Source organism: Staurois parvus, unplaced genomic scaffold (genome assembly GCF_062004578.1).
Source record: "Staurois parvus isolate SC_StPar_1 unplaced genomic scaffold, SC_StPar_1.0 ptg003422l, whole genome shotgun sequence".
NCBI classification, from domain to species: domain Eukaryota; kingdom Metazoa; phylum Chordata; class Amphibia; order Anura; family Ranidae; genus Staurois; species Staurois parvus.
The window spans coordinates 13660-85748 of record NW_028321218.1 but is presented as its reverse complement, the minus strand read 5'-3'; the positions used below and the strand labels follow the sequence as shown (position 1 = coordinate 85748).

Genomic DNA, 72089 nt, shown 5'->3' with positions numbered 1-72089 from the left:
TGCCGAGTTCCCAGGTCTGTACCCCCCGCTGTGCCCATTGAGGGGTTCCCATCATCCCTGTGCCAAGTTCCCGGGTCTGTACCCACACTGTGCCCATTATGAGTGGTTCCCACCATCCCTGTTCTGAGTTCCCGGGTTTGCAGGTGAAGTGAGAGTCTGGAAGGGGGGTGGGGGCGATTTCAGCCCTGAACCTCAGAAAAAGCTGATTGCAGGAGCCCCTAAATCCCCTAATTAGTAGAAGGAGACCTTGATGACCATTCCTTTATGAAATATCAGGATTGGGTGGGCTGCCCCTGTAACACAACCGATTGATGGGATTCTCTCTCGTTATTTCCAGCTGTCGACCATGTAGCCCATTTAGGAGTCGGGAAGTCTTAGCCACTCCCACCGGGACATTTACCTGAAGCCGCAGTCCCACGCAGCCAGTCCGCCCCCTGACATAGAGATGGAGATTTGTCGCTTATCCTACTGAAAACTACTGCAGAGTCTGTGTGATCAGCTGCTGGGGACACCACCCGCCTGTGCACTACACTCACCGAGGACCAACATCCGCCCCTGAGGACCAGCACTACCAATAAAATCAGATTATTTTCTCTCTAAGGCTCTGCAAGGCGTGTTTACTGCAGTGCTGGGGAGGGAGCGATCAAATCCACCTCGTTGGGGAAGATGTCTTTTATTGCAGTGTTGGGGAGCCGGAGGGATGGGTGGGGGTGCAGCAGAGAACCTAATTGGAGGGATCATATGGGGAGATGTCTTGTATTGCAGCGTTGGGGAGCAAGAGGGAGGGATGGGTGGGGGTGCAGCAGAGAACCTCATTGGAGGGATCATATGGGGAGATGTATTGCAGCGTTGGGGAGCCAGAGGGAGGGATGGGTGGGTGGGGGTGCAATAGAGAACCTCATTGGAGATCATATGGGGAGATGTCTTGTATTGCAGCGTTGGGGAGCCAGAGGGAGGAATGGGTGGGGGTGCAGCAGAGAACCTCATTGGAGGGATCATATGGGGAGATGTATTGCAGCGTTGGGGAGCCAGAGGGAGGGATGGGTGGGGGTGCAGCAGAGAACCTCATTGGAGGGATCATATGGGGAGATGTCTTGTATTGCAGAATTGGGGAGCCAGAGGGAGGGAGGGGTGGGGGTGCAGCAGAGAACCTCATTGGAGGGGCCATATGGGGAGATGTCTTGTATTGCAGCGTTGGGGAGCCAGGGGGAGGAATGGGTGGGGGTGCAGCAGAGAACCTCATTGGAGGGGTCATATGGGGAGATGTTTTGTATTGCAGCGTTGGGGAGCCAGAGGGAGGGATGGGTGGGGGTGCAGCAGAGAACCTCATTGGAGGGGTCATATGGGGAGATGTTTTGTATTGCAGCGTTGGGAAGTCCTTTATAATTTCTTAGGAGACTTTCTCAACAGTAGTTATCTGTAGGACTATGAAAGGTCCTTCATTCTGGTCATAGAAGCCTGGGGGCCCCCCAAGAGATGACGCTTCTCCATTAAACACCAGGGTGTTCCTCTCCAAACTCTTGGTCTGTGGGCCTGCAGACATGAAATTACAATTTTGGTTTTGCTCATTCACATTCAGGTTCTCATGGAAGATCTGGAGTGAGTCTTGCAGCGATTGATATACCCCATAATAGCCTTCTCTTGAGATCTGGTTGAGTCCTCCACTCATGTCCATGTTTCTTGCACAGCGTACTTTCCCTTCCTGTTTATTTGACTAGTAAGTTCCCCATTTCCCCATTGCTGCTCCAATTTCTTTACTATGGGCAATGTTCTGTTTGTGGAGGATTTCTATGTTTGCATTCATCATACCTTCCATGATTGATACGTCAGTATTGCCATTGGAGGGAGGAATGTCCAGGCTGGCCAATCCTCTGAATGACAAGGGATTGGAGAGAGTCCATTTCCATCCTCGTATCGAGAGGAATGGAAAAATCTGTTATTGTTCACAGAGTTCAAAAACTCAACCTGAGATTCCCTACTAATCCAGCCTTAGAGTTACAAATGATATATGTGATGAACGCTCCTTCAGATAGTTGATGGTGGAAACCCCACTGGATGCCGGGAGACAACACATTTCTGAGCCCTCTTTATAAACATGGCGGTACACCCCTGCACCAGACGCCTTAAGAATGTTGCTGCTCTGACACCAGAATACCGGGCCACTCGTTATCTACAGTCTACGATCTTTTAGTATCACCGCGGGACATGTTCTCAGCCTCCTTCACACTGGAACAGAGATGTTCTACCGGACTTCTCTCATCACTCTTCCTCCAGGTTCCAATATTCTGACTCTGAGATCATATCCGGATAACAGAAGATACCATCCATTCCTCACAAAATGTTCCCACAAATTCCCCACCTCTGTGGACACACAAGGCAACTGAGGGCCCCTCCTCCTCATCTGGTCCTGCTCTGAGGGTCAGTGAAATTACTAAGAAACTTACCTGGGAAAGGGGGGGGGGGGGTGATGGAGGACCCAGCAAAGATCTTCACCTCTTGAGCCAGGAACAGACACAAAAAGTCCCTCCTTATCCACCTTTTAAATGTTCCCCCATCGGAAAAGGGGAATCCACCATCTCTCAGCCTGTGATTTCCCACATTTAGGGCCTCTTCTACACGGATGTAATCATTTACTGATGTTTATATGAAGCGCCTGGCTAGCAGAGGAAAAAAAACGTATTCCCTGGAATTCATAAAGACTGGAACAGTCAGATTTTGTGAAAGTGTCCTTCGTGGACCCTCGTGTTCTAGAAGTGAAGAATGCGCCACATTCGTGGACCCGTCTAGGACTTGCCTTGGAATTTGGCTCGTTCTCCATCACCTCTAGAACACATGGGTGACACTTTGGAAAAATCTGTCTGTTCCCGTTTCTCTGTCTGCACACCAAAAGAGAGTTGGTCTTCAGTAGCTCCACTTTCGTAAAATATGATGTCAGTATTTTACTTTTGGCTTTGGTGAATTCAACGCACCACAATATCAAAACGGCGCATTTTAGAACTCCCTGAGTTTGGTGGATGAGTCTCTGTCAGAACCTAAAGCGCGGTGGATGCTTCATGAATTTGGCACAATACATTACCAAGAGGGATTCCTGCCAGAAAAGTGGCGCCACAGCGCCATTGAATGTTCCTTAAAGACCTCCCATATACACACAAAATCATTCTTCATCCTCCAATAGCTCCTCCTCATTCTTAGGGCACACATTACATCTAAGCCTACATGGACCCATGTAATCTTAAGGTTCTCCACACGGGATGGACCCGATCAGAAAGTTCATGTGAAAGAACCCTCAGGTGGAATGTCTTCTAATAGCCCCTCCTCATTCTTAGGGCACACATTCCATCTAAGCCTATATGGACCCATGTAATCTTAGGGCTCTCCACACGGGAAGGACCCAATCGTACCATTCATGTAAAAGAACCCTCAGGTGGAATATCCTTCAATAGCTCCTTTTCATTCTCGGGGGAACACATTCCACCTAAACGCATTCCATCTAAGCCTACATGGACCCATGTAATCTTAAGGTTCTCCACACGGGACGGACCCGATCAGAATGTTCATGTGAAAGAACCCTCAGGTGGAATGTCCTCCAATAGCTTCTCATTCTTGGGGAACACATTCCATCTAAGCCTACATGACCCATGTAATCTTAAGGCTCTCCACACGGGACGTTCATGTGAAAGAACCCTCAGGTGGAATATCCTCCAATAGTTCCTCCTCATTCTCAGGGAACACATTCCACCTAAGCCTACATGGCCCATGTAATCTTAAGGCTCTCCACACGGGGCAGACTCGATTGGAACATTCATGTAAAAGAACCCTCTGGTGGAATGTCCTCCAATAGCTTCTCATTCTTAGGGCACACATTCCATCTAAGCCTACATAGACCCACGTAATCTTAAGGCTCTCCACACGGGGCAAACTCGATCGGAACATTCATGTGAAAGAACCCTTAGATGGAATATCCTCCAATAGCTCCTCCTGATTATTGGGGAACACATTCCACCTAACCCTACATGGACCCACGTAATCTTAAGGCTCTTTCACACGGGACGGACTCGATGGGAACATTCATGTGAAAGAACCCTTAGGTGGAATATCCTCCAATAGCATCCAGTGCTGCAATTAAGGCCGTTTTCACAGTTCTCCATTGAAAGAAAACGAGTCACAAAGTGCAGCTGTGTGCATGTACCCATAGACAACAATGCACCCAATACTTACTGCTGGCCTAAGCCGGCCATACATGGATTGAGATTTGGCTGGTTTTGCAGGGACCAGCTGAAATTTGATCCATGCAGCGATGTATACACCATAAGGCATTTGCCTAGGGTGCCATATTTCAGGGGAGGTAGCGCTGCCCCCTGGAAGAAGAGATGGAAGAAGGGGCACACATGGCATGGGGACCAGGTGGGAACTGAGAGAGACTGCAGACTGCTTGATGGTGTATGTAGAGCCCGACTCTCGTTCCTGGGATTTCTGGAGCTGTGAAAGTGAGTGTCTTTCTCTCTTGCCGGTGATGGAGGGGGAGTGTAGGGGGAGCGATACTAGTCAATGGCTTTCTTGGGTGGGGGGGACAGGGGTGTTGGTCAATGTCAGTCTCTGAGGGGGGGTGTTAGTAAGTGTCAAGCTCTCTTCGTGGGGGAGGCAGGGGTGGGCAATTTAGGCAAAAAACCTAAATACACTATGGATCCATGTATGGGCACCGTGGTTGTACACAAGTCAGTCTATCAATCGTCTTGTGTACAACCAGCTTGTCTGTTTTTTCTGGAACAATCAGTGCCGGCGGCTATAGCAGGAAACATTAATCATTGTGTTCTGCTGGGGGAACACTACAGCACTGCAGGAGGTATTCCCCCATCATCACTGACTGTGTAGATGAGGGAATCGAGAGATTTTCTTTCCTTCCACTCATGGATGAAAGGAAAGAAACAGTCACAGACGGGGGTGCAGCTTTCTGCGTGAGTGTGTTTGATTCTGGAGTGTGAATCAGCAGTGTAACTAAAGCAGGATAACTCGAGCAGCAAGAAGATACAACAACGAGCTCTACTGCACTCTGGATGGACTGCAACCCCCCCCCCCCTCCGGAAAACATCTCCTACAAGTCTGAGTCCCACTCCATGTACCTTTAACCCCTTCCCGCCAAAGTCACACAAATATGCGGCCTCACGCTCGGCGCGCTCCCAGCACTGAGACCGCAGTGTCACTGAGAGCACCGGGTCCCATTCTAAAGATCGGGACCCGGGACTCCCGATTCCGGGTCACGTGATTGCTGTAAAAGCCTCTGATTGGCTATCACAGTGATCAGTCATTGTGCAGCCCGGCCCCCTTGTTTTTTTTCTCTCTATGAATGGAGAAGAGAGATACATTGTATCATTATATACATTCCATTATACATTGTATCATTATATACATCTCATTATACATTGTATCATTATATACATCCTATTATATTGTATCATTATATACATCTCATTATACATTGTATAATTATATACATTCTATTATACATTGTATCATTATATACAATCCATTATACATTATATCATTATATACATCCCGTTATACATTGTATCATTATATACATCCCGTTATACATTGTATCATTATATACATCCCGTTATACATTGTATCAGTATATACATTCCATTATACATTGTATCATTATATACATTCCATTATACATTGTATCATTATATACATCCCGTTATACATTGTATCATTATATACATTCCATTATACATTGTATCATTATATACATTCCATTATACATTGTATCATTATATACATTCCATTATACATTGTATCATTATATACATCCTATTATACATTGTATCATTATATACATTCCATTATACATTGTATCATTATATACATCCTATTATACATTGTATCATTATATACATTCCATTATACATTGTATCTCTCGAACTCCTGGCATAGAGAGAAAAAAATATTTGTAAAAAAAAAGATAAATATTTAAAAATTCAAGAAAAAAATAAAGAAAAATACCTAGATGAAGGTTTGATCTAGTTCAGTGTCAGGGTTAGTGTTAAGGCCAAGGTCAAAAGTCAGGATTTAAAAAAAAAAAATTGGTGTCAATTAGTGTTAATGTCAGTGTTTTAGGTAAAAAAAAAAAAGACAAAAACATAATGCACCCTATTGTTTCTCGGTGGTACTCCGGGTACAAACAACAAATAACATATATGGTATCGCTGCGATCGCCAAGAGCTGGAGAATTTATTTTGGGTTGTTCTTTGGTGGTCGGTTATGGTTGTAACAAGAAACACACAGCTAAATTTAAAAAAAATGATTTTTTTTTTTACTATTTTGGGCCAGGTTTACTTTGATAATAAAAAAAAAATCAGGAAATATCCATTACCATTCACCACCAAATGAAGCCCAATTTGTCCTGAAAAAATCTCAGTATAATCCACCTGGATGTATAAAGTAGTTGTGGTGATACGGACGGTTTTACTATCACGAGTCAACGTTGCAGAATTGTGCTTAGGCATTTAGATTTGTTTTACCCTCAGGTGTGACGGGGGTAATATGTCCCCTCTACTCCTCCTCTTCATATTACTATCCTCTGTTCTCAAAATCTCATCTCTTTACCCCTCTGCTCCACCCCAAATCTACATCTCCCCCTCACATCTACCATCTCCTTACTACTGCTCTCCTCACCTCCTGCTGATACTTCCCTCACCTGCTGACCCAAACACCAGGACAGGAAGGCATGTGCACCCATCTACATCCCGCTCCCATCTTACTTCCCTCACCCTCCTTCTCCTAACCTCTGGGGATATCTCCCCAAACCCTGGTCCTCCAGTATCTCACCCCCGTACCATGCACCCTTCTTCTCCTAACCTCTGGGGATATCTTCCCAAACCCTGGTCCTCCAGTATCTCACCCCCGTACCATGCACCCTTCTTCTCCTAACCTCTGGGGATATCTCCCCAAACCCTGGTCCTCCAGTATCTCACCCCCGTACCATGCACCCTTCTTCTCCTAACCTCTGGGGATATCTTCCCAAACCCTGTTCCTCCAGTATCTCACCCCCGTACCATGCACCCTTCTTCTAACCTCTGGGGATATCTCCCCAAACCCTGGTCCTCCAGTATCTCACCCTCACACCAGGCACCTCCTTCGCCTAACTTCTATGGATATCTCCCCAAACCCTGGTCCTCCAGTATCTCACCTCCACACCAGGCACCCTCCTTCTCCTAACCTCTGTGGATATCTCCTCAAACCCTGGTCCTCCAGTATCTCACCCCCACACCAGACACCCTCCTCCTAACCTCTGGGGATATCTCCCCAATCCCTGGTCTTCCAGTATCTCACCCCCACACCAGGCACCCACCTCCTAACCTCTGGGGATATCTCCCCAAACCCTGGTCTTCCAGTATCTCACCCCCACACCAGGCACCCTCCTCGTAACCTCTGTGGATATCTCCCCAAACCCTGGTCCTCCAGTATCTCACCCCCACATCAGGCACCCTCCTCCTAACCTCTGGATATCTCCCCAAACCCTGGTCTTCCAGTATCTCAACCCCACACCAAGTATCCTCCTCCTAACCTCTGGGGATATCTCCCCATACCCTGGTCCTCCAGTGTCTCACCCCCACACCAGGCACCCTCCTTCTCCTAACCTCTGGGGATATCTCCCCATACCCTGGTCCTCCAGTGTCTCACCCCCACACCAGGCACCCTCCTTCTCCTAACCTTTGGGGATATCTCTCTAAACCCTGGTCCTCCAGTGTCTCACCCCCACACCAGGAACCCTCCTCCTAACCTCTGGGGATATCTCCCCAAACCCTGGTCCTCCAGTATCTCACCCCCACACCAGACACCCTCCTCCTAACCTCTGGGGATATCTCCCCAAACCCTGGTCCTCCAGTATCTCACCCCCACACCAGGCACCCTCTTTCGTCCAGGAATAGCCGCAATCCGCTCAATTTAATATCAGTCCCCATGCTCCCAAAAACCGCGCTCCCTTTTTCATGTGAGCTCTGGAATGCCCGCTCTGTCTATAATAAGCTCACCTCTGTCCATGACCTTTTTGTCTCCGGCTCCCTTAACCTACTAGCAATTAGATAAACCTGGCTCCAAGCAGCAGATTCTGCTTCCCCCGCAGCACTTTCCTATGGAGGCCTCCTCTGGACCCACTCACCCAGGCCCAGTGGTCAGAAAGGTGGTGGGGTTGGTTTGCTTCTTTCCCCACTCAGCACCTTTCAAGTCCTCCATAACCCTCCATCTCTATCCTTCTCTTCTTTCCAGACTCACTGCATCCGGCTGTTTTCTCCTATTTCTCTGAGGATTGCAGTGATCTATCGGAATCCTGGACCCGTGTCCCGCTTTCTTGATGATTTCTCCGCCTGGCTACCCTACTTTCTCTCCTCTGAACTACCCGCTATCATTCTCAGAGATTTTACCATCCCCATTAATGTCAACAACCCGGCTACATCCCAACTCTTCAACATAACCTCATCTTTTGTCCTAACACAATGGACACCGTCCTCCACTCACTCTGATGGACGCCGTCCTCCACTCACTCTGATGGACGCCGTCCTCCGCTCACTCTGATGGACGCCGTCCTCCACTCACTCTGATGGACGCCGTCCTCCACTCACTCTGATGGATGCCGTCCTCCACTCACTCTGATGGATGCCGTCCTCCACTCACTCTGATGGAAGCCGTCCTCCACTCACTCTGATGGACGCCGTCCTCCACTCACTCTGATGGAAGCCGTCCTCCACTCACTGTGATGGGAATACATTAGACCTTGTTTTCTCCCATCTTTGCACTCCCTACAACCTCACAAACACCCCCTTTCCTCTCTCTGATCACAATCTCATCACCTTCACAGTCTCCTCGTCTTCAAACACCTATCCCTCCAAGCAGCCAACAATTACCCGCAGAAACCTTCACAACTTGAACCCGGCTCCTTTCCACTCTGCAACTGACCAACTCTATGACAGAATCTCTCCCCTGTCCTGCCCTGACCTGACCACTGCTGTCTACAACAGTTCACTGTCATCCACACTGGACTCACTTGCTCCTCTAACAACACGAAGCATCAGGCCCCGACCATTACATCCGTGGCAGACTGACCACACCAGACATCTTAGGAGACATAGTCGTGCGCTGGAGCGATTGTGGCGTAAAACCAAATCCCAGCAAGCATTCACCCGATATAAATCTGCTTTCTTAACATACAATTCCTCCCTCCATGCTGCCAAAGAAGCCAACGTTGTCCCTTTCATCAATAACTTGTCATCCAGTCCTCGTCTCTTCTCTACTTTTAACTCTCTACTTTCTCATCCTCCACCTCCACCCAGCACCTCACTCACTGCTTAGAAGATTGCAAATCATTTCAAAAACAAGATTGACGCAATTAGTAGGGACATCTTTACTGCACAGACATCCATCCCACTTAGCATACCTTATACTGAACCTCCCTCAACACTTTCCTCTTTTGACCTTCTACTACCGAAGAGGTCACTAAGGTTTTCTCCGAAGCCCATCTCACTACCTGCCCCCTGGATCCTGTCCCCTCACAACTACTACGGTCACCCTCTTCTTCCATCCTACGCTCCCTCACTCACATCTTCAATCTTTCCCTCTCTACTGGTGCCTTCCCCTCCCCTCTAAAGCATGCGCACATCACTCCCATACTTAACAAGCCCTCCCTGGACCCCACCAACCTGAACAACTTAACACCCATCTCCCTGCTGCCATTTACCTCTAAACTCCTAGAACGCTTAGTCTACAATTGCCTGAGCTCCTCCCTCACCGACAACAACCTTCTTCACCCTTTACAGTCTGGCTTTCGCTCACTACACTCCACTGACACCGCCCTACTAAACCTCACTAATGAACTACTAACTGCTAAAACCAATGGCCACTACTCCATACTCCTCCCAACCAATGGCCACTACTCCGTACTCATCCCAACCAATGGCCACTACTCCGTACTCATCCCAACCAATGGCCACTACTCCGTACTCATCCCAACCAATGGCCACTACTCCGTACTCATCCCAACCAATGGCCACTACTCCGTACTCATCCCAACCAATGGCCACTACTCCGTACTCATCCAAACCAATGGTCACTACTCCGTACTCATCCCAACCAATGGCCACTACTCCGTACTCATCCCAACCAATGGCCACTACTCCGTACTCATCCCAACCAATGGCCACTACTCCATACTCATCCCAACCAATGGCCACTATTCTGTACTCATCCCAACCAATGGCCACTACTCCGTACTCATCCCAACCAATGGCCACTGCTCCGTACTCATCCCAACCAATGGTCACTACTCCATACTCATCCAAACCAATGGTCACTACTTCGTACTCATCCCAACCAATGGCCACTACTCCATACTCATCCAAACCAGGGGCCACTACTCCGTACTCATCCCAACCAATGGCCACTACTCCATACTCATCCCAACCAGGGGCCACTACTCCATACTAATCCCAACCAATCGCCACTACTCCATACTCACCCCAACCAATGGCCACTACTCCGTACTCATCCCAACCAATGGACACTACTCCATACTCATCCAAACCAATGGCCACTACTCCGTACTCATCCAAACCAATGACCACTACTCCGTACTCATCCAAACCCCTCTTCAGTCTATCATGAATGCTGCTGTCAGACTCATCCACCTTACTAACTGTTCCATATCTGCCACCCCTCTCTGCCAATCCCTCCACTGGCCTCCACTCAGTGTCCTCCACCCCTCTCTGCCAATCCCTCCACTGGCCTCCACTCAGTGTCCTCCACCCCTCTCTGCCAATCCCTCCACCGGCCTCCATTCAGTGTCCTCCACCCCTCTCTGCCAATCCCTCCACTGGCCTCCAATCAGTGTCCTCCACCCCTCTCTGCTAATCCCTCCACTGACCTCCACCCCTCTCTGCCAATCCCTCCACTGGTCTCCATTCAGTGTCCTCCACCCTTCTCTGCCAATCCCTCCACTGGCTTCCCATCGCCCAATGGATACAATTCAAAACATTAACAATAACATATAAAGCCATTTATAACTCCGCCCCAAATTACATCACCAATCTTGTCTCCAAATATCACCCAAACCGTCCTCTCTGCTCCTCCCACGACCTCCTGCTCTGCAGCACCCTTGTCTCCTCCTCCCATGCTTGTCTCCAGGACTTCTCCAGAGCTTCCCCCATCCTCTGGAACTCTCTACCCCAATCTATCAGACTATCGCCTACTCTGCTCACTTTTAGGCGATCTCTGAAAACCGATCTCTTCAGGGAAGCCTATCTTGCCCTCAGCTAATAATGGAATCTTCTACTCCTCCTACCAGTCCATCCCCCACAGTCACTACCTTTTGTACCACTAGCCCCTCCCTCCTAGATTGTAAGCTCCCAGGATCAGGGCCCTCCTATCCCTCTTGTATTGAACTGTATTGTTGCTGTATTGTCTCCCGTTATATTGTAAAGTGCTGAGCACACTGTTGGTGCCATAAATCCTGTATAATAATAATTACCCAATGTCAGTATACGGTATATACAGTGTCAGTATACGGTATATACACAGTGTCAGTATACGGTATATACACAATGTCAGTATACGGTATATACACAGTGTCGGTATACGGTATATACACAGTGTCAGTATACGGTATATACACAGTGTCAGTATACGGTATATACACAGTGTCAGTATACGGTATATACACAATGTCAGTATACGGTATATACACAGTGTCAGTATACGGTATATACACAATGTCAGTATACAGTATATACACAGTGTCAGTATACGGTATATACACAATGTCAGTATACGGTATATACACAATGTCAGTATACGGTATATACACAATGTCAGTATACGGTATATACACAGTGTCAGTATACGGTATATACACAATGTCAGTATACGGTATATACACAATGTCAGTATACGGTATATACACAGTGTCAGTATACGGTATATACACAATGTCAGTATATACAGTGTCAGTATACGGTATATACACAGTGTCAGTATATACAGTGTCAGTATACGGTATATACACAGTGTCAGTATACGGTATATACACAGTGTCAGTATACGGTATATACACAGTGTCAGTATACGGTATATACACAGTGTCAGTATACGGTATATACACAATGTCAGTATACGGTATATACACAGTGTCAGTATACGGTATATACACAATGTCAGTATACGGTATATACACAGTGTCAGTATACGGTATATACACAGTGTCAGTATACGGTATATACACAGTGTCAGTATACGGTATATACACAATGTCAGTATACGGTATATACACAGTGTCAGTATACGGTATATACACAGTGTCAGTATACGGTATATACACAATGTCAGTATACGGTATATACACAATGTCAGTATACGGTATATACACAGTGTCGGTATACGGTATATACACAGTGTCAGTATACGGTATATACACAATGTCAGTATACGGTATATACACAGTGTCAGTATACGGTATATACACAGTGTCAGTATACGGTATATACACAGTGTCAGTATACGGTATATACACAGTGTCAGTATACGGTATATACACAGTGTCAGTATACGGTATATACACAGTGTCAGTATACGGTATATACACAATGTCAGTATACGGTATATACACAGTGTCAGTATACGGTATATACACAGTGTCAGTATACGGTATATACACAATGTCAGTATACGGTATATACACAATGTCAGTATACGGTATATACACAGTGTCAGTATACGGTATATACACAGTGTCAGTATACGGTATATACACAATGTCAGTATACGGTATATACACAGTGTCAGTATACGGTATATACACAGTGTCAGTATATACAGTGTCAGTATGTGGGTGTGTTTCCTCTCTCTGTCCTGTAGGTGGCGTGCTCAGTCTGCTCTCCGGTGGGGGGGGGGTCATCATCCTCTCCGGAAGTGAAATGTCCCTGAAATGAAAGTAACTTCTCTCCTGATACGGAACCCTCAGCCATGTTCTTTTAGGAACACGAATTCCAGAGACGATGGAACCCCCAAATATTCCCCACATATTGCTGATACTTCTTATTCCAGCAGGTAAGTCTCCTTGTACTGCGCTGTGTGGGGGTGCTATCAGTGTAGGGGGGCAGGGAGGGGGTGCTATCAGTGTAGAGGGGCAGGGAGGGGGGGGGGGGGGTGCTATCAGTGTAGGGGGGGGGGTGATTATTATTGTAGAGGGGCAGGGAGGGGGGGGTGATTATTATTGTAGAGGGGCGGGGAGGTGGGGGTGATTATTATTGTAGAGGGGCAGGGAGGGGGGGGTGATTATTATTGTAGAGGGGCGGGGAGGGGGGGGTGATTATTATTGTAGAGGGGCGGGGAGGTGGGGGTGATTATTATTGTAGAGGGGCGGGGAGGTGGGGGGGGGATTATTATTGTAGAGGGACGGGGAGGTGGGGGTGATTATTATTGTAGAGGGGCGGGGAGGTGGGGGTGATTATTATTGTAGAGGGGCGGGGAGGTGGGGGGTGATTATTATTGTAGAGGGGCGGGGAGGTGGGGGGTGATTATTATTGTAGAGGGGCGGGGAGGCGGGGGGGTGATTATTATTGTAGAGGGGCGGGGAGGTGGGGGTGATTATTATTGTAGAGGGGCGGGGAGGGGGGAGGGTGATTATTATTGTAGAGGGGCGGGGAGGTGGGGGGTGATTATTATTGTAGAGGGGCGGGGAGGTGGGGGGGTGATTATTATTGTAGAGGGGCGGGGAGGGGGGAGGGTGATTATTATTGTAGAGGGGCGGGGAGGTGGGGGGTGATTATTATTGTAGAGGGGCGGGGAGGTGGGGGGGATTATTATTGTAGAGGGGCGGGGAGGTGGGGGGTGATTATTATTGTAGAGGGGCGGGGAGGTGGGGGGTGATTATTATTGTAGGGGGGCGGGGAGGTGGGGGTGATTATTGTAGAGGGGCGGGGAGGTGGGGGTGATTATTATTGTAGAGGGGCGGGGAGGTGGGGGGGGATTATTTATGTAGAGGGGCGGGGAGGTGGGGGTGATTATTGTAGAGGGGCGGTGAGGTGGGGAGGTGATTATTATTGTAGAGGGGCGGGGAGGTGGGGGGGGATTATTATTGTAGAGGGGCGGGGAGGTGGGGGTGATTATTGTAGAGGGGCGGGGAGGTGGGGGGGGATTATTATTGTAGAGGGGCGGTGAGGTGGGGGGGATTATTATTGTAGAGGGGCGGGGAGGTGGGGGGATTATTATTGTAGAGGGGCGGGGAGGTGGGGGTGATTATTATTGTAGAGGGGGGGGAGGTGGGGGGATTATTATTGTAGAGGGGCGGGGAGGTGGGGGGGATTATTATTGTAGAGGGACGGGGAGGTGGGGGGGGATTATTATTGTAGAGGGGCGGGGAGGTGGGGGGATTATTATTGTAGAGGGGCGGGGAGGTGGGGGTGATTATTTATGTAGAGAGGTGGGGGGGGTGATTGGTAAACAGGAAGAGCCGGGAATTATTTCAGGGAAATGTCTGTGTTGGAGTCTTCGGGACATAAAATCTGATCTCCGTGTGTATGATGTCATCACATCCATTGCAGGCCTGATCCCAACCCCCCTCCCGGATTGTTATACTGAGGGGGGGGGGAATGCGGTATACATGATGAGGTCACTGACCCCCCAACACGACCAATGTACCCCTCTGCTCCTGACCCCCCAACACGACCAATGTACCCCTCTGCTCCTGACCCCCCAACACGACCAATGTACCCCTCTGCTCCTGACCCCCCAACACGACCAATGTACCCCGCTGCTCCTGACCCCCCAACACGACCAATGTACCCCTCTGCTCCTGACCCCCCAACACGACCAATGTACCCCTCTGCTCCTGACCCCCCAACACGACCAATGTACCCCTCTGCTCCTGACCCCCCAACACGACCAATGTACCCCTCTGCTCCTGACCCCCCAACACGACCAATGTACCCCTCTGCTCCTGACCCCCCAACACGACCAATGTACCCCTCTGCTCCTGACCCCCCAACACGACCAATGTACCCCGCTGCTCCTGACCCCCCAACACAACCAATGTACCCCGCTGCTCCTGACCCCCCAACACGACCAATGTACCCCTCTGCTCCTGACCCCCCAACACGACCAATGTATCCCGCTTCTCCTGACCCCCCAACACGACCAATGTACCCCTCTGCTCCTGACCCCCCAACACGACCAATGTACCCCGCTGCTCCTGACCCCCCAACACGACCAATGTACCCCGCTGCTCCTGACCCCCCAACACAACCAATGTACCCCTCTGCTCCCGAGCCCCCAACAAAACCATTTACCCCGCTGCTCCTGACCCCCCAACACAAGCAATTTACCGCTCATCAAAAGTCCTTCAACTTATATTATCAATGCAGTGAAGGAAATGTGTATTCACTCCCCGGCTGATGCTGAATGTTCGCCCCTCACACAGAAACGATCGGTCTAACAATGGAATGTTCGCCCCTCACACAGAAATGATCGGTCTAACAATGGAATGTTCGCCCCTCACACAGAAATGATCGGTCTAACAATGGAATGTTCGCCCCTCACACAGAAATGATCGGTCTAACAATGGAATGTTCGCCCCTCACACAGAAATGATCGGTCTAACAATGGAATGTTCCCCCTCACACAGAAACGATCGGTCTAACAATGGAATGTTCGCCCCTCACACAGAAATGATCGGTCTAACAATGGAATGTTCGCCCCTCACACAGAAATGATCGGTCTAACAATGGAATGTTCGCCCCTCACACAGAAATGATCGGTCTAACAATGGAATGTTCGCCCCTCACACAGAAACGATCGGTCTAACAATGGAATGTTCGCCCCTCACACAGAAATGATCGGTCTAACAATAAAATGTTCACCCCTCACACAGAAATGATCGGTCTAACAATGGAATGTTCAGTGTAACACTGAGAGACAGAATACAACAACAAATTCAGCAGAAATGCGTCTAACAAATGATGACGGATCTGCATGTTCATGAGGGAAAGAAGGATTTGATCCCCTTCACAAAACATGACTTAGTACTTGGTGGCCAACCCCTTGTTGGCCATCACAGAGGTCAGACGTTTCCTGGAGTTGGCCGCCAGGTTCGCACACATCTCAGGAGGGATTTTGGCCCACTCCTCTTGGCAGATCCTCTCCAAGTCATTAAGGTTTGGTGGCTGACGTTTGGCAACTCGAACTTTCAGCTCCTCCACAGATTTTCCATCGGATGAAGGTCTGGAGACTGGCTAGGCCACTCCAGGACCTTAATGTGCTTCTTCTTGAGCCGCTCCTTTGTTGCCTTGGCCGTGTGTTTTGGGTCATTGTCATGCTGGAACACCCATCCACCACCCATTTTCAATGCCCTGGCTGAGGGAAGAAGGTTCTCACCCAAGATTTGAGGGTACATTGCCCCGTCCATCGTCCCTTTGATGTGGTGCAGTTGTCCTGTCCCCGTATCAGAAAAACCCCCCCAAAGCAGAATGTTTCCACCACCATGTTTCACAGTTGGGATGGTGTTCTTGGGGTCATAGGCAGCATTCCTCCTCCTCCAAACACGGCGAGTTGAGTTGATGCCAAAGAGCTGGATTTTGGTCTCCTCTGACCACAACACTTCCCACCAGTCCTCCTCGGCATCATTCAGATGTTCAGTGGCAGACTTCAGACGGGCCTGGACATGGGCTTTCTTGAGCAGAGGGACCGTGCGGGCACTGCAGGATTTCAGTCCTTGTCGGCGTAGTGTGTTACCAATTGTTTTCTTGGTGACTGTGGTCCCAGCTGCCTGGAGATCATTGACAAGATCCTCACGTGTCGTTCTGGGATGATTCCTCACTGTTCTCATGATCATTGACACTCCACGAGGTGAGATCTTGCATGGTGCACCAGACCTAGGGAGACTGACACGTGTTTTGTGTTTCTTCCATTTGTGAATGATTGCACCAACTGTTGTCACCTTCTCACCAAGCTGCTTGGCCATAGTTTGGTAGCTCAGTCCAGCCTTGTGTAGGTCTACCATCTTGTCCCTGACATCCTTGGACAGCTCTTTGGTCTTTGCCATGGTGGAGAGTTTGGAATCTGATGGTTTGATGGCTCCTGTGGACAGGTGTCTGTTATACAGGTAACACAATGAGATTAGCAGCACTCCCTTTAAGAGACTGCTTCTAATCTCAGCTTGTTACCTGTATGAGAGACACCTGGGAGCCAGAAATCCTGCTGAATGATAGGGGATCAAATCCTTCTTTCCCTCATGAACATGCAGATCCGTCATCATTTGTAAGACGCATTTCTGCTGAATTTGTTGTTGTATTCTGTCTCTCAGTGTTACACCGAACATTCCATTGTTAGACCGATCATTTCTGTGTGAGGGGCGAACATTCCATTGTTAGACCGATCATTTCTGTGTGAGGGGCGAACATTCCATTGTTAGACCGATCATTTCTGTGTGAGGGGCGAACATTCACCATCAGCAGGGGGGGCAAATGCTTAGTTCCTTCACATTATATCTGGTAAGTTCTTTCCGAGATTTTCTCCACGGACCCCTAAATGCTCCATCCCTCAGTCTTCATGGTGATGTCATCCTCTTCCTCTTCTCCATGAAGATCGACGGACGGAACATTTAGGGGTCCTCCTGAGAAAATCACAGAAAGAACTTTAGAACCAGATATATGGATAATATAAGTTAAAGTACGTTTGATAAAATTGTGATGCTGAGCACCAGGGGGGAATTTCTTGGCTTCCTGAGGAGGACATGACATCTCTGCGACTGGGGACTGTGTGCCATGGGGAGGATGTGACATCTCAGCGTCTGGGGACTGCGCGCCATGGGGAGGATGTGACATCTCAGCGACTGGGGACTGCGCGCCATGGGGAGGATGTGACATCTCAGTGACTGGGGACTGCGCGCCATGGGGAGGATGTGACATCTCAGCGACTGGGGACTGCGCGCCATGGGGAGGATGTGACATCTCAGTGACTGGGGACTGCGTGCCATGGGGAGGACGTGACATCTCAGCGACTGGGGACTGCGTGCCATGGGGAGGATGTGACATCTCAGTGACTGGGGACTGCGTGCCATGGGGAGGACGTGACATCTCAGCGACTGAGGCTGTGTGCCATGGGGAGGACGTGACATCTCAGCGACTGGGGACTGCGTGCCATGGGGAGGATGTGACATTTCAGCGAATGGGGACTGCGCGCCATGGGGAGGACGTGACATCTCAGCGACTGTGCGCCATGGGGAGGACGTGACATCTCAGCGACTGGGGACTGCGTGCCATGGGGAGGACGTGACATCTCAGCGACTGAGGCTGTGTGCCATGGGGAGGACGTGACATCTCAGCGACTGGGGACTGCGTGCCATGGGGAGAACGTGACATCTCAGCGACTGGGGACTGCGCGCCGTGGGGAGGACGTGACATCTCAGCGACTGTGCGCCATGGGGAGGACGTGACATCTCAGCGACTGGGGACTGCGTGCCATGGGGAGGACGTGACATCTCAGCGACTGAGGCTGTGTGCCATGGGGAGGACGTGACATCTCAGCGACTGAGGCTGTGTGCCATGGGGAGGACGTGACATCTCAGCGACTGAGGCTGTGTGCCATGGGGAGGACGTGACATCTCAGCGACTGAGGCTGTGTGCCATGGGGATGACTTTATAGTTCACACATATCTTACAATTTCTGGGTTTACTCTGATGATGGAGTTCATCCAGTAATCAATATAACCGGTCACCCAACCCCTGACCTAATCCCCGATACTGACCCAACCCCTGACCTAATCCCCGATACTGACCCAACCCCTGACCTAATCCCCGATACTGACACAACCCCTGACCTAATCCCCGATACTGACCCAACCCCTGACCTAATCCCCGATACTACCCCAACCCCTGACCTAATCCCCGATACTACCCCAACCCCCGACCTAAACCCCGATACTATCCCAACCCCCGACCTAAACCCCGATACTATCCCAACCCCTGACCTAATCTCTGATGCTACCCCAACCCCTAACTTAATCCCGATATTAACGCAACCCCTTACCTAATCCCCGATAGTAACCCAACAGCTGACCTAATCCCCAATACTACCCCAACCCCCGACCTAATTCTAAATTTCTTTTGTGAAGTGGCTAATGAAGGGAGAGCTTACCCGCCTGTCAGGGCAGCACTAGTGGTAAGGAGAGGTTCCAGAGGAGTAGGGAAAGATCATGGCCTACATCTACACTTCTGCAAGCGCCCTCTTGGGTTGGACTGGCCACTCGGCACTCCATCTCTCTCGGCAGGTGCTACCTTCAGCTTGGGCCTATAACTGCTGACTCTCCCCTGCATTCCTGGACAGGCGTTGTCCCCAGCAGGCTGTTGTACTTGTTCTGCAGGTTCTTTGATATGTTGGTGTTTGCAGCCCGGGCCTCAGTGTCATTACTGCCACCACACCACACTGCACCTACCCTACAACTGGCTGGAAAAGTAAGGGAGAAAGGGTTCAAAGAGAGCACTTAGGACAATACTCATCCATCTGTGGAGGCCCTTAAGACCTGAGAGTATATGCATTCATGGGCCTGTGACCTCAGGTCCTGACATGTTGTTCGGACTCAGTAAGGGTTATTTTGTCCTCGGGGTCCACTGTGGTTGAGAAGGAAGCAATCACAAAAAATGCAGATTGGCAGAGAGATCTAGACCTAGAGATTGGAATCAGTTCTTATCATCCATAATTGCGTAGGCTTCACAGTGGGTAACTTGGCGGTCAAACTGGAGTTTAAAGGGAAAGCCCCACCGATACTTGATATGTTGTGATTGCAGGATCAGAAGCAATGGCTTCATGGCTCTTCTGTTGAGAATTTTGGATTGTGGAATGTCTGCACAGATTTGGTAAGTATGCCCTTGGAAAGATAAGTCCTGAGCATCCCGCGTGGCCTGAAGTACTTTCAGAAGAAATGGAATTGTAGAACCATGTCTCTGGGGGCCATTTGCTAGCCTGTGAGTAAGAGCTCGGTGAACGAGATCCAGCCATAGGCAGTTGACCAGAACATCAGGGACCAGTTTTTGCAGCAGAGCAAAGATCGAGCTGTGGAGGTGAGCTATGCTTTTCTGGAAGGCCTCAAATTCTGATGTTGCTGCAGTGGGATCTATTTTCTGCATCTTCGAGATCTCTCTGCAGTTCCTCAAGAACATTTTAATGGCCATCAAAAACAATTGTGGCACCGTCCATGTGATTTTCCAGAAGGACTGTGTGCTGGCCCATAGCCCAGATATCTTGTCTAAGATCAGAGGAGAGTTTCTTCACAGTGGTGGTAAGCTTGTCTTTCACAATTCACCTGATTTTCAAGCCAGGAGGTGTCTGGTTCTGGTGGGAGAAGGACAGAGGGAAACTGTTGCAGGCTGCCGAGAGAGCTATTAGAGTCCTCCATAGATTGGAGCACGTTTTCGTCCTTCGGAGGGCTCTGTGCTGTCATCTTGGCTGCAGTCCTGGGATGAGGTTTCAGGGTAGAAACCAGCTTTACTTTCGTTTTGCCTGGCTGCCCCATGTTACAAGGAGGATCTCACCACCTCGGAAACGCAGAGGAAGATTCGTGAATATTTACAGCTCAGGAGATTGCCATAAATGCCCCGGATGTGCAGAGCTGGGCTAGAGTGCAGCCATTCAGATCATCTGTGCGCATGCGCTCCCATTTGAAAACCTTTTCAGTACCATCATAGTAGCTTAATTATGTACAGTCTCGAGGACAGGAGAGAAAGGATGGACATGACTAGTTTTTACAAGCACCTGAAGGTAGTGGAGGTTTAGGAGGACAATCCATGAAGGTCAGCATGTTACATAGACTGTAGAAGCTGCAGGAGCACAGACTGTCTGTGATCTGATAGAGGTGGAACAATATTTCCTTCCTCCGTTTTTTTTGGTACAAATAACTTTATTTATTTATATTTTAGGGGCTTTGAGGGTCACAATGAGGACATCAGTTGTACCAGTACTCAGGGACAAGGATGTCACCATTTACTGCGATATATCTGGCCTAAATACCGGGAGAGCCATTGCTGTACTATGGAGAAGGACATCAGAGAACGGCACTGAACACGATGTGTATGAATACAATGAAGGAAAAGTGACTGTATTCAGATCAGGATGTACCATGGAGAAGATGGAGATCCTGAAAGGAAACGCAGAGCTGCACATCCCCCAGGTCCAGTTCTCCGATGAGGGGGATTACACCTGTACAGTGATAAATACTCCGGAGAAAGAGGAGGGTAGAGTTACCCTACAGGTGTCAGGTGAGTGACAATGACATTGCCCCTCCCTTCCCCCATACTGAGTTATATGGCTCTAGGGTTGATTTACTAAGAGAGCTGAGAGTGTTCTCTCAATAAACTGTAGCTGGGTTCACTTTGAATATCCAATCACACTCACCGGCCACTTTATTAGGTCCACCTTGCTAGTCTGGGTTGGACCCCCATTTGCCTTCAGAACTGCCTTCATTCTTCATGGAATAGATTCAACAAGGTGTTGGAAACATTCCTCAGAGACTTTGCTCCATATTGACCTGAGTTACTGTTGCCTTTCTGTCATCTCCAACCAGTCTGCCCATTCTCCTCTGACCTCAACAAGGCATTTTCCTCCACACAACTGCTGCTCACTGGATATTTCCTCTTTTTCGGACCATTCTCTGTAAACCCTAGAGATGGTTGTGCGGGAAAATCCCAGGAGATCAGCAGTTTTTGAAATACTCAGACCAGCCCGCCTGGCACCAACAACCACGTCACGTTCAAAGTCTTCTGCAAGATGTCTTCACCACGTCTAGATGCATAAATGCATTGAGTTGCTGCCGTGTGATTGGCTGATTAGCAATTTGTGTTACCAAGCCATTGAACAGGCGGACCTAATAAAGTGGCCATTGAGTGTATGTGCAGATAAAATAAATAATCTGGAATTTTCTTCTTATATCATTGGAACATTGAAGTGATCTTTCCTGAGAGAACTTTCTCTCCTTCTTTAGTAAATCAGCCCTTATGGGGAATTTCCCCCAGAGAAGTCCTCCTTCTAGTGGTGGATGTGAGAGACTAGAGGGAGCCCAATAACCACATCTACTGCCGAAAGGGGTCTCCTGTGCCTTCCATCTGATCCACCATTACAATGGATTCTTCTTGGTATTATCTGCACAGTCGGTGGATGTGTATTATTTGCAGATTAGAACACTAATGATTATTCTCTGTACAGTTCCTCCATCAGCTTACATGACACCAAACGATCTGACCATCGAGTCGGGGTCAGAGAAGACGGTGACGTGTGAAGTTCATACCTTTTACCCAAAAGATATTTCCATACGCTGGGGTCAGTATCGTAAGGGATCATCTGACTGTGAGCTCCTAGAGATCTGGACCTGTGTGAAGAATGTGCTTATTAATTCAGACGGGACGTACAATGTGACAAGTCTACTGACCCTGGACCCCAAGAAAGAGGATGATGGGAACACGTATTCCTGTATTATCAGCCACCGATCTCTGCGGACTGAACTGTCCTGGAATCTCACCCTCACAGTCACAGGTCAGTAATATCTCTTATTATTTTACATACCGTAGACTTCTGAAGAACTAACTCTACCCGTCTGTCACAAAGCAGGTGAGATGTTTGGTTGGGTGAAGTTCCCAGACTCCAAGCACCAAGATTTGCCACCAATTCCCCTCCAGGAAACATCAATTCACTCACACTGGTGGCACAACCACACCTCCCAACTTTTTGAGATGGGAACAAGGGACACCTACTAGAAAAAGTGTGTAGGCATAGGACACCCCCCACCACACCCCCTTAACCACTTTCCTACAGGGCGCTTATACCCCCTTCTTGCCCAGGCCGATTCTCAGCTTTCAGCGCTGTCACACTTTGAATGAGAATTGCGCGGTCATGCAACACTACCCATATGACATTTTTATCTTTTTTTCACACACACAGAGCTTTCTATTGGTGGTATGTACTTCCCGCTGGGGGTTTTATTTTTTCACTATAAACAAAAAAAGCAAAAAAAAAAAAGTTTTTCTTTGTTTCTATTATAAAATTTTGCAAACAGGTAATTTTTCTCCTTCACTGATCTGTGTTGATGAGGCTGCACTGATGGGCACTGATGAGGTGGCACAGATAGGCAGCACTGATAGGAGGCATTGATAGGCGGCACTGAGCTGGCACTGATGGGTGGCACTGAAGGGCACAGTTGGGTGGCGTTGCTGGGTGGCACTGCTGGGCACAGGTGGGTGGCACTGCTGGGTAGCATTGCCGGGCACTGCTGGGAACAGGTGGGTGGCACTGCTGGGTGGCATTGCCGGGCACTGCTGGGACCGGTTGGGTGGCATTGTTGGGTACTGCTGGGCACAGGTGGGTGGCACTGCTGGGCACAGGTGGGTGGCACTGCTGGGTGGCATTGCTGGGTACTGCTGGGTGGCATTGCTGGGCACAGGTGGGTGGCACTGCCTGGTGGCATTGCTGGGTGGCACTGCTGGGCACAGGTGGGTGGCACAGCTGGGCACTGATGGGTACAGGTGGGTGGCACAGGTGGGCGGCACTGCTGGGCACTGATCAGCAGGCCCTCATCTCCTCTTCTGTCTGTAGACGTCCTGCAGCCTCTCACACATTTCCTCTCCTCATGGACAGAACATTCACTGACCCCTGATATCAAGTATTGGCCAGCTTCTCTTCCATAGTAGCAGCCAGTCACAGGCTTACATCTCTCCCTTCTGTCCTCAGACACTTCCTCACTTGCACAGGCAGGTAGGCAGCATTGGTGTCACTTCAGATGGTGTCAGCTCTCTCAACATCTTCAGGGACCTGCAGCTGATACAGAGCACCTTCAGACTCCTTCACAGTCCAGCAGGACCCAGTATGAGGTATCCTCATCACAGATCCAGGAAAGGGGAGTCCTCTCTGATACACTGAGCTGCCCAACATACATAGGAATTCACCTTACCCCCTTTTGGTCCACCTGCCAACACCAGTTTAGCCAAGAGAAGTACTGCCTTCCTTTCAGAAACTTCCACCAATCAGTGATGGACCACAGAAGGTTTTCGGACCTCCCTAGACCTATCCTGTCTGAACAAACCAGAAGTCTTCACCCCTTCCTCTCTCTTGTAATCTGTTTTATTCCCCCATCAACTTTATCTAAAGAAGAACTCTGACAACACCCCCTGCTATACGATAATGGGAACAAAGTGACAGGTCCTCATTATCAACATTTCAAGGGATCTGGGTAATTATGAGGTCCATCTTCTCCATCCTTTTCCCCAGGAATACCCTCTCTCTGGGGCATTGGAGTATCCCTAGAAATGTGGGAGGCATCACTCCATTACTGGAAGCATCTCCTGGATGCATGGGCTATGGTGCCGTCACTTCTCTGATCCTCTGATATTTCTGTGATCTGGAATTCATCCTCGTGTACCTGAGGGAACTTCTAGCTAAGGTCTGTCCTAATGTTCCTGACCAGATACACAGCATAGTCTATCTACTGAGAGTTGCCTCATCTGGGACATGGGGGAGCCGTTCTTCCCTCAGACACACCATACAATCGTCCTGTAGAGTGTCTGGCGAGGTTGGGTGGGTCTCAGTTCGGATACAATCAGACGGAAATAATTGAGGTTTTCATCCTTGGAAAAGTTTCTGCTTCCAGATCATGTTTTGTCCTTTTATATTACAGAGAAACAAGATAACATCGGAACCATTATCACCGCTGTGGTCGTGACAATTCTGTGCACATTATTTCTGGGACTTTTGGTTTTCCTCTACTTCAGATTTGTAAAGAAAGGTAAGGAATGTACGCAGTTACTTCACCATCCAGATTCTGGTTGCCGTGTTGTACTGTCTGTGCTGGGATTGTTCCAGGACATAAGAACTCAGCTGATTGTGTGTTGTAAGAGCCGTCAGTCATTCTGGACGTTCCATTTATACTGGTGACCTCGCTGGGCTTCCATAGTGACCATATGTCTCCGTCTGGTGGAATCCAGCTAACAAGACCATTACCTTTGTGGTGCCCAGAGCACCTCATACCCGACAGGTTCAGTATCAGAGACATCTTAATTATTTGCATTTCAGTTTCTGTGAATAGAATGTTCTGTACTGGGGGGGGGGCTTAGAATTTATTAAAGGGATTTCCCCCTTATGATGACTTTTTTGTTATTTATAAGTTTTCTGGTAACTTTTGATTAATTTTTAGTTTTATATGTTGTATCTGCCCCCTATGGCCTCCATCAGAGGAGATTCTATCCATTGTCCTGGGATCGGTCACATAGTAAATGTAATAATCCATTCGATGATTTCCTCTTCCAGATCCTCCCACTCTCTCTGAGATCACCGGAAACAACAAGCTGATTGACATGAACAGGACGACTCTGACTTGTCAGATTATGGACTTCAAACCCAACGACACAGAAATCCTTGTGTGTATGAGGAGATCTGAGGAGCAGGAGATGAAGACCATCTACACCTGGAGGTCTGGAGGTCACCCCGCTCAGGTCAGGGTAAGGAGAGATGATGGTGGAGAGGATGAAGATGTTATAGATATGGAGGAGGGGAAACAACTGATGAACGGCTCTCCAAGACATGAGGACAGACCTCTACAGCTGGAGATGGACCCTATTATCAGTAGGAAGAAGCTTGGATCATTCAACTGTCAGTGTTCTCTCCATATAACTCCCAGCTATGACCTGCATAATGGAGCGGAATTATCTGTCCAAGTAAAACACCCGGCACTGACATCTCTGACCTCGGTACGCAGGACACTCAACGTCATCGGAGGTGAGACTTTTCTCTTCTACATGAAATGGATTCTTTATGATGTTCTCACATTTCTGGTCATCACTTGCAGTGATCGACCTCCTAGGGGGCAGTAGTGGGCTTGATTGGGGTAGGAAGGATCTTATTATTTCGGGGATATTTCTAGCTTGTTGTGACCCTCCCAGTGAGAAGGGCCCCCTCCTTCCTAGTACTACATAGAAGAGAGGAGCATGGGGAGCACCAGGAACAACCATCTGAATCACGTGCACAGCTTCATGAAAACTGGAAGATGGTGTCCGGGTGAGCTGCTGAGAACACTTACATTTCAAATCCTGTTCTCACCTTTTTTCATCCTTTGGTCCCTCCCACTTCCTGTCTCCATACACCCCAGTGATGGCCCGTGGCATTTCTCAGGGTGGGATTCCTGACGGTGACAACAGTGGACCGTGTCTGTGTCATTTGTGCAGCCACTTCCTGTCTCCATACACCCCAGTGATGGCCCCGTGGCATTTCTCAGGGTGGGATTCCTGATGGTGACAACAGTGGACCGTGTCTGTGTCGTGTGTGGGAACAGCCACTTCCTGTCTCCATACACCCCAGTGATGGCATTTCTTGGGGCAGGATTTCTGACGGTGACAACAGTGGACCGTGTCTGTGTCGCGTGCATAAACAGCCGGCAGTGCAGGAGCGGGTTGCCGTTTATAAACGTCCTCCCGCATCCATTGCTTGTGGGCGCTCCCTGGGAGTGCGCAGCACCGCGATCCAGTTCCCACTCTGTCCTCCGGACACAGCTGAACACCGATCACTGTATGGGACCTCTGTGTGAGATCCCGATCATGTGATCACTGATTAGCCAATCAGTGATCACATGAACAGTGTGACGGGAGTGACTTTTGGGGTTGGGGGGACCTCTGTGTCAGCTCATGTTCCCCCCATTATGTTTAACCCACCCTGTGCCTGTTTAGGGGTACAGGGTGTGAATGTTGGAGTATTGTGTATTGGTGTGGGGGTTGTCCATTGTTCACTGGCACATGCTACCTCCCATTGTTCTATTGTGTCTTCCTGGCCAGCAAACTATTATGGGATGTACTGTTTGTGTATTGGTGTGGGGGTTGGTCAATGTCCTTTGCCACATGGCTGCATCCTATTGTTCTGTGTCTTGGTTGGATGGGGCTGGTTGATGATGTGTTTCCTGCAGCCCTCCCACTGATGGTGCGGGCTGATGTGTTTCCTGCAGCCCTCCCACTGATGGGGCGGGCTGATGAGGTGTTTCCTGCAGCCCTCCCACTGATGGGGTGGGCTGATGTGTTTCCTGCAGCCCTCCCACTGATGGGGCGGGCTGATGAGGTGTTTCCTGCAGCCCTCTCACTGATGGGGTGGGCTGATGATGTATTTCCTGCAGCCCTCCCACTGATGGGGCGGGCTGATGTGTTTCCTGCAGCCCTCCCACTGATGGGGCGGGCTGATGTGTTTCCTGCAGCCCTCCCACTGATGGGGCGGACTGGAAGGGGGGAAGTGTCCGGACTGGAAAGGGGGGGGGGAAGTGTCTGGACTGGAAGGGGGGGGTAACGGAACCGGACCCCGACTGCACTTGGGTATTTCCATTAAACTCCCAATTCCCCGTCCGAACACCGACCATGGACACCACCGCTGATCATACGAAACTAGATGACACCAGTCTTGAAGGAAACCAGGAAATAGACTACTTTATTGTAACACAGATACAAGATATATACATTCAAGGGAACAATCCCCCCTCTCTACACAGGGCGGGGCAATCCACACCCATTAACAAGAGACACACCAGCTGACAGTCCCATCAGGGGGAGGGCTGCTGGAGACACTGCCCTCCAAGCCAATACACAAACACATACATCCCATAATAGTTTGCTCCCAAGCAAGACACACAATAGAACAATGGGATACAACCACATGACACCAAACAATCCACAACCCCCCCCCCCAATATTAGGACAGATCACCCTGTACCCCTAACAGGCACAGGGGGACTTACACATAATAGGGATATGGGGAGCTGACACAGGGGTCTCCCCACCTCTCCAAAGGGGGCTGTGCTCCATGGGCCCCCCACCCAAAGTGAGCTGTGTTCCATGCGCCCCCCACCCAAAGTGAGCTGTGTTCCATGGACCCCCACACAAAGTGAGCTGTGTTCCATGCGCCCCCACCCAAAGTGAGCTGTGTTCCATGGGCCCCCACCCAAAGTGAGCTGTGTTCCATGGGCCCCCACCCAAAGTGAGCTGTGTTCCATGCGCCCCCACCCAAAGTGAGCTGTGTTCCATGCGCCCCCACCCAAAGTGAGCTGTGTTCCATGGGCCCCCACCCAAAGTGAGCTGTGTTCCATGCGCCCCCACCCAAAGTGAGCTGTGTTCCATGGACCCCCACACAAAGTGAGCTGTGTTCCATGGACCCCCACACAAAGTGAGCTGTGTTCCATGGACCCCCACACAAAGTGAGCCGTGTTCCATGGACCCCCCACCCAAAGTGAGCTGTGTTCCATGCGCCCCCCACCCAAAGTCACTCCCGTCACAATCTTCATGGCAGGATCACCAGGAATTGTTTTTGGAATGAAAGCTGCAGATATACAATTAGAATTGCCGGAAGGGTGTCACCACGACTAGGAGGCGTTAGTGGGCGGGGTTAGGGATCCTTTCTGCATTGAGGCTTTATGTATTTACTGAACAAATGTATCCATTCTCTTACTTAGTCCCTCCCAAGTTGTTGTCCATCATGTGCCCAGAACGTGTCATCCATGAGGAGCAGCTGACACTGAGCTGTCCAATCAATGGGTTCAAACCGCGAGCTTTGTCCATCACCTGGCTGAAGCGGAACAAGGACAACCAAGAGACCGATCTGGTGACATGGAATGCTGGGAGTGACACCACTCACACGGAGAGATATTCACACTTTCTAAAGAAACATGAACATGAAGATAACTCCTACAGCTTTATCAGTGCTCTGACCATGAAACCAACGGTGACAGAAGATGACGGAGCGACATATATCTGTAGAACCTTCCACCCTGCTACACATCACCAGGAGGAAACGGAGCAGATCCTCAATGTGACCGGTGAGTAATGACACAAGGATGGTGTTACCTTCCCCTCATTCCTGGGTGCAGGCTGGGGGGTTATTCAGTCCAAACCCCCCCCCCCAATCAGAGAGAAAACTGGGAGAGAAGTGTGGGGGGTGTGACAGTGATCGGTATGTACAGGAGAGGAGTGTGGAGGTATGACAGTGATCGGTATGTACAGGAGAGGAGTGTGGAGATATGACTGTGATCGGTATGTACAGGAGAGGAGTGTGGAGGTATGACAGTGATCGGTGTGTACAGGAGAGGAGTGTGGAGGGTATGACAGTGATCGGTATGTACAGGAGAGGAGTGTGGGGGGTATGACAGTGATCGGTATGTACAGGAGAGGAGTGTGGGGGGTATGACAGTGATCGGTATGTACAGGAGAGGAGTGTGGGGGGTGTGACAGTGATCGGTATGTACAGGAGAGGAGTGTGGAGGTATGACAGTGATCGGTATGTACAGGAGAGGAGTGTGGAGATATGACTGTGATCGGTATGTACAGGAGAGGAGTGTGGAGGTATGACAGTGATCGGTGTGTACAGGAGAGGAGTGTGGAGGGTATGACAGTGATCGGTATGTACAGGAGAGGAGTGTGGGGGGTATGACAGTGATCGGTATGTACAGGAGAGGAGTGTGGGGGGTATGACAGTGATCGGTATGTACAGGAGAGGAGTGTGGGGGTATGACAGTGGATGGTATGTACAGGAGAGGAGTGTGGGAGGTGTGACAGTGATCGGTATGTACAGGAGAGGAGTGTGGAGGGTGTGACAGTGATCGGTATGTACAGGAGAGGAGTGTGGGGGGTATGACAGTGATCGGTATGTACAGGAGAGGAGTGTGGAGGGTATGACAGTGATCGGTATGTACAGGAGAGGAGTGTGGGGGGTATGACAGTGATCGGTATGTACAGGAGAGGAGTGTGGAGGGTATGACAGTGATCGGTATGTACAGGAGAGGAGTGTGGAGGTATGACAGTGATCGGTATGTACAGGAGAGGAGTGTGGCGGTATGACAGTGATCGGTATGTACAGGAGAGGAGTGTGGAGGGTATGACAGTGATCGGTATGTACAGGAGAGGAGTGTGGAGGTATGACAGTGATCGGTATGTACAGGAGAGGAGTGTGGAGGGTATGACAGTGATCGGTATGTACAGGAGAGGAGTGTGGAGGTATGACAGTGATCGGTATGTACAGGAGAGGAGTGTGGAGGGTATGACAGTGATCGGTATGTACAGGAGAGGAGTGTGGAGGTATGACAGTGATCGGTATGTACAGGAGAGGAGTGTGGAGGTATGACAGTGATCGGTATGTACAGGAGAGGAGTGTGGGGGGTATGACAGTGATCGGTATGTATAGGAGAGGAGTGTGGGGGTATGACAGTGATCGGTATGTACAGGAGAGGAGTGTGGAGGTATGACAGTGATCGGTATGTACAGGAGAGGAGTGTGGGGGGTATGACAGTGATCGGTATGTATAGGAGAGGAGTGTGGGGGGTATGACAGTGATCGGTATGTACAGGAGAGGAGTGTGGGGGGTATGACAGTGATCGGTATGTATAGGAGAGGAGTGTGGAGGTATGACAGTGATCGGTATGTACATCTCTGACTGTTACAGTCGATGGGGCCCCTCCTCCACCCTCAGGTTAGGGGGCGTACACCACATACCCACAATTACTGTGTCAGGAATGGACTCAGCACTGGTGGTGGGACTCACCTGCCGTGTGGGCTGCAGTACCAGGGCTGACCAGCGGGTGCTCTCAGCAACCAGAGGCTCACTCCTACAATGAGCCATCACCTGAAACTGATTACACAGGTGTATTTAAGGAATGGCCAGGCCTGTGATCAGGGCCTTGGTGTAATGTCAGGGATCCAAGTATGACCAGAAATGTGTGGACTGACACAGGGAAGTAGCAGGCTTCAAGAACACAGGCGTAGTCAGGCTGGAGAGGTGGAATGGTCAGGCTTGCCATAAGGTACTGTCAGGTGCCGACTGGCAGTGTCTCTAGCAGCCCACAGCACGGATTTCCTCAGGGCGCGGGGTCTAAGTCCCAGCCTGCTATTCACCAGGGACCCTGATGGTGGGGATGGACTTGGTGCAGACTGGAACCAGGTCGCGACCCCTGAGTGCGTCCGGCTGTGGTAGAGAGTACTGGCAGGGGAGTGCAGGAACGGAGTCTGATGGGAAGAGGCAGGCAGACTTACTAAAGGTGATCCGTGCGGGATGGATGGATCATCTGGTGAAGTAAGCGTCAGGCGTAGTCAGGAAGGCCAGGTCAGCAATGTGCGGGCAGCGAGGTACCGGAGAAGCAGGCAGAGAATAGTCAGGGTCACAAGCCGGGTTCAGTAACTCACGGGCAGCACGTTACAGAGGATCAGGCAGAAGGATGGTCAGGCAAGCCAGGGATCAAGCAGGAGAAGTCAGCAGAGGTCAGGATCAGGCAGGGTCGGCAACAAATCAGATAGTAGCAGAACAGGAACACAGGGTACAGGGGCTCATGGGAAACATACATCAAGGCCCTGATCACAGGCCTGGCCATTCCTTAAATACACCTCCTGCAATCAGCTCCAGGTGATGGCTCATTGTAGGAGTGAGCCTCTGGTTGCTGAGAGCACCCGCTGGTCAGCCTTGGTACTGCAGCCCACACGGCAGGTGAGTCCCACCACCAGTGCTGAGTCCATTCCTGACATTTGGAGACACAAAGACTCCACCTTGTGACCGGCCCCATTAGCAATGTCATCTGTCATTTTCACCATGCAATTGCATGACATACAGGCACGCCCCTCCCCCTCTTCTACCTACCTTGTTCCTCTGACACAGAGTGTACCCTTGGGTTGTCACAAGCCAGGTTTCTGACATTCCTGCCTGTTGGTTTTATTTCAGCGGTTCCCTCCCTGGACTGCATAGTGAAGGTTCAGCACAATGTCTGTGTCGGTGAGAAGTTGGATCTGTCCTGTAGGATTCACTCATTTTACCCGCCGGACATACAAGTCACATGGTACACGGAAGATGACGTCATGTTACCATCAAACAGCACTGACCCCCTCCCAGAAAATGAGGGACTCTATCATACCTCCAGCTCTTGCAGTTACATCCCAACAATGAAGGATCTGGGGAAGGATTTCCGATGTCGGGTTCAGCATGTCAGCCTATCGAATCCGAAGCATGTGACCTGGACCCTGACAGAGATAAGTGAGTGAGACCAATCTGTGCGAATGTGATGGTGGAGGAGGAAACCGGAGTCACACCTGATTTAGCAGAAGGGTCCAACCCGTGCTCAGCATCCAAGGTGTCCTCCAAACACTGGATACAACAAGCAGGAAGAGCCGGCAACATCCTCATGAAGCTTTGTTAGTGATACAGGAGTGACATATAAGTACCCTGACGTGTATCGGCACATAGCCCTGATCACAGCATCCTGACGTGTATCGGCACATAGCCCTGATCACGGCGTTCTGACGTGTATCGGCACATAGCCCTGATCACAGCATCCTGACGTGTATCGGCACATAGCCCTGATCACAGCATCCTGACGTGTATCGGCACATAGCCCTGATCACGGCGTTCTGACGTGTATCGGCACATAGCCCTGATCACGGCATCCTGACGTGTATCGGCACATAGCCTCGATCACAGCATCCTGACGTGTATCGGCACATAGCCCTGATCACGGCATCCTGACGTGTATCGGCACATAGCCCTGATCACGGCGTCCTGACGTGTATCGGCACATAGCCCTGATCACGGCGTCCTGACGTGTATCGGCACATAGCCCTGATCACGGCGTGCTGACGTGTATCGGCACATAGCCCTGATCACGGCGTCCTGACGTGTATCGGCACATAGCCCTGATCACAGCATCCTGACGTGTATCGGCACATAGCCCTGATCACGGCATCCTGACGTGTATCGGCACATAGCCCTGATCACGGCGTGCTGACGTGTATCGGCACATAGCCCTGATCACGGCGTGCTGACGTGTATCGGCACATAGCCCTGATCACGGCGTGCTGACGTGTATCGGCACATAGCCCTGATCACAGCGTTCTGACGTGTATCGGCACATAGCCCTGATCACGGCGTCCTGACGTGTATCGGCACATAGCCCTGATCACAGCATCCTGACGTGTATCGGCACATAGCCCTGATCACGGCGTTCTGACGTGTATCGGCACATAGCCCTGATCACAGCATCCTGACGTGTATCGGCACATAGCCCTGATCACAGCATCCTGACGTGTATCGGCACATAGCCCTGATCACAGCATCCTGACGTGTATCGGCACATAGCCCTGATCACGGCATCCTGACGTGTATCGGCACATAGCCCTGATCACGGCGTCCTGACGTGTATCGGCACATAGCCCTGATCACGGCGTCCTGACGTGTATCGGCACATCGCCCTGATCACGGCGTCCTGACGTGTATCGGCACATAGCCCTGATCACGGCGTCCTGACGTGTATCGGCACATAGCCCTGATCACGGCGTTCTGACGTGTATCGGCACATAGCCCTGATCACGGCGTGCTGACGTGTATCGGCACATAGCCCTGATTACAGTGGTCTGACGTGTATCGGCACATAGCCCTGATCACGGCGGTCTGACGTGTATCGGCACATAGCCCTGATCACAGCATCCTGACGTGTATCGGCACATAGCCCTGATTACAGTGGTCTGACGTGTATCGGCACATAGCCCTGATCACGGCGGTCTGACGTGTATCGGCACATAGCCCTGATTACGGTGTTCTGACGTGTTTCGCACATAGCCCTCATTACAGCGTGCTGTGAGCAAGCCTACTTGCCAAAACGTGTCAGAATGTTTTTATGTCACTCCTGAATCACTAATAAAGCTTTCATGAGGATTTTGGAGTTGCCGGCTCTTCCTGCTTTCAGGACAAATCTCCCCGTATAATGTAACGTCACCTCTGAGACAATCTGCCACAAAATTTGCAGTCCAGCAGTGTATGATCCTACATATAGAGACCAGCAGTGTATGATCCTACATATAGAGACCAGCAGTGTATGATCCTACATATAGAGACCAGCAGTGTATGATCCTACATATAGAGACCAGCAGTGTATGATCCTACATATAGAGACCAGCAGTGTATGATCCTACATATAGAGACCAGCAGTGTGTGGGCCTACATATACAGACCAGCAGTGTATGATCCTACATATACAGACCAGCAGTGTATGATCCTACATATAGAGACCAGCAGTGTGTGGGCCTACATATACAGACCAGCAGTGTATGATCCTACATATACAGACCAGCAGTGTATGATCCTACATATAGAGACCAGCAGTGTATGATCCTACATATAGAGACCAGCGGTGTATGAGCCTACATATACAGACCAGCGGTGTATGATCCTACATATACAGACCAGCGGTGTATGATCCTACATATACAGACCAGCAGTGTGTGAGCCTACATATACAGACCAGCAGTGTATGATCCTACATATAGAGACCAGCAGTGTATGATCCTACATATACAGACCAGCAGTGTATGATCCTACATATACAGACCAGCAGTGTATGAGCCTACATATACAGACCAGCAGTGTATGAGCCTACATATACAGACCAGCAGTGTGTGGGCCTACATATAGAGACCAGCAGTGTATGGGCCTACATATAGAGACCAGCAGTGTATGATCCTACATATACAGACCAGCAGTGTATGAGCCTACATATACAGACCAGCAGTGTATGAGCCTACGTATAGAGACCAGCAGTGTGTGGGCCTACGTATACAGACCAGCGGTGTGTGGGCCTACGTATAGAGACCAGCGGTGTATGGGCCTACATATACAGACCAGCGGTGTATGAGCCTACATATACAGACCAGCGGTGTATGATCCTACATATACAGACCAGCAGTGTATGGGCCTACATATACAGACCAGCGGTGTATGATCCTACATATACAGACCAGCAGTGTATGGGCCTACATATACAGACCAGCAGTGTATGATCCTACATATACAGACCAGCAGTGTATGATCCTACATATAGAGACCAGCAGTGTATGAGCCTACATATAGAGACCAGCAGTGTATGATCCTACATATACAGACCAGCAGTGTATGATCCTACATATACAGACCAGCAGTGTATGATCCTACATATACAGACCAGCAGTGTATGAGCCTACATATACAGACCAGCAGTGTATGAGCCTACATATAGAGACCAGCAGTGTATGAGCCTACATATACAGACCAGCAGTGTATGAGCCTACATATACAGACCAGCAGTGTATGATCCTACATATACAGACCAGCAGTGTATGAGCCTACATATACAGACCAGCAGTGTATGAGCCTACATATAGAGACCAGCAGTGTATGAGCCTACATATACAGACCAGCAGTGTATGAGCCTACATATACAGACCAGCAGTGTATGGGCCTACATATACAGACCAGCAGTGTATGAGCCTACATATACAGACCAGCAGTGTGTGGGCCTACATATAGAGACCAGCAGTGTGTGGGCCTACATATAGAGACCAGCAGTGTATGATCCTACATATACAGACCAGCAGTGTATGAGCCTACATATAGAGACCAGCAGTGTATGGGCCTACATATACAGACCAGCAGTGTGTGGGCCTACATATAGAGACCAGCAGTGTGTGAGCCTACATATAGAGACCAGCAGTGTATGGGCCTACATATACAGACCAGCGGTGTATGTTCCTACATATAGAGACCAGCGGTGTATGAGCCTACATATACAGACCAGCGGTGTATGAGCCTACATATACAGACCAGCAGTGTATGAGCCTACATATACAGACCAGCAGTGTATGATCCTACATATACAGACCAGCAGTGTATGAGCCTACATATACAGACCAGCAGTGTATGATCCTACATATACAGACCAGCAGTGTATGATCCTACATATACAGACCAGCAGTGTATGATCCTACATATAGAGACCAGCAGTGTATGAGCCTACATATAGAGACCAGCAGTGTGTGGGCCTACATATAGAGACCAGCGGTGTATGAGCCTACATATACAGACCAGCGGTGTATGATCCTACATATACAGACCAGCAGTGTATGGGCCTACATATACAGACCAGCGGTGTATGATCCTACATATACAGACCAGCAGTGTATGATCCTACATATACAGACCAGCAGTGTATGATCCTACATATAGAGACCAGCAGTGTATGAGCCTACATATAGAGACCAGCAGTGTATGATCCTACATATACAGACCAGCAGTGTATGATCCTACATATACAGACCAGCAGTGTATGAGCCTACATATACAGACCAGCAGTGTATGAGCCTACATATAGAGACCAGCAGTGTATGAGCCTACATATACAGACCAGCAGTGTATGAGCCTACATATAGAGACCAGCAGTGTATGAGCCTACATATACAGACCAGCAGTGTATGAGCCTACATATACAGACCAGCAGTGTATGATCCTACATATAGAGACCAGCAGTGTATGGGCCTACATATACAGACCAGCAGTGTATGAGCCTACATATAGAGACCAGCAGTGTATGGGCCTACATATACAGACCAGCAGTGTATGATCCTACATATACAGACCAGCAGTGTATGGGCCTACATATACAGACCAGCAGTGTATGATCCTACATATACAGACCAGCAGTGTGTGGGCCTACATATAGAGACCAGCAGTGTATGATCCTACATATACAGACCAGCAGTGTATGAGCCTACATATACAGACCAGCAGTGTATGAGCCTACATATAGAGACCAGCAGTGTATGGGCCTACATATACAGACCAGCAGTGTGTGGGCCTACATATAGAGACCAGCAGTGTATGATCCTACATATACAGACCAGCAGTGTATGATCCTACATATAGAGACCAGCAGTGTATGGGCCTACATATACAGACCAGCAGTGTATGATCCTACATATAGAGACCAGCAGTGTATGATCCTACATATACAGACCAGCAGTGTATGGGCCTACATATACAGACCAGCAGTGTATGATCCTACATATAGAGACCAGCAGTGTATGAGCCTACATATAGAGACCAGCGGTGTGTGGGCCTACATATACAGACCAGCGGTGTGTGGGCCTACATATACAGACCAGCAGTGTATGATCCTACATATAGAGACCAGCAGTGTATGATCCTACATATACAGACCAGCAGTGTGTGGGCCTACATATACAGTGCAGGAAATGTGTATTTGCTCCCCCGATGGTGAATGTTCGCCCCTCACACAGAAACGATCGGTCTAACAATGGAATGTTCGCCCCTCACACAGAAATGATCGGTCTAACAATGGAATGTTGGCCCCTCACACAGAAATGATCGGTCTAACAATGGAATGTTGGCCCCTCACACAGAAATGATCGGTCTAACAATGGAATGTTCGCCCCTCACACAGAAATGATCGGTCTAACAATGGAATGTTCGCCCCTCACACAGAAATGATCGGTCTAACAATGGAATGTTCGCCCCTCACACAGAAACGATCGGTCTAACAATGGAATGTTCGCCCCTCACACAGAAACGATCGGTCTAACAATGGAATGTTCGGTGTAACACTGAGAGACAGAATACAACAACAAATTCAGCAGAAATGCGTCTAACAAATGATGACGGATCTGCATGTTCATGAGGGAAAGAAGGATTTGATCCCCTATCATTCAGCAGGATTTCTGGCTCCCAGGTGTCTCTCATACAGGTAACAAGCTGAGATTAGAAGCAGTCTCTTAAAGGGAGTGCTGCTAATCTCATTGTGTTCCCTGTATAACAGACACCTGTCCACAGGAGCCATCAAACCATCAGATTCCAAACTCTCCACCATGGCAAAGACCAAAGAGCTGTCCAAGGATGTCAGGGACAAGATGGTAGACCTACACAAGGCTGGACTGGGCTACCAAACTATGGCCAAGCAGCTTGGTGAGAAGGTGACAACAGTTGGTGCAATCATTCACAAATGGAAGAAACACAAAACAAGTGTCAGTCTCCCTAGGTCTGGTGCACCATGCAAGATCTCCCCTCGTGGAGTGTCAATGATCATGAGAACAGTGAGGAATCATCCCAGAACTACACGTGAGGATCTTGTCAATGATCTCCAGGCAGCTGGGACCACAGTCACCAAGAAAACAATTGGTAACACACTACGCCGACAAGGACTGAAATCCTGCAGTGCCCGCACGGTCCCTCTGCTCAAGAAAGCCCATGTCCAGCCCATCTGAAGTCTGCCACTGAACATCTGAATGATGCCGAGGAGGACTGGTGGGAAGTGTTGTGGTCAGAGGAGACCAAAATCCAGCTCTTTGGCATCAACTCAACTCACCGTGTTTGGAGGAGGAGGAATGCTGCCTATGACCCCAAGAACACCATCCCAACTGTGAAACATGGTGGTGGAAACATTCTGCTTTGGGGGGGTTTCTGTTAAGGGGACAGGACAACTGCACCACATCCAAGGGACGATGGACGGGGCAATGTACCCTCAAATCTTGGGTGAGAACCTTCTTCCCTCAGCCAGGACATTGAAAATGGGTGGTGGATGGGTGTTCCAGCATGACAATGACCCAAAACACACGGCCAAGGCAACAAAGGAGCGGCTCAAGAAGAAGCACATTAAGGTCCTGGAGTGGCCTAGCCAGTCTCCACACCTTCATCCGATGGAAAATCTGTGGAGGGAGCTGAAAGTTCGAGTTGCCAAACGTCAGCCACCAAACCTTAATGACTTGGAGAGGATCTGCCAAGAGGAGTGGGCCAAAATCCCTCCTGAGATGTGTGCGAACCTGGGGGCCAACTCCAGGAAACATCTGACCTCTGTGATTGCCAACAAGGGATTGGCCACCAAGTACTAAGTCATGTTTTGTGAAGGGGATCAAATCCTTCTTTCCCTCATGAACATGCAGATCCGTCATCATTTGTTAGACGCATTTCTGCTGAATTTGTTGTTGTATTCTGTCTCTCAGTGTTACAACGAACATTCCATTGTTAGACCGATCGTTTCTGTGTGAGGGGAGAACATTCCATTGTTAGACCGATCGTTTCTGTGTGAGGGGCGAACATTCCATTGTTAGACCGATCGTTTCTGTGTGAGGGGCGAACATTCCATTGTTAGACCGATCGTTTCTGTGTGAGGGGCGAACATTCCGTTGTTAGACCGATCGTTTCTGTGTGAGGGGCGAACATTCCGTTGTTAGACCGATCGTTTCTGTGTGAGGGGGAACATTCCATTGTTAGACCGATCGTTTCTGTGTGAGGGGCGAACATTCCATTGTTAGACCGATCGTTTCTGTGTGAGGGGCGAACATTCCATTGTTAGACCGATCGTTTCTGTGTGAGGGGCGAACATTCCATTGTTAGACCGATCGTTTCTGTGTGAGGGGCGAACATTCCATTGTTAGACCGATCGTTTCTGTGTGAGGGGCGAACATTCCATTGTTAGACCGATCGTTTCTGTGTGAGGGGCCAACATTCCATTGTTAGACCGATCGTTTCTGTGTGAGGGGCCAACATTCCATTGTTAGACCGATCGTTTCTGTGTGAGGGGCGAACATTCCATTGTTAGACCGATCGTTTCTGTGTGAGGGGCGAACATTCCATTGTTAGACCGATCGTTTCTGTGTGAGGGGCGAACATTCCATTGTTAGACCGATCGTTTCTGTGTGAGGGGCGAACATTCCATTGTTAGACCGATCGTTTCTGTGTGAGGGGCGAACATTCCATTGTTAGACCGATCGTTTCTGTGTGAGGGGCGGACATTCCATTGTTAGACCGATCGTTTCTGTGTGAGGGGGGGACATTCCATTGTTAGACCGATCGTTTCTGTGTGAGGGGCGGACATTCCATTGTTAGACCGATCGTTTCTGTGTGAGGGGCGAACATTCCATTGTTAGACCGATCGTTTCTGTGTGAGGGGCGAACATTCAGCATCGGGGGGGGGGGGGCAAATATGCATTTCCTGCACTGTATACAGACCAGCAGTGTATGGATGAGCCTACATATACAAACAATTTAGAGTTAGGCATGCAATGGGGGGGGGGTAACGGAACCGACCCCGACTCTGCTTGAGTACTTTTGTTAGAATACCGCTTCCCCGTCCGAACACCGACCACTGACACCACCGCTGACCATACAGGACCACCGACACCAGACTGGAAGGAAATCAGGAAGTAGACTAGTTTATGTGAACACAGATACAAGATATATACACTCGGGGGACAATCCCCCCTCCCTGCATAATGACACAGGGCGGGGCAATCCCCCCTCCCTGCATAATGACACAGGGCGGGGCAATCCCCCCTCCCTGCATAATGACACAGGGCGGGGCAATCCCCCCTCCCTGCATAATGACACAGGGCGGGGCGATCCCCCCTCCCTGCATAATGACACAGGGCGGGACAAATCCCCCCTCCCTGCATAATGACACAGGGCGGGGCAATCCCCCCTCCCTGCATAATGACACAGGGCGGGGCAATCCTCCCTCCCTGCATAATGACACAGGGCGGGGCGATCCCCCCTCCCTGCATAATGACACAGGGCGGGGCGATCCCCCCCTCCCTGCATAATGACAGGGCGGGGCGATCCCCCCCCCCCTGCATAATGACACAGGGCGGGGCGATCCCCCCTCCCTGCATAATGACACAGGGCGGGACAATCCCCCCTCCCTGCATAATGACAGGGCGGGGCAATCCCCCCTCCCTGCATAATGACACAGGGCGGGGCAATCCCCCCTCCCTGCATAATGACACAGGGCGGGGCGATCCCCCTTCCCTGCCTAATGACACAGGGCGGGGCGATCCCCCCTCCCTGCATAATGACACAGGGCGGGGCGATCCCCCCCTCCCTGCATAATGACAGGGCGGGGCGATCCCCCCCCCCTGCATAATGACACAGGGCGGGGCGATCCCCCCTCCCTGCATAATGACACAGGGCGGGACAAATCCCCCCTCCCTGCATAATGACACAGGGCGGGACAAATCCCCCCTCCCTGCATAATGACACAGGGCGGGGCAATCCCCCCTCCCTGCATAATGACACAGGGCGGGGCAATCCTCCCTCCCTGCGTCTTTCTGCGTATCTCTGTGTATCTCTACGTATCTCTCTTCTCTCTGCGTATGTCTCTGCGTATCTCTCTTCTCTCTGCGTATCTCTCTGCGTATCTCTCTTCTCTCTGCGTATCTCTCTGCGTATCTCTCTTCTCTCTGCGTATCTCTCTTCTCTCTGCGTATCTCTGTGTATCTCTCTTCTCTCTGCGTATCTCTCTTCTCTCTGCGTATCTCTCTTCTCTCTGCGTATGTCTCTTCTCTCTGCGTATCTCTCTTCTCTCTGCGTATGTCTCTTCTCTCTGCGTATCTCTCTTCTCTATGCGTATCTCTGCGTATCTCTCTTCTCTCTGCGTATCTCTCTTCTCTCTGCGTATCTCTCTTCTCTCTGCGTATCTCTCTTCTCTCTGCGTATCTCTCTTCTCTCTGCGTATCTCTGCGTATCTCTCTTCTCTATGCGTATCTCTGCGTATCTCTCTTCTCTCTGCGTATCTCTCTTCTCTCTGCGTATCTCTCTTCTCTCTGCGTATGTCTCTGTGTATCTCTCTTCTCTCTGCGTATCTCTGCGTATGTCTCTTCTCTCTGCGTATCTCTCTTCTCTCTGCGTATCTCTCTTCTCTCTGCGTATCTCTCTTCTCTCTGCGTATCTCTCTTCTCTCTGCGTATCTCTCTTCTCTCTGCGTATCTCTCTTCTCTCTGCGTATCTCTCTTCTCTCTGTGTATCTCTCTTCTCTCTGCGTATGTCTCTTCTCTCTGCGTATCTCTCTTCTCTCTGCGTATAACTGCGGTTCCTGTATATTGCAGTCTCTCCGCCCACCCTGGACCCCATACAGTGCTCCCCCGGACCCCCTGAGTTGGGGCAGACGGTGACGTTGTCCTGCAGAATCAGTAACATGTACCCCGGAGATCCCACCATTCAGTGGTACCGGGCACTCACCAAATATACCGCCCAGCAATGGAACATCCAGATAGATCCCCAGTCCAGGTTGTTCTCCGGAACCACAGAGGTGACACTCACTCCCACGTTGGAGGAACACGGCGTCCCCATCCGCCTGGAGGTCACACATGGGGGGACCACCGTCACCAAAGAATATCCGCTACACCTGAAAGGTAATCTGAGCTCCGCTCTCCTTCCAGACCATGGATGATGTACACTGGGGGAGGGGGAATGTACACTGGGGGAGGGAGGGGGTGGAAATATTCCCTGGGGAAGGGGGGCGGAGGCATACCCCGGTAAGGGGGAGGCATATCCCAGGAAGGGGGGGCTGAAGTATACCCCGGGGAGGGGGGGGCGGAAGTATACCCTGGGAAAAGGGGGCGGAAGTATACCCCGGGGAGGGGGGACAGAGGTATACCCCGGGGAGGGGGGGGAGGCATATCCCAGGAATGGGGGGGCTGAAGTATACCGAGGGGGGGGTGGAAGTATAACCTGGGGAGGGGGGGCGGAGGCATAACCCAGGGAGGGGAGCGGAGACATACCCTGGGGAGGGTGGGTGGAAGTATACCCTGGGAAGGGGGGGGGGGGCAGAAGGCTTATCCTGGGGAGGGGAGTGGAGGCATACTCTGGAGGGGGGGGCGGAGGCATATCCCAGGGGGGAGGCATATCCCGGGGAGGGGGGGGGGGCGGAGGCATATCCCGGGGGGGGGGGAAGGCATATCCCGGGGAGGGGGGGGGGTGCAGGCGGAGGCATAACCCGGGGAGGGGGGACCGAGGCATATCCCGGGAAGGGGGGGAGGGGGCAGAGGCATATCTCGTGGGGGGGGGGGGGGCGGCATAACCCATTGGGGGGGCGGAGGCATACCCCGGGGGGGCGGAGGAATACCACAGGGGGGGGCGGAGGCATATCTTGGGGGCAGAAGTATACCCCAGGGAGGGGGGGAGGCATATCCCAGGAAGGGGGGGCAGAAGTAAGCTCCTCTGGTGCAGAGACTGATGTGCCCATTTCATGTTCTTCCTCCTCAGGGGTCCCAGTTCTCAGTGAGATCTCCAGTGATCCCCTTATACCGGATTATGGAAAGTCTCTGACTCTGCGCTGCGATGTGGTTGGCTGTAATCCCGGACACACCCCTGAGGTCACCTGGTCAGAGGGTGGAACAGTGCTGAGGAGAGAAGAGCAGAGAGTGACCCGAGGCAGCGGAGACGTTCTGTCCTGTTCTCTGACCTTCACACCGACAGCTGAGAATAGTGAGCGGGTCTATACCTGCACTGTGACGCACAGAAACATGGGACATTCTAGTGCCAAAAAACTGCACCTGAGGCTCCCAGGTAAGGGAAGGAAATGGGGGCACAGAAAACTCCTCCCCTCTGTAGTGAGTGCCGGGGAGGCTGCCCACCATTGGTCTGGTAGTATAAGTGGGGGAGGTGATGGGGCATGTGCAGCACGCTGCCTGCTGTACCTCTTCTGGCTGTGACCAAAATGTGCCTGTGGCCAAAGTTGGGAGTGGCCAAGTATGTCACTTCCCCCTTTGTACAGGTGAAAAATGGCCTGGGGGGCACTAGAGAGATTGTTGGAATAATGAGCCCAATTGGGAACAGCAATGATAAGCTGCAACAAGTGCCTGGGCCAGCAACAACCCCCAACCTATGTCAGGGCCAGCAACAAGTTCCAGGGCCAGCAACAACCCCCAACAAGTGCCAGGGCCAGCAACAACCCCCAACAAGTGCCAGGGCCAGCAACAACCCCCAACAAGTGCCAGGGCCAGCAACAACACCCAACAAGTGCCAGGGCCAGCAACAACACCCAACAAGTGCCAGGGCCAGCAACAACCCCCAACATATTTCAGCACCAACAACAACCCCCAACATATGTCAGGGCCAGCAGCAACCCCCAACATATGTCAAGGCCAGCAACAACCCCCAACAAGTGCCTGGGCCAGCAACAACCCCCAGCATATGTCAGGGCCAGCAACAACACCCAACATATGTCAAGGCCAGCAACAACCCCCAACAAGTGCCTGGGCCAGCAACAACCCCCAGCATATGTCAAGGCCAGCAACAACACCCAACAAGTGCCTGGGCCAGCAACAACCCCCAGCATATGTCAGGGCCAGCAACAACCCCCAGCAAGTGTGAGGACCAGCAGCACATCACACACCGCACATCACACATCACACACCGTACATCACACACCGTACATCGTACATCACACACCGCACATCACACACCATACACCACACACCGTACATCACACACCGTACATCGCACACCGTACATCACACACCGTACATCACACACCGTACATCACACATCGTACATCACACATCGTACATCACACACCGTACATCACACATCGTACATCACACACCGTACATCACACACCGTACATCACACATCGTACATCGCACATCACACACCGCACACCGTACATCGCACACCGTACATCGGACACCGTACATCGCACACCGTACATCGCACATCACACACCGTACATCGGACACCGTACATCGCACACCGTACATCGCACATCACACACCGTACATCACACACCGTACATCACACACCGTACACCACACACCGTACATCACACACCGTACACCACACACCGTACACCACACACCGTACATCACACACCGTACATCGCACACCACACACCGTACATCACACACCACACACCGTACATCACACATCGTACACCACACACCGTACATCACACACCACACACCGTACATCACACACCGTACACCACACACCGTACACCACACACCACACACCGCACATCTCACACCACACACCGTACATCACACACCGTACATCACACACCGTACATCACACATCACACACCGTACATCACACACCGCACATCACACACCGCACATCACACACCGCACATCTCACACCACACACCGCACATCTCACACCGTACATCACACACCGCACATCACACACCGTACATCACACACCGTACATCACACATCACACACCGTACATCACACACCGTACATCACACACCGCACATCACACATTGTACATCACACACCGTACATCATACACCGCACATCACACACCGTACACCACACACCGCACATCGTACATCACACACCGCACACCACACACCGTACACCACACACCGTACATCACACACCGTACATCGCACACCGCACACCACACACCGTACATCACACACCACACACCGTACATCACACATCGTACACCACACACCGTACATCACACACCGTACACCACACACCGTACACCACACACCACACACCGCACATCTCACACCACACACCGTACATCACACACCGTACATCACACACCGTACATCACACATCACACACCGTACATCACACACCGCACATCACACACCGCACATCACACACCGCACATCTCACACCACACACCGCACATCTCACACCGTACATCACACACCGCACATCACACACCGTACATCACACACCGTACATCACACATCACACACCGTACATCACACACCGTACATCACACACCGCACATCACACATTGTACATCACACACCGTACATCATACACCGCACATCACACACCGTACACCACACACCGCACATCGTACATCACACACCGCACACCACACACCGTACACCACACACCGCACATCACACACCGCACATCACACACCGTACATCATACACCGCACATCACACACCGTACATCACACACCGTATATCACACACCACACACCGCACACCACACACCGTACATCACACACCGTATATCACACACCACACACCGTACATCACACACCGTACACCACACACCGCACATCACACACCGTACATCACACACCGCACATCACACACCGCACATCTCACACGGTACATCACACACCGCACATCACACACCGTACATCACACACCGCACATCACACACCGTACATCACACACCGTACATCACACACCGTACATCACACACCGCACATCACACACCGCACATCACACACCACACACCGTACATCACACACCGCACATCACACACCGCACATCACACACCGCACATCACACACCGCACACCACACACCGCACATCACACACCGCACATCACACACCGTACATCATACACCGCACATCACACACCGTACACCACACACCGCACACCACACACCGTACATCACACACCGTATATCACACACCACACACCGTACATCACACACCGTACACCACACACCGCACATCACACACCGTACATCACACACCGCACATCACACACCGCACATCTCACACGGTACATCACACACCGCACATCACACACCGTACATCACACACCGCACATCACACACCGTACATCACACACCGTACATCACACACCGTACATCACACACCGCACATCACACACCGCACATCACACACCACACACCGTACATCACACACCGCACATCACACACCGCACATCACACACCGCACATCACACACCGCACATCACACACCGCACATCACACACCGTACACCACACACCGTACACCACACACCGTACATCACACACCGCACACCACACACCGTACATCACACACCGTATATCACACACCACACACCGTACATCACACACCGTACACCACACACCATACACCACACACCGTACATCACACACCGTACATCACACACCGCACATCTCACATGGTACATCACACACCGCACATCACACACCGTACATCACACACCGTACATCACACACCGTACATCACACACCGCACATCACACACCACACACCGCACATCACACACCGTACATCACACATCACACACCGTACATCACACACCGTACATCACACATCACACACCGTACATCACACACCGTACATCACACACCGCACATCACACACCGCACATCGTACATCACACACCGTACACCACACACCGTACATCACACACCGCACATCACACACCGCACATCACACACCGTACATCACACACCGTACATCACACACCGTACACCACACACCGTACACCACACACCGTACACCACACACCGTACATCACACATCGTACATCGCACATCGTACATCGCACACCATTCATCACACACCGTACATCACACACCGTTCATCACACACCGTTCATCACACATCACACACCGTTCATCACACACCGTTCATCACACACCGTTCATCACACATCACACACCGTACATCACACATCGTACATCACACACCGCACATCACACACCGTACATCACACATCACACACCGTACATCACACACCATTCATCACACACCGTACATCACACACCACACACCGTACATCACACACCGTACATCACACACCACACACCGTACATCACACACCGTACATCACACATCACACACCGTACATCACACACCGTATATCACACATCACACACCGCACATCACACATTGTACATCACACACCGTACATCACACACCGTACATCACACACCGTACATCACACACCACACATCACACACCGAACATCACACATCACACACCGCACATCACACACCGTACATCACACATCGTACATCACACACCGTACATCACACATCATACACCGTACATCACACACCGCACATCACACACCGTACATCACACACCGTACATCGCACACCGTACATCACACACCGCACACCGTACATCACACACCGTTAATCACACACCGTACATCACACACCGTACACCACACACCGTACACCACACACCGTACATCACACACCGTACATCACACACCGTACATCACACACCGTACACCACACACCGTACACCACACACCGTACATCACACACCGTACACCGTACACCACACACCGTACACCACACACCGTACATCACACACCGTACACCACACACCACACACCGTACACCACACACCGTACATCACACACCGTACATCACACACCGTACACCACACATCGTACATCACACACCGTACATCACACATCACACACCGTACATCACACACCGCACATCACACACCGCACATCACACATCGTACATCACACACCGCACATCACACACCGCACATCACACACCGCACATCACACACCGTACATCACACACCGTACATCACACACCGTACATCACACACCGTACATCACACACACCGTACATCACACATCACACACCGTACATCACACACCGTACATCACACATCACACACCGTACATCACACACCGTAGATCACACATCACACACCGTACATCACACATCACACACCGTACATCACACACCGTAGATCACACATCACACACCGTACATCACACATCACACACCGTACATCACAGATGACACACCGTACATCACACATCACACACCGTACATCACACACCGTACATCACACACCGTACATCACACACCGTACATCACACACCGTACATCACAGATCACCCATCGTACATCACAGATCACACACCGTACATCACACATCACACACCGTACACCGTACATCACACACCGTACATCACAGATCACACACCGTACATCACACACCGTACATCACACACCGTACATCACAGATCACACACCGTACATCACAGATCACACACCGTACATCACACATCGTACATCACAGATCACACACCGTACACCACACATCACACACCGTACATCACACATCGTACATCACAGATCACACACCGTACACCACACATCACACACCGTACATCACACATCGTACACCGTACATCACACACCGTACATCACACACCGTACATCACAGATCACACACCGTACATCACAGATCACACACCGTACATCACAGATCACACACCACACATCACACACCGTACATCACAGATCACACATCGTACATCACACATCACACACCGTACATCACACATCGTACATCACACATCACACACCGTACATCACAGATCACACACCGTACATCACAGATCACACACCACACATCACACACCGTACATCACACATCGTACATCACACACCGTACATCACACACCGTACATCACACATCACACACCGTACATCACAGATCACACACCGTACATCACACACCGTACATCACACATCGTACATCACACACCGTACATCACACACCGTACATCACAGATCACACACCGTACATCACACACCGTACATCACACATCACACACCGCACATCACACATCACACACCGTACATCACACACCGTACATCACACATCACACACCGTACATCACACATCACACACCGTACATCACACATCACACACCGTACATCACACATCACACACCGTACATCACACATCACACACCGTACATCACAGATCACACACCGTACATCACACACCGTACATCACACACCGTACATCACACACCGTACATCGTACATCACACACCGTACATCACACATCACACACCGTACATCACAGATCACACACCGTACATCACACACCGTACATCACACATCACACACCGTACATCACACATCACACACCGTACATCACAGATCACACACCATACATCACAGATCACACACCGTACATCACAGATCACACACCGTACATCACAGATCACACACCGTACATCACACACCGTACATCACACACCGTACATCACACACCGTACATCACACATCATACATCACACACCGCACATCGTACATCACACACCGCACATCACACACCGCACATCACACATCGTACATCACACACCGCACATCGTACATCACACACCGCACATCACACACCGCACATCACACATCGTACATCACACATCGTACATCACACACCGCACATCACACACCGTACATCACACACCGCACATCACACATCGTACATCACACACCGCACATCACACATCGTACATCACACATCACACACCGCACATCGTACATCACACATCGTACATCACACACCGCACATCACACACCGCACATCACACATCGTACATCACACACCGCACATCACACACCGTACATCACACACCGCACATCACACATCGTACATCACACACCGCACATCACACACCGCACATCACACATCGTACATCACACACCATACATCACACATCGTATATCATACAGCAGGTCCCAGCCAATGATTTATGACTGAGACCTGCTGTAGCCAATCACTGCCCAGAGTCCTGTGTCTACAAACCCCATGGGACTCTGCACACACATCAGTGATCTGGCTGTTTCTTCTTCCTGCAGAGGCAGACCAATGAGTAGGAGCATATCACACACATGACACTTGGATCACAGTTAACCCCTTGATTGCCGCGTGTTGTGTCCCCCTTCCCAGCCTATGTCATTAGTACCGCAAGAGTGTGCAGTATTAGTGTCACCATTGATGTAAGTGTCAGTTATTGTCTCCCTAGAGCCCGTGTCTGTTAGCGCCAGATTGCCCGCCACATTATCACAGTCCCATACAAGTCGCTGATCACCGTTATTGCCGGTATACCACATAGCTGCAGACATTCCGGTATAACTTTCACACAGACCAGTCATATATGTACACTGATTGGGAATCTTTTATATTATTATTGATTCTATATTAGAATGTGGAAGACAATAGTGACTGGATCAAGGTCATACATGACCGGGCTGTCATGTACAGGAAGCGAAGACCCCTTCTATCCCGTGTGACCAGCCGATCTGAGACATACCATTTTAGTGTCTCTGGAATGGCAGTGATCATTGGCCGCCAGTAAGGCCGCATTCACAACTGACCGTTTTGTAGCTCGAAGCTCCAAAAAAGTTCCAACTTAGAAAATCAATTGTTCTCTATGGTGCCTGTTCACACCTGATTGCATGAACGGGCACCATAGAGAACAACTGGTTTTTTAAGTTTGAGTGTTTTTGGAGCTTCAAGCTACAAAACGCTCAAGTATGAATGCAGCCTAAGGGACTGAGTCTGAGAGGAACACTGGTAGGAGCAGCAGCTCAGCTGCTACAGTGGCTCTAGACACCTGGTATCTTTCTCTATCATTTATTCCTCTCCTCAGCTGGAGGATCATTTATGATGTGCTGGCATCCCTCACAGAGAGAGTGCCGGGCAGTGCTGCGCCCAGGTGCCCCAAGGTGGCAGTGCTGCGCCCAGGTGCCCTTAGGTGGCAGTGTTACGCCCAGGCTCCCCTAGGTGGCCGCCTGGTTTGCCTAGTGGAAGCACCGGCCCTGTGTATGAAGTGCAGACTTCTGTGTTCATTATGACTTCTCTGCCAAGTTTTCTGAAGATCCACTGAAGTCGGTCAGAATTCTGGGAAGTTCTGTGTGGTGACACGGATAGGTGGAGATGGTAGCCTTGTGTCCGGATTCCTGGCATCCATTCCCGGGGACACGGCTCCTCTCCAGGACGGGTTCCTCAGTCAGATGAATGGACTTTATCCTTCCATGAGATGTGGTCATGGAGGACCTCTGAGGACCAGAATCTTCTATCCTTCCATAGTATCTCTCTACACTCCATACACAGAATAACAAACGTCTGTATTTATCATTACAGAGAGACCGCCCACATTATCTGACATTATCGTCCATCCAATGAGAGTGGCAGCCAATCAGAAAGCCTCATTCAAGGTAACACTATCCGGATTCTCCCCCCGAGACCTACAAATAAAGTGGTTTAAGGAGTTCAGCACCTTCCCCCAATCTGAGGTGACAATATTGGATCCAGAGATCGGATCGGACGGTCTGTATAAATCTTCCAGCACGTTGGCCTTCATCCCGAAGATGACCGATGATAAAACGTCCATCCGGTGTGAGGTGACACACAGTCAGTCCAAGATCGTCCGAGAGAAGAGATATACTCTGCACCTGACAGGTGAGATCCCCGTGTATCCTTCATATGTATGATGTGTTCATATGTCATTCATTGGACGAGTCCAGGGATAGGGATGTCCAGAGGGGGTGCTCCATCTACATCTGATCACCCTCAGCAAATAGGATTAGGTGGTGGATTTATTAGAGGAGTTCAGGGATAGGGATGTCCAGAGGGGGCGCTCCATGTACATTTGATCACCCTCAGCCAATAGGATTAGGTGGAGGACTCATTAGACGAGTCCAGGGATAGGGATGTCCAGAGGGGGCGCTCCATCTACATCTGATCACTCTCAGCCAATAAGATTAGGTGGTGGATTCATTAGATGAGTCCAGGGATAGGGATGTGCAGAGGGGACGCTCCATGTACATCTGCTCACACTCAGCCAATAGGATTAGGTGGAGGACTCATTAGACGAGTCCAGGGATGAGGATGTCCAGAGGGGGCGCTCCATGTTCCGGTGGAATGCAGACAGGAGGAGGAGGAGAACGGTGCTGGCCATGCTGGTTATCACAGAGGGAATAGTAGTCATGGGGAAAGGTGTTCTTACAGAGGACCTGTGTCGTGATAGCAGAGGACAACGGACCGGCCATCACTGTCTCTTGTGATCTCCCTGCAGCTGATTTTTTCTCCATTACTGACTCTCCATGCCTTGTTCTGCACAATGTCTACGTGGAGGCAGCCATCTTGGTAGAGGTAGGGCTTTTCTTCCTCAGGTCAGAGCTGCCCCCTGATGACGGCTGATCTGATGGCTGGAGGGGTAATGATAGAGGTGGAGGAAGCATAGATCCATGGAATGGGTGAAGCAAAAGCAGAGATATCCTTGCACGGGAGTTCCTCAGGTACAGCTTCCCCTCCAGCAAGCAGCACTGAAGTGAGACCAGCAGTCAGAGGCAGCAGAGCCTTAGATGATCTCACACTGCAGATATACAGCTATGAGGATACAGAACAGGAAGAGCCCAGTAAGTGTGCTGCTGGTTGTAAGGAGGAGTTCAAACCAAAGGGCAGATTTCTCTGCTTATCTACAGTTAACATTTCCTGATGTTCCCTGTAACGGAACCGGAACCCGACCACTCTTGGGTATATTCCGTTATACGGCAGCTTCCGCTGTCCGAACACCATCGACAGACCACACCCTTGAAATCCCTCAGGAAATAGACAGCACCCAGCTCTTCTTAATACAGGAAGCCAACTCTGTTTATTTTAACACAAAACACAGGATATATACAGAGGGCAGGGAAACACAACCAGGAACAGGAAATACATCATCACCCCTCCCCATCCCACCAAGACACAGAACAATGGGATGAAGCACATGGCAAAGGACATTGACCAACCCCCACACCAATACACAAACAGTACATCCCATAATAGTTGGCTGGACAGGAAGACACAGCACAATGGGGGGGGGGGAGCACATGGCAAAGGACATTGACCAACCCCCACACCAATACACAAACAGTACATCCCATAATAGTTGGCTGGACAGGAAGACACAGCACAATGGGGGGTAGCACATGGCAAACAGACAATGGACAGCCATGTGGGCTAGACAAAGGACAACACACACTATACACAATACTGGGACATTCACATACACACCCTGTACCCCTTAACAGGCACAGGGTGGGTTAAACATAATGATTTGGGGAGATGATACAGAGGTCCCCCCACCCCCAAAAGTCGCTCCCGTCACATATCTCCCCTTTCGGCAGGAGACTAACACAGGAGTAGATCCCAGACAGATGTACTCTGAAGTCAGTTTGCACCTCCAGTCTCTCAATGCCAGCACCCGCACAGTACCCCATGCAAATTGTCCCACACCAAGCGTTACTCACCCAGCCAACCTCTGCCTCTCCCGTAGAACATACCCGCCGCTGGGGAGAAGTACGGACTCGTCCTTCTCCCTGAAGTCCTCTCACCCGCTGGGGAGAAGACAGGGTGGCTGGGCCGGCTCCATCATGCTGTGGGGGATCTGGGCCGACTGCCCAGCATCCCTGAGGTATCCAGGTGGTGACTGTAGTTGCTAGGCAGAGGCCAGAGGCGCTCTGCCCTGGTGCCAGCACTTCTGCTGGGGACCCCACATCTGCTCCGGCTAACCATAGGGGAGGGAGGCTGCCTTCCTCCCCTCCCAGACTGTGGATCTGCTGCTGGGATGGCATTCCTCTGTCACTGTCCCCCTGGTGCACAGATCCTGGCTTAGGAGGGAAAACGGTTTCCTCCACTCTGGCTGACTGTGGGGTAGAGAGGACAACAACCTCCTCTCCCTTCTCACCCTGGGCCTCTGAAACTACCACAGGTGTGGGGCAGAGGTCCTGGACCCTCTGTCCGGTTGTCAGCGCTTCAGCTGGCGGCTCCCCGGCTGGTTCCTCCTCAGAAAAAAAATCAATCAAATCCCCAGACCCTGGAACTGGGGTTTGGGGATCGGGGCTCACCATCTCCTGTCCGTGGAACTCAGGAGACATTACCAGTGCTGGGCAGAGTTCAGTACTGTTTGGCCCTGTTGCCAGGTCTACTGCTGGTTCCTCCTCAGCTGAGAGGTCTATCAGATCCCCAGTCTCTGGAATTTCCACTGCTGACTCTTGGGCATGCTGCCGAATATGTCCTAGCAGCTGCCTGTATGCCCTTTCCAGATGCAGTTCTTTCATCAGCAGGTATTGCAGATCTGGTTCAAGTTCTGAGACCCCTCTGAGACCAAACATAGCCTCTCTGTCTTCTCGTAACTCCTTCAGAGTAGGTTCTCCTCTATCGCCAAACACAAAAAGGTCTGTAAGGCTCTCCCACAGCAATCCAGGCCCACCAAAGTCAAGTCCCTCAGGAGAGCACTCTGTGGACACCCCTAAATACTCCTGCTCTGCGTACCACCGCAGAGCCCGATATCTATTGTTCAGTTGTATTTCCTGCTGGACCAGCCTGTCCAACTCAGTCACCCATTGCTCCTGGGGTTGCTCTCCCAGGAATGGCATCCGTAAATTCCAATGGTCCCTGGCCCTCTCCTCTGGGGTTGGATAGCACTTGCCTTTGTCCATACCAGCAGCCTGGACGGCTCCTCTCCAAAGCACCTCCCAAATCCGCTGCCTGAGCTCCAGGTACTGATCCGTAGACACAGTCCTGGGGTATGTTGCAAGAAAAGTCTGCAGCAGCCCTGGGAACTCTGATGCCAGGTCCATATCTCCACTGGGGTGACTGACGTCTTTTGCTGCTCTTGAATCCCGGTGGTGGTTTGGATGTGTTTACAGATTGGAAGCACAATCCCACCGCTGCCATCAATGTAACGGAACCGGTACCCGACCACACTTGGGTATATTCCGTTATACTGCAGCTTCCCCTGTCCGAACACCATCCACAGATCACACCCTGAAATCCCTCAGGAAATAGACAACACCCAGCTCTTCTTAAAATAAAGAGTAGTTGGCTTCCTGTATTAACACAAAACACAGGATATATACAGAGGGCGGGGAAACACAACCAAGAACAGGAAATACATTATCACCCTCCCCATCCCACCAAGACACAGAACAATGGGATGAAGCACATGGCAAAGGACATTGACCAACCCCCACACCAATACACAAACAGTACATCCCATAATAGTTGGCTGGACAGGAAGACACAGCACAATGGGGGGTAGCACATGGCAAACAGACAATGGACAGCCATGTGACCGAGAACAAAGGAACACACACTATACACAAGACTCAGACATTCACATACACACCCTGTACCCCTTAACAGGCACCCCCAAAAGTCGCTCCCGCCACATTCCCCATAAAACGGCAAATCTTTATCTTTGAGCTCAGGTCCACTTTGTCATGTCGCTGTGGCCGCAGACTATGGCCGGCCCCCAGGTCTCCCATCCTGAGGACACTGAGGGGGATGGGATTTATTTGGGGGTGATTTGGGGGTTCTGTGCTGTTGCGGTCTCTCATGTTAAGTTCAATGAACACCAGCTATACCTACATGGACTCCCACCCCTATTCAAGGCATGTCTACCCTGTGAAAGGGAAGATGGCTATACTTACCTATTCTGGAGTCGCTCTGGTCCGGTCACATGATCTCTCCAGCATCAGCTTCAGAGGAGGGAGAGCAAACAATAGATGCCACATAGTAAGCCTATGGATGACGTCATCACGCTGGCTCTGCACCCGTTGTCGCTGCCTCTACACTGACGCCGGTCATGTGACCGGACCGGAGTGCCCTCAGCATAGGGGTAGATAAAATAGACTTAGTATGGGGTGGGAGGAGACTTAAGCTTGGTTGGGGTTTGATCGAACTTCCATTTTAATGCTATTGATGACGTCACCACGTAATGATTTACGTTTATTTTATTGGTAAATATTTCTCTTGTTTTATAGGAGATCCTAAGCCAGAAGAACCATCAAAGACCGGTAAGAATGAGTTAAAAATCACCCTAAGAATAAGAACTGTAAATGTGATTTTCTTTCTCGTCATTGAGGGACACAGGACATTAGGGGGTTATACTGCCACCTACAGGAAGAATTGGACACCAGCAAACAAAAATAACTTAGACCATCCTGATGAAACCCCTCCCACTCCCAACATGCCTCAGTTTTTACTAGTGTCCTAGGAGGATAGAGGCCTTTTGCCGGAAGGTTGAACCATTTAGTAATCGGTTTCTTCTTTGATGAAGACTCCACCCACTGCTTGGCCAAGTCTCTTCACACAGCTATGGGCGTATTCTCAGCTTTGTAGGCCGTACCCCTCTGGACCAGGACTGGCCGGAATGTGACCTTCATGCACTGGGCTCTGCATTGTGGTGCTTTCCCTTTGAGTGAGTTATCTGCAGACCCCCCTCCAGGTCCAGAGCCGTGTCTCTGAGGTACCCATTTATGAGTATGCTGAGCATTGAGAGACACTTCTTTTCTTAGGACTTTTGGAAGCCATTACTATTCCATTTTTCTGTTGCTTGCCATGGAAAGCAATAAAACTAGGAGGGACCGAGTGCTGAGTCACTAGGTGTAGTGTTGTGTCGCACACTCTGCGCTCTATTTACTCCATTCATCACCTTCCTAAGTGTAAGAGACATGCAGATCCACAAGTCCTTACTTACTCCTGCAGTGACCTGGTCACCTCGGGCTGTTTGACCTCCGGTTTCCGAGCACTCAAGGTTTCACGTGGTATTGAGTGATGTTGTTACTGCCGAGAAGTGAATCGTTTCAGATCCCGAGCACAAGGGGAGCAGTCCCACGGTTTCAGGTTCCACCATTTTACAATCCCCTAACGGTTCTGGGGTGGCCTGCAGTGCCCTTCTTAAGGACCTCACAGCCTGGTAGGTTGTCCCCACTTTCCTTGGGAATTGGTGATATTATCTCTGAGAAGTTGCAGGCATCTGCCATAGCTTCCAGGCTTACAGAGACTACTTTGGCTCCGATTAATGCTGTGCGTCTCAACTCAAAGCCCAACTGGGGGCACTGTGGCCTCCTGACACTGCAAGTGTTAAATGCTGGTTAGATCTACGGATGGCGTAATAAGCAGTAATAGCACCTTATTCCTCTCTCCAGAACCCTTCCTCTATGCTGTGTGATGGGTTCCCCTCAGCTTCTTCTCTCAGTTGCTCCAACAGTCACATCAAGTTTATTGCAGGACCAACAGTCCTGAATTGTATGTGAGGATGCCGAGGGCCCACCTACAGCCCAAAGCGCTGGAGATGAGAGATCACCAGTGACAAAGGGAGTGAAGAAAAAGGTAAGTATTACAGCCTCTACCCATAAACGTAATGAGCATTTAAACCTTGCGGTGCAAGGGGGTCCCACTGCAAGGGTGTATTTCTGGTAATTGCCGGAGTTCAGCCTTAAAGATGGGAGAACGTCCTGTAGCTTCTACTAGCGCTGAGAATATTCTGGAATCCCTTAGAGGCCCTGAGACTTCAAACACTTTTGTGGCGCACACGCTACTCCAAGACAACCTGAATGGAGACTTAGAAGACTATTCACACCTAGCCCTAACTATGAGAACCAACCTGCCTGCCTCCCCTTCCGTCTGATCCAACAACAGCTCAGGAGGAGACGGCTGATTCATAACTGCAGCTTGTCACAGCTGTGAGCACCTTCCCGGTGTACAGGAGGAGTACAGAGGGAGGGGGACGTGTTGTCCTCTGCACTTGTCTTGCCGATGCTTATCTCAGGAAAGAACGTACAGCTGAGGCAAGCTGCAGTTATGAATCAGATGTCTCCTCCTGAGCTGTTGTTGGATCAGCTGAGGTTGGGGGGGGGGGGGGGGCAGATTGGTACTCATAAGGGTTGAGGAGCACCTAGCAATATGGGACATACAGTTGCAAGAAAAAGTATGTGAACCCCTTGGGATTACGTGGAGTTTTGCATGAATTGGGCATAAAATGTGCTCTGAACGTCATTTAAGTCACAACAATAGAAGAACACAGTCTGCTGAACATAATACTACACAAACATTAGATGTTGCCATGGTTTCATTGCACATAACATGTAAACATTCACAGTGCAGGGAGGAAAAAGTATGTGAGGCCCTAGCTTAATGACTTCTCCCAGAGCTAATTGGAGCCAGGAGTGAGCCAACCTTGACTCCAATCAGTGGGATGATATTGGATGTGTTGCTGACACCTGTTTTGGGTTTACTGGTTTCAAGAAGCACTGTCTGATGTGAACCATGCCTCGCAGAAAAGAGCTCTCAGAAGACCTACCATCAAGAATTGTTGACTTGCATGAAGCTGGAAAGGGTTACAAAAGTATCTCCTTGAGCCTTGATGTTCCTGTGTCCACGGTAAGACAGACTGTCTACAAATGGAGAAAGTTTAGCACTGTTGCTACTCTCCCTAGGCGTGGTCGTCCTGTAAAAATGACTGCAAGAGCCCAGCGCAGAATGCTGCATGAGGTAAAGAAGAATCCCAGAGTGTCAGCTAAAGACCTACAGAAATCTCTGGCACATGCTAACATTTTTGTTGACACATCTACAATAAGGAAAACATTAAACAAGAATGGAGTACATGGGAGGACACCACGGAGGAAGCCATTGCTGGCCAAAAAGAAGATTGCAGCACGTTTGAAGTTTGCAAAAGAGCACCTGGATGTGTCCACAGCACTACTGGCAGAATATACTGTGGACAGATGACACCAAGATTGAGTTGTTTGGGAAGAACACACAACACTATGTGTGGAGAAAAAAAGGCACAGCACACCAACATCAAAACCTCATCCCCACTGTGAAACATGGCGGAGGGAGCATCATGGTTTGGAGCTGCTTTGCTGCCTCAGGGCCTGGACGGATTGTTGTCATTGATGGGAAAATGAATTCCAGAGTTTATCAAGACATTTTGCAGGAAAACGTACGACCATCTGTCCGCCAACTGAAGCTCCGCAGAGGATGGTGATGCAACAGGACAATGACCCAAAGCATACAAGTCATTCAACAAAACAATGGCTGCAACAGCACAGAATACGCCTTCTGGAGTGGCCCAGTCAGAGTCCTGACCTCAACCCCATTGAAATGCTGTGGCATGACCTTAAGAGAGCGATTCACACCAGACATCCCAAGAATATTGCTACACTGAAACAGTTTTGTGAAGAGGAGTGGTCCAAAATGACTCCAGATCGTTGTGCAGGTCTGATCTGCAACTACAGGAAACGTTTGGTTGAGGTTATTGCTGCCAAAGGAGGGTCAACCAGTTATTAAGTCCAAAGGGTCACATACTTTTTCCTCCCTGCACTGTGAATGTTTACATGTTATGTGCAATGAAACCATGGCAACATCTAATGTTTGTGTAGTATTATGTTCAGCAGACTGTGTTCTTCTATTGTTGTGACTTAGATGACGTTCAGAGCACATTTTATGCCCAATTCATGCAAAACTCCACGTAATCCCAAGGGGTTCACATACTTTTTCTTGCAACTGTATACTACATGTACTCATAGAGGACAGAACTGTAATCAATGATACTGATCGATTCTTAGGGGGTTATATTCCAAAACCAGATTTAATGTTTTTAATGCAGAATCTTTCTTTTGCGAGCCGTACAAAGCAGCTGATAAATGTTCACAAAGCCAAGAATTTCGCCATCTTGCTTCTCAAACGATTGGTTCCCTAAAGTGAGCACATTCTTACCTGTGCAGTGCAAACCAACATGTTCCCCCACCTCAGAAGCACATACTCTCCTCCGCTCCCCTCCCCCACCTCCTCACTCAGCCGCCAGCAGCAGGAGAAGCCATATAAGCTCCGAGGCCTTTTAGTCGTAGTATACACTCCCCCCATGTGACAGCTCTGGTCCTTGGTGATTGGCCCAACACTACCACATGGAGTGGGTCACATGCTCTTCCATCCCTGGAAGTACAGGTTGTTCTGCACCCCCTGGTGGGGAGTGGAGTAAAGGTGAGAGTGTGCTGCTGGGGAAGGAGGGGGTTGAAGAGAAGCTGAGTATGGTACCTGACATCAGACTCATCATGGCTGGCTCGCCAATAATGACAATGTTTTTCCCTCCACAGGACCGCAGAAGAAGTTCCATATACAGGAGATTAAATGTGTGACGGAGCGCCCCCGGGTGGGTGAGGAGGTCACTCTTGTAGCATACATTGAAGAGTGTCAGGCGGACAGTGCGGAGTTCTCCTGGTATACAGGAATGTATTCTATTGATGGAGAAATAGAGAACAGACAGGACGGCACCAACTGTACATCCACCGTCACCTTCACACCGGAGGAATCAGACTGTCCAATCAAATTGGAGGTGTTTTATAATTATCAGACTGTAGAGGGATCCTTGAGACTGCCACTGGTGTGAAGACCAGATCTGAGGAGGGAGTCATATCTTCCTATTAATGGCGGACATCTGACCATGTGAGGACGATAGCTGAGAAGGAACTCATAACTTCCTATTAATGGCGGACATCTGACCATGTGAGGACGAGATCTGAGGAGGGATTCATATCTTTCCATTAATGGTGGTCATCTGACCGTCTGAGGATGGGATCCGAGGAAGGAGCCATATCTTCCTATTAATGGCAGACATCTTACCATGTGAGGACGAGATCTGGGGAGGGATTCATATCTTTCCATTAATGGTGGTCATCTGACCGTCTGAGGATGGGATCCAGTGAGGGACTCATATCTTCCTGTCAATGGCGGTCATCTGAATGGGTGAGCGCTGTCTGGGTGGGGATTGACATCAAGGGTTTTATTTACTAAAGCTGGAGAGTCCAAAATCAGACTCCCTTCTGCATAGAAACCAATCAGCTTCTAACCTCAGCTTGTTCAATGAAGCTTTGGCAATGAAACCTGGAAGCTGATTGGTTTCTATGCAGAAGGGAGTCTGATTTTAGACTCTCCAGCTTTAGTAAATCAACCCCCAAGTGTTCAGAGACAAGTCAGATCTCCGTCTCTCTGTACTTCCATATCAGGGACAATATTAAATGTACATTCAGTGAGGACCTCTTCTGAATCTTTATTGCGACATGTACTTCAGACTAATAACATTTTAAATCACTTACATATAAAATATTTCTCCTCTGGTTATCTGAGTGTCAGAGAATATGGCTGAATGTTGAAATCAGGCTGTAAGAGTTTACTGTACATCAGGTGTGTTTCCTCTCCTAGGAGCCCCAATACACATCATTTCATGTACATGAAGCTCAGCTTCTTCCATCTTCTCCCATCTCCTTCCATCTCCTTCCATCTCCTCCCATCTCCTCCCATCTCCTCCCATCTCCTCCCATCTCCATCCATATCCTCCCATCTCCATCCATATCCTCCCATCTCCATCCATATCCTCCCATCTCCTTACATCTTCTCCCATCTTCTCCCATCTCCTTCCATCTCCTCCCATCTTCTCCCATCTCCTTCCATCTCCATCCATCTCCTTCCATCTCCTTCCATCTTCTCCCATCTCCTCCCATCTCCTTCCATCTTCTCCAATCTCCTCCCATCTCCTTCCATCTTCTCCCATCTCCTCCCATCTCCTCACATCTCCTTCCATCTCCTCCCATCTCCTTCCATCTCCTCCCATCTTCTCCAATCTCCTCCCATTTCCTTCCATCTTCTCCAATCTCCTCCCATCTCCTCCCATCTCCTTCCATCTCCTTCCATCTTCTCCCATCTTCTCCCATCTCCTCCCATCTTCTTCCATCTCCTCCCATCTTCTCCCATCTTCTCCCATCTTCTCCCATCTTCTCCCATCTCCTCCCATCTTCTCCCATCTTCTCCCATCTCCTTCCATCTCCTTCCATCTCCTTCCATCTCCTTCCATCTCCTTCCATCTCCTCCCATCTCCTCCCATCTCCTCCCATCTCCTTCCATCTCCTCCCATCTCCTTCCATCTCCTCCCATCTCCTTCCATCTTCTCCCATCTCCTTCCATCTTCTCCCATCTCCTTCCATCTTCTCCCATCTCCTTCCATCTTCTCCCATCTCCTTCCATCTCCTCCCATCTCCTTCCATCTTCTCCAATCTCCTCCCATCTCCTCCCATATCCTCCCACACATCATAAAATGATTATTATACGGGATTTATGTAGCACCAACAGTTTGCACAGCACTTTACAATGTGAGGGCAGACAGTACAGTTACAATACAATTGAATACAGGAGGAATCTGAGGGCCCGGCTCATAGAGCTCACAATCTAAGAGGGAGGGACAGGAGATGCAAAAGGTAATAACTGGGGGGATGAACTGTTGGAGAAAATAAAGTACAGATGTTAGGTGGGGGCAGGGTAGGCTTCTCTGAAGAGAAAGGGTTTTCAGGGATCGCCTAAAAGTGGACAGAGTAGGAGATAGTCAGACAGATTGGGGTATGGAGTTCCATAGGATGGGAGAGGCTCTGGGGAAGTCCAGGAGGCAGAAATGGGAGGGGGTTACATGGAAACTAGAGAGCAGGAGGTCTTGGAAGAAATGAAGAGAATGATTTGGTTGGTATTTTGAGACTAGGTTAGTGATGTTGCTGAGAATTTAATGTGTTGGGTGAGTGGCACCAATGATTGGATTGGCAGAGAGGGGTGGAGGACACTAAGCGGAAGTCAGTGGAGGGATTGGCAGAGAGGGGTGGAGGACACTAAGCGGAAGCCAGTGGAGGGATTGGCAGAGAGGGGTGGAGGACACTGAATGGAGGTCAGTGGAGGGATTGGCAGAGAGGAGTAGAGGATACTAAAAGGAGGTCGGTGGAAGGATTGGCAGAGAGGGGTGGAGGACACTGAATGGAGGCCAGTGGAGGTCTTGGCAGAGGGGGGTGGAGGACTTTGAATGGAGGCCAGTGGAGAGATTGGCAGAGATGGTTGAAGGACACTGGATGAAGGCCAGTGGAGGGATTGACAGAGAGGGGTGGAGGACACTGAATGGAGGCCAGTGGAGGGATTGGCAGAGAGGGGTGGAGGACACTAAGCGGAAGTCAGTGGAGGGATTGGCAGAGAGGGGTGGAGGACACTAAGCGGAAGCCAGTGGAGGGATTGGCAGAGAGGGGTGGAGGACACTAAGCGGAAGCCAGTGGAGGGATTGGCAGAGATGGTTGGAGGACACTGAATGGAGGCCAGCGGAGGGATTGGCAGAGGGGGGTGGAGGACACTGAGCGGTTCGTAAGGTGGACGAGCCTGGTAGCAGCAGTCATGATGGACTGGAGGACATGAGTCCAAGGTGGGGAAGAGCTACCGAGTACAGCGAGCGATGTGTCTTCTGTGGTATGGTGGCGGGGGCTCATCTGTGGATATTCCAGGGTTCAGACTGAAGAGAAGGTAAGAGAACAATGACCCCCCCCCCATACCGCTGGAAGTATAAGAATTGTTCTTATGGCTAAATTGTTTGAGAAATCAGCCTATAATAAATATTTCATGCTATGGGTTCCACCAATCTTCATGTAAGGATTGCTATGTTGGTGACGTCAGCATGCTGGACGTTATCTGGAGAATCCACCTCCAAGCAGCAGCAGAGATATGATGGAGGCATTGGAGGCGGAGTCTCTGAGTCAGGTAGTAAAACGCCCAACCAGAGGAGACCATATCCTAGACCTGGAACTGACAGATGGGGATCAATTGGCCGATGCTGAGGCAGCAGAAAAGTTGTGCTCTAATGTTCATCACTGTCTATGGTTTGATTGGACATAAACTGAAGATTTATATACAAAGATAAAAACCTTTCAAAAAGGGCAAATTGGGCTAAAATGGGTAAATTCCAAAAAATAAAAGATTGTGAGTAAAGTAGTGAAAGTCAGTGCTAAGTGAGGACTATTGAGGACTACCATCCTGGAGGCAACTGGATTGTCAGGAAAATTAGTAAGAGGAATCAGAAGATAAAACAACTGCAGTCCTCTATGAAGGTATGTAGGAGAGTAAAGAGGAATATCCGGGATCTACAGCAGAAGATACGAGGAACCCAACAATGTACCTGACAGAGAAGACAGACAAAAGGAGGCCAAACACATCCGAGCTGCTACATCACAGAAAGAGAAAGATATGGGATCACAAAACTAGAGGGGTCACCGGCGGGACGAAGGAGGTCCTGATTCCTCTATATAGATATATCACTAGAGGGGTCACCGGCAGGAGGAAGGAGGTCCTGATTCCTCTATATAGATCCTATCACTAGAGGGGTCACCGGCAGGAGGAAGGAGGTCCTGATTCTTCTATATAGATCCTATCACTAGAGGGGTCACCGGCAGGAGGAAGGAGGTCCTGATTCCTCTATATAGATCCTATCACTAGAGGGGTCACCGGCAGGAGGAAGGAGGTCCTGATTCCTCTATATAGATCTATCACTAGAGGGGTCACCGGCAGGAGGAAGGAGGTCCTGATTCCTCTATATAGATCCTATCACTAGAGGGATCACCGGCAGGAGGAAGGAGGTCCTGATTCTTCTATATAGATCCTATCACTAGAGGGGTCACCGGCAGGAGGAAGGAGGTCCTGATTCCTCTATATAGATCCTATCACTAGAGGGGTCACCGACAGGAGGAAGGAGGTCCTGATTCTTCTATATAGATCCTATCACTAGAGGGGTCACCGGCAGGAGGAAGGAGGTCCCAATTCCTCTATATAGATCCTATCACTAGAGGGGTCACCGGCAGGAGGAAGGAGGTCCCGATTCCCCTATATAGATCCTATCACTAGAGGGGTCACCGGCAGGAGGAAGGAGGTCCCGATTCCTCTATATAGATCCTATCACTAGAGGGGTCACCGGCAGGAGGAAGGAGGTCCCGATTCCTCTATATAGATCTATCACTAGAGGGGTCACCGGCAGGAGGAAGGAGGTCCTGATTCCTCTATATAGATCTATCACTAGAGGGGTCACCGGCAGGAGGAAGGAGGTCCCGATTCCTCTATATAGATCCTATCACTAGAAGGGTCACCGGCGGGAGGAAGGAGGTCCTGATTCCTCTATATAGATCCTGTCACTAGAGGGGTCACCGGCAGGAGGAAGGAGGTCCCGATTCCTCTATATAGATCTATCACTAGAGAGGTCACCGGCAGGAGGAAGGAGGTCCCGATTCCTCTATATAGATCTTTATATCACTAGAGGGGTCACCGGCAGGAGGAAGGAGGTCCTGATTCCTCTATATAGATCTTTATATCACTAGAGGGGTCACCGGCAGGAGGAAGGAGGTCCCGATTTCTCTATATAGATCTTTATATCACTAGAGGGGTCACCGGCAGGAGGAAGGAGGTCCTGATTCCTCTATATAGATCTTTATATCACTAGAGGGGTCACCGGCAGGAGGAAGGAGGTCCCGATTCCTCTATATAGATCCTATCACTAGAGGGGTCACCGGCAGGAGGAAGGAGGTCCTGATTCCTCTATATAGATCCTATCACTAGAGGGGTCACCGGCAGGAGGAAGGAGGTCCCGATTTCTCTATATAGATCTTTATATCACAAGAGGGGTCACCGGCAGGAGGAAGGAGGTCCCGATTTCTCTATATAGATCTTTATATCACTAGAGGGGTCACCGGCGGGAGGAAGGAGGTCCTGATTCCTCTATATAGATCCTATCACTAGAGGGGTCACCGGCAGGAGGAAGGAGGTCCCCATTCCTCTATATAGATCCTATCACTAGAGGGGTCACCGGCAGGAGGAAGGAGGTCCCCATTCCTCTATATAGATCCTATCACTAGAGGGGTCACCGGCAGGAGGAAGGAGGTCCTGATTCCTCTATATAGATCCTATCGCTAGAGGGGTCACCGGCAGGAGGAAGGAGGTCCTGATTCCTCTATATAGATCCTATCGCTAGAGGGGTCACCGGCAGGAGGAAGGAGGTCCTGATTCCTCTATATAGATCTATCACTAGAGGGGTCACCGGCAGGAGGAAGGAGGTCCTGATTCCTCTATATAGATCTATCACTAGAGGGGTCACCGGCAGGAGGAAGGAGGTCCTGATTCCTCTATATAGAGCCTATCACTAGAGGGGTCACCGGCAGGAGGAAGGAGGTCCTGATTCCTCTATATAGATCCTATCACTAGAGGGGTCACCGGCAGGAGGAAGGAGGTCCCGATTCCTCTATATAGATCTATATATCACTAGAGGGGTCACCGGCAGGAGGAAGGAGGTCCTGATTCCCCTATATAGATCTATCACTAGAGGGGTCACCGGCAGGAGGAAGGAGGTCCCGATTCCTCTATATAGATCTATCACTAGAGGGGTCACCGGCAGGAGGAAGGAGGTCCTGATTCCTCTATATAGATCTTTATATCACTAGAGGGGTCACCGGCAGGAGGAAGGAGGTCCTGATTCCTCTATATAGATCCTATCACTAGAGGGGTCACCGGCAGGAGGAAGGAGGTCCCGATTCCTCTATATAGATCTATCACTAGAGGGGTCACCGGCAGGAGGAAGGAGGTCCTGATTCCTCTATATAGATCTATCACTAGAGGGGTCACCGGCAGGAGGAAGGAGGTCCCGATTCCTCTATATAGATCTATCACTAGAGGGGTCACCGGCAGGAGGAAGGACAACTTTCTTGCCTTAGGATGCTATGGAGACTTTCCACACCACTGGCTGAGTACTGAGGACCTGGAGGTGGTCTCATCCTATTATGTACCAATGCATGTCCTGTGTTTGTGAGTAGATGCAGTTGGAGTTGGTGCAATCTCTTCTTTTGTTGTTGATTTCAGTGTATTTGAGGGCACCCCCAGTCCTGTGAGGGCAGCGAGACTTTGGTGTCATACCTCAGAGCCAGACAGGCAGACACGTTGTCAGCACCACATCTAAATGCAGGAGGTTTTATTACTGTTTATGCTTATTAGAGATCTCCATCCTTACCGCCCCCCCAATACCTTCCATCCCATTGATGTCTGCGGTCTCCTGGTATACATCTCCATCCTTACCGCCCCCCAATACATTCCATCCCATTGATGTCTGCGGTCTCCTGGTATACATCTCCATCCTTACCGCCCCCCAATACCTTCCATCCCATTGATGTCTGCGGTCTCCTGGTATACATCTCCATCCTTACCGCCCCCCCAATACCTTCCATCCCATTGATGTCTGCGGTCTCCTGGTATACATCTCCATCCTTACCGCCCCCCAATACCTTCCATACCAATGATGTCTGCGGTCTCCTGGTATACATCTCCATCCTTACCGCCCCCCCAATACCTTCCATACCATTGATGTCTGCGGTCTCCTGGTATACATCTCCATCCTTACCGCCCCCCCAATACCTTCCATACCATTGATGTCTGCGGTCTCCTGGTATACATCTCCATCCTTACCGCCCCCCAATACCTTCCATACCAATGATGTCTGCGGTCTCCTGGTATACATCTCCATCCTTACCGCCCCCCCAATACCTTCCATACCAATGATGTCTGCGGTCTCCTGGTATACATCTCCATCCTTCCCGCCCCCCAATACCTTCCATACCATTGATGTCTGCGGTCTCCTGGTATACATCTCCATCCTTACCGCCCCCCCAATACCTTCCATCCCATTGATGTCTGCGGTCTCCTGGTATACATCTCCATCCTTACCGCCCCCCCAATACCTTCCATCCCATTGATGTCTGCGGTCTCCTGGTATACATCTCCATCCTTACCGCCCCCCCAATACCTTCCATACCAATGATGTCTGCGGTCTCCTGGTATACATCTCCATCCTTACCGCCCCCCCAATACCTTCCATCCCATTGATGTCTGCGGTCTCCTGGTATACATCTCCATCCTTACCGCCCCCCAATACCTTCCATCCCATTGATGTCTGCGGTCTCCTGGTATACATCTCCATCCTTACCCCCCCCCAATACCGTCCATCCCATTGATGTCTGCGGTCTCCTGGTATACATCTCCATCCTTACCGCCCCCCAATACCTTACATACCATTGATGTCTGCGGTCTCCTGGTATACATCTCCATCCTTACCGCCCCCCAATACCTTCCATCCCATTGATGTCTGCGGTCTCCTGGTATACATCTCCATCCTTACCCCCCCCCCAATACCGTCCATACCATTGATGTCTGCGATCTCCTGGTATACATCTCCATCCTTACCGCCCCCCAATACCTTCCATCCCATTGATGTCTGCGGTCTCCTGGTATACATCTCCATCCTTACCGCTCCCCCAATACCTTCCATACCATTGATGTCTGCGGTCTCCTGGTATACATCTCCATCCTTACCGCCCCCCAATACCTTCCATCCCATTGATGTCTGCGGTCTCCTGATATACATCTCCATCCTTACCGCCCCCCAATACCTTCCATACCATTGATGTCTGCGGTCTCCTGGTATACATCTCCATCCTTACCCCCCCCCCAATACCGTCCATCCCATTGATGTCTGCGGTCTCCTGGTATACATCTCCATCCTTACCGCCCCCCAATACCTTCCATCCCATTGATGTCTGCGGTCTCCTGGTATACATCTCCATCCTTACCGCCCCCCCCAATACCTTCCATCCCATTGATGTCTGCGGTCTCCTGGTATACATCTCCATCCTTACCGCCCCCCCAATACCTTCCATACCATTGATGTCTGCGGTCTCCTGGTATACATCTCCATCCTTACCGCCCCCCCAATACCGTCCATACCATTGATGTCTGCGATCTCCTGGTATACATCTCCATCCTTACCGCCCCCCCAATACCTTCCATACCATTGATGTCTGCGGTCTCCTGGTATACATCTCCATCCTTACCGCCCCCCAATACCTTCCATACCATTGATGTCTGCGGTCTCCTGGTATACATCTCCATCCTTACCGCCCCCCAATACCTTCCATACCATTGATGTCTGCGGTCTCCTGGTATACATCTCCATCCTTACCGCCCCCCCAATACCTTCCATACCAATGATGTCTGCGGTCTCCTGGTATACATCTCCATCCTTACCGCCCCCCAATACCTTCCATACCATTGATGTCTGCGATCTCCTGGTATACATCTCCATCCTTACCGCCCCCCAATACCGTCCATACCATTGATGTCTGCGGTCTCCTGGTATACATCTCCATCCTTACCGCCCCCCCAATACCTTCCATACCAATGATGTCTGCGGTCTCCTGGTATACATCTCCATCCTTACCGCCCCCCAATACCTTCCATACCATTGATGTCTGCGGTCTCCTGGTATACATCTCCATCCTTACCGCCCCCCCAGTACCTTCCATCCCATTGATGTCTGCGGTCTCCTGGTATACATCTCCATCCTTACCGCCCCCCCAATACCTTCCATACCATTGATGTCTGCGGTCTCCTGGTATACATCTCCATCCTTACCGCCCCCCCAATACCTTCCATACCAATGATGTCTGCGGTCTCCTGGTATACATCTCCATCCTTACCGCCCCCCAATACCTTCCATACCATTGATGTCTGCGATCTCCTGGTATACATCTCCATCCTTACCGCCCCCCAATACCGTCCATACCATTGATGTCTGCGGTCTCCTGGTATACATCTCCATCCTTACCGCCCCCCCAATACCTTCCATACCAATGATGTCTGCGGTCTCCTGGTATACATCTCCATCCTTACCGCCCCCCAATACCTTCCATACCATTGATGTCTGCGGTCTCCTGGTATACATCTCCATCCTTACCGCCCCCCCAGTACCTTCCATCCCATTGATGTCTGCGGTCTCCTGGTATACATCTCCATCCTTTATGGTAAATTTGTACCACATTTCCTCTACACCAATCAGCTCTATACCGATCAGTAAGGTGTCCACCATTCTTTGGAGATACTGGGACAATCTGTACTCGGCACATCCATGTTTGTTTTACAGTCAGTGGGACATTTATATGATCTGTCAGCTGATGGAAAACGGACAATAAAGTGTCAGAAATCTCAGAATTTTCATCACCTACAAATAGAATAAACGTAACTCCTTCCTGCCGGGGTGACACAGACAGCTCTGCTGTTCTGGGCCGAGACTCTGCTCACTTGGTGTCCTGGCCCAGGAGGTGTCACCTGATTGATCCTGATTGCTGGTTAGGATCAGGAGCCCATGGGATGGGCTGTTGATCATGTGACCACTATGACATCCAATAACAGTGAGCACATGATCCGTACGTCCCCCTGCATCTCTCGGCATTAAGAAACCCCTAAAGGTCTGGTGGGAGCTAGCAGCAAGGGGTTAAAGTGATGAATGAGAGAACCTTCAGAGTAGTCATAGTTGACCAACCAGTAAAATCTAAAGATGAGTGTAACGGAACCGGACCCCGACTGCACCAATGTAACGGAACCGGACCCCGACTGCACCAATGTAACGGAGCCGGACCCCGACTGCACCAATGTAACGGAACCGGACCCAGACCGCACCAATGTAACGGAACCGACCCCGACTGCACCAATGTAACGGAACCGGACCCCGACTGCACCAATGTAACGGAACCGGACCCTGACTGCACCAATGTAACGGAACCAGACCCCGACTGCACTCGGGTATTTCCGTTAGACTCCCGCTTCCGTGTGCGAACACAGATCCACGGACACCACCGCTGACCATACAAGACGAGACAACCAGACTTGTATAAAAACAGGAAGTGGACGGCTTTATATTAACATGGATACAAGATATATACACAGGGCGGGGAAATACACCCAGTAACAGGAAACACATCAGCAGGCCGTCCCATCAGGGGGAAGGGCTGCCGGAAACACCCCCCACCAAGCCACTACAAACACATACATCCCATAATAGTTTGCTCCCAAGCAAGACACACAATAGAACAATGGGATGCAACCTCATGGCAGTGAAGAATGAACACCCCCCACCCAATAATAGAACATTCCACCCTGTACCCCCTAACAGGCACAGGGTGACTTACACATAAGAGGGATATGGAGAGCTGAGACAGGGGTCTCCCCACCTCTCTAAAAGGGGCTGTGTTCCATGGACCCCCCACCCAAAGTCACTCCCGTCACAACGAAACATGAAGCAAGACACTGGAATACACACATTAAACCATGTCTCTATCGGGACCATTCTTGTTTTCTGTTTTGCACATGTTAAAGTCATATTTTAGGCCTGAAAGTTAGTAGAACCCCCAAACATGATATATTTTCCAAAAATCAGAGACCCTGGAGAATAAAAGGGTGGTACTTCCAATTATTATATTATGTTATAATAAATGTTGTATCACATAAACACAAGACATTGGCCAGTCTTTGGTAAGATATAAAGTTGAGGTTACACCACGTAAACATGCACTGTACATGCTAAGCCTCCATATTTCAGAGACCCATGACAGGACAATGAACTCCCAGACCTCATATGTCCATAGGCAAAGCTTTAGAAGCCTCTACAGATCATCATCTCAGAGTCAACCATGAATAACGGGCCGAGCATTATTCATGTCACACCAGTGAGTGCCGTGATATGTAACGTGTAATGCAATCAACATTTTCATATGTTGGGCCCCAGACGTGTGTGGTTACATATTTGCGTGTACATGGGGGCAAACCTTTAGGGTGGACCTTCCATTTTTTTACACTTGTTGTCACTGAACTTTGTTGGTATCACACAGGAGACCGGTAGCTTCCAATGTGATATATTTATAGTGACAGGTTCTCTAACCACCTCCCTTCCGGCTGTTGTAAATAAACGGCCAGACGGTGGCACTGCAGGGCCGGGTGGGCATTTATAAACGGCTTCCCCACACCCTGATTGTGCGCGCTCCTTGGGAGCGCGCTGCACCGCGATTCGATGCCCGCTGTGTCCTCCGGACACAGTGGAACACCGATCGTCAGACGGGACCTCTGTGCGAGGTCAAAATCGTGATCACTGATTGGCCAATCAGTGATCACATGTAGAGTAGTAAGCAAGATGTCACTTGTGACATCATTGCTTACTACGTGTGAAATGTGTGAATGATCACCAAGATCACATGGTACAGGGCCATTCACAACAGCCTTGTACCATGTGACAAGCTGTGACCAAATCACAGCTCTCACAGTATTTCTCAATAGCTGCAAGAATGCAGAGAGGAGAAATGATTCCTCTTACATCCTATATGGGTGTAAAAGCAATCAATATAAAGAAAAAAAAATTCTTCATCCCCCCCCACAAGTAGTACCGTGTCACCATGGTAACACTGCACTGCTCGGGTG

General features: G+C 50.2%; 2 protein-coding genes across 3 annotated transcripts in view; both read left to right on the top strand.

The window, feature by feature from the left end:
- Nucleotides 1–600, top strand: part of LOC149428193 (uncharacterized) — a 19517-nt gene extending 18917 nt beyond the window's left edge. For both annotated transcript variants that reach the window (XM_089667614.1, XM_089667615.1), the window contains exon 4: nt 338–600. In XM_089667614.1, coding sequence (XP_089523740.1) covers nt 338–352 — 15 coding nt within the window. In that variant the 3' untranslated portion in view covers nt 353–600. The remainder of the gene's footprint in view (nt 1–337) is intronic.
- A 12338-nt stretch (nt 601–12938) lies between these two features.
- Nucleotides 12939–61082, top strand: LOC149428192 (hemicentin-1-like). Its single transcript, XM_089667616.1, has 12 exons — nt 12939–13095; nt 20958–21296; nt 22240–22566; nt 24701–24808; nt 25330–25797; nt 28502–28864; nt 31750–32058; nt 41721–42026; nt 42880–43182; nt 51273–51590; nt 55943–55975; nt 60059–61082. Exons 1-12 carry the CDS (start codon nt 13044–13046, stop codon nt 60349–60351), a joined length of 3219 nt encoding a protein of 1072 aa, XP_089523742.1. The 5' UTR covers nt 12939–13043; the 3' UTR covers nt 60352–61082.
- Nucleotides 61083–72089: the final 11007 nt, after the last annotated feature.

Excerpts from the sequence above, each read along its gene's own strand:
- LOC149428192 (XM_089667616.1), top strand. The coding sequence starts at position 13,044 with ATGGAACCCCCAAATATTCCCCACATATTGCTGATACTTCTTATTCCA. Across the intron at positions 24,809-25,329 it reads CTTCAGATTTGTAAAGAAAG|ATCCTCCCACTCTCTCTGAG; the intron begins GTAAGGAATGTA and ends TTCCTCTTCCAG. Across the intron at positions 51,591-55,942 it reads ATATACTCTGCACCTGACAG|GAGATCCTAAGCCAGAAGAA; the intron begins GTGAGATCCCCG and ends CTTGTTTTATAG.